Genomic DNA, 72,089 nt, shown 5'->3' with positions numbered 1-72,089 from the left:
AAAATCTTATGGTTCCAGATTGCTTTCAAGTGTGACTAGCTTAACAACAAGAGCTCTCAGATTGCTTAAGGATTCATGTTCTTTCAGATAAAGCCACATCCGCAGAGAATGCCCTCATCAGACACTTGGCCATTGCCCTGCCTTTTAAATAAGAGCCTTGCTCAGCATATGTGGAAATGGAGGGATCGCACACATCGGTTAAACTAGAATTCACATGGTCCACCAACATGTGGAAGACATCAGCAGAAGTTATTCCAGTGATCTCACATTGGCAAGTGTGGTGTTGCGACTGTTTCCAGAAGAAACAGATTAGCCTGCTTGGGGGTGCACAGCCGTGTGTGAACACATGGAGACACACGGGGTTGCAGAAACAGTCAGGGATGCAGAGCAGCAACCCAAGGCAGAAGGAAACCGGGCACCACTGGCCGGCTGCTGTCCTGCATGAGACCCGGGACCGTTGCTCAGATCGATGAGTCACAGAGTGAGCCACACTGAAATCTTGAGAGGTAGTTCAACCTGGGCTCTAAATGGCCATTTCTTAAGATTGGCCTTGGTAACGTGTGCAATCCGGGCTGCGAGTGTGAGAAGCGCGAGAATAAAAGGCATCGGCCGTTTAGATCACAACCACACTGGGCTGGCATTTCCCGAAGAAATTTGGCTGCCTCCTTCTCCTGACAAGTTCACTTAAGCATAATACTAATGTGAGAAGAAAGGTACTTGTTTATGGAAAGACCCTGAGCAGAGGAAACAGGAAATACCTTGGGTGGAGCCCGACTTTGGATCCTCTACAAGGAGCCTTGAGAGTCAAGACAGAGGTTTGGCTTCATGCAAGGTATTTCTTATTTGAAACGCTATTTTTGATTTAGAAAGTCAGTTACTAATGTTACCAAGACTAAGAAAAAAGGTATTTTCCTGCCTTTTTACCATTTTCCTTTTTAAATATCCAAGTGATATCTTACTGATCTTTCGGGAAGAAGTAAAAAATTGCAACTGCAGTTTGAGGGTTTACCTGAATTGAGGGGAAAAAGTGTTACCAAGAAAAAGCAAACACCAGCCACTCTACTGTCCACCCCCAGCTGTACCTGTGGCTGTAATTTTATATGTCACTCAGTTAATACTGCTTCAGTATCCACATGAGTTTATCTGTAAAATGAGGGTGATGATATTATCATAAATTTTTATAGTAGGAGTTTGGGCCGAAGTGCTTATTTGATTTCATTTAAGTAATTCTTAAAACAAGGCATCGTCTACAAATGAATTCCATATTTTTTAAAATGCAAATTCTAATAACAAGGAGAGTGGATGTGGGTGAGAGAAGTGAATATTTACTTTCTTACATCTATTGAGTTTTATTATTTTAATTATTATTTTTTCCTTATTAGTGTTGTTTGAAACAGAAACATATAATGTAGGAAATGCTTCGTGCAAATTAACTTTGCTTTTATGCTAAATTTCTCCAATAGGTGCCATAGCTAACATTCCATTCATTTGGGTGAAGGAAAACCCCAAACTTCCATAGCATACATAAGATAGGAGTGTATGGATTGCCCACGGTGATTAAGGTGAGCAATCCATTCCTGCACCTAAGAAGTGACTGTGAAGTCCACAGGGACTCCATTTACTTTTGGCTTTTGTCTGTGCAGAAAGAGACAATGTTTAGTTTCATGATTTCAAATTCCCCTCAGCCTTGAAGAGTACTTCAACATTCAGGAAAAGTAGAATAGAAAACCACAGGTCACCCATGTGCGTGGCGTCAGAATGTCATGCGGGAGCTGGGGCTCCGAAGGGTGGGTATTACATTAGCCCTCTCACTCACTATGGAGGGTTTTGAAGATGCTGACTGCCGACGATTGCCTTAAACATTCTCTCTTCCTTTTTTTGAGTTCCATCTTTATTTCTGAAATCAGAAGATGGTGGTACATAAAAAGAAACTAGAAAATCAAATAAGACATAGTGCCATTGTTGTCAGGCCAGAAACAGAAGTGTAGCGTGGAAGTACGGGCCGTGACGAATATGTTCTGTCCCAAGCATGCAGCTTGGCAAAGGCCATTGCATTTAGAGAGAGGACAGTGAAGGCCTGCCTAGTGCACTTGTATCTTCAAGGGCAAAAGCAGCAATAGCAGGAATATATGAGTGGCTCCTTCTTTCTGCTGGATAATTCTGTGTTCTCCTTTCAGAGACTAGTCCCTCTTGTTATCTGAGAGAAAGAGATTAAGTAAACTTATTCCTTAAACACCTATCACCCTGTTCCGAAAGAGTTTTCTAAGGCTTTGCAATGCCTCAAAGTTAGGGCCCTTGAAGGAAATCATATAGCTTAAATAAGAGCTCTTTTAATTCCATGCCCCTGTCTGATTGTCAGAAAGCAAAGTAAATATTGTAAGACCATCAGTATTTGGTGATAATAAAATGAAACTCCCAGTAAGGGTTGATGGCTGGGGGGTGTAAGAAACAGCATTTCCCCATGGAAACAGTTTCTTCACTCTGTGAGCTGACCTGGACGATAGAATGCATTACACACAACAGTGCACCCCTGTGTCACTTAGATCTACCTGCATAAGGTCTGGGAGTGGCTTCTCCAGGATGTTTGAGCCTCTGTTTTTGAAAACAAACAAACAAACAAGCAAACAAACAAAGAACAACCTATGGTAGGAAGATTTGTACAAAATCTATTACTCTTACAGATGGAGCTGGCCAGGTGGTTGTAACTGATTTTCAGTGTTTCCACCTCCACTACCACTTCTGGATTCCCCTCGGCTTTGGTCCACATCTTTATTGACCTGGGTGACTTATAGTGGGGTCCCTAGACCTTCATTGACAAGGGTCTGACAAGGGTCAGACCCTCCTCTGACCATGTTCTCTGAGGCCACACCTGCTGCAGTTGCACATTTACCATCAAGACTGTGAAAGGGAATAAAACATCCTCCAGTGGATCAGTTGAGAGTCAAAAACTCTCCTCCTCACCTGGCCGGCGTGGCTCAGCAGTTGAGCATCGACCTAGGATCCAGGAGATCGCGGTTCGATTCCCAGTCAGGGCACATGCCCGGGTTTCAGGCTCGATCCCCAGCAGGGGGCGTGCAGGAGGCAGCCGATCAATGACTCTCATCATTGATGCTTCTCTCTCTCTCTCCCTCTCCCTTCCTCTCTCTGAAATCAATAAAGATATATTTAAAACAAAACAAAACAAACCTCTCCTCCTCAACCCCATTGTGTAAGAGAAGCCTACTTTAGCCGGTCTACTATCTGGGTAGAGAGCAAATGATAGACCAGCCAGGGTGCAAGCAGAAGGCCGCTCAGCTGCTGTTCACCTGCAGAGTGGGAGAGAGGTTATGGGGTCAGGACGACAGTAATGAAAGTGGTGAGAGGTAATCAAACTGCGGATGTATTTTGAAAGTAGAGCTAACAAGATTGTTTGGTAGAGTGGGTGTCAGGTATGAGATGAAGATCTCAGTCCAGAACAATCAGTTTTGAAAGAGAAAAAGAGCCTCGAGGACTCCGCTTTCTGGCAGTGAGCTGCTTTGATATACCAACAGATGCATTTTAGAAATAAGGTTATTCTCTGTGCCCATAGAGTGGGATTCTCACTTTAGCAACATGTTTCTAACGGTAACCAAGTCATATTCTCTAAGAATACAGGAGTACAATCTAGTTGGCTAATATCAGTTCACCTCATAGGAGGTCTGTTGGCTAAATGAATTGAGCCAAAGAAATTTTATAAAATAAAATGGAACAAGAAATTTCACAAGTTACTCCAGTGGACTGGTTCAGCGCAATCTCTTACCTCCTATTAATCTTTATCTCTTATTCTCATATACTTTCTGCTCCAGGAGCAAAAAACAGATTGCAGTGTCTGAGAACACCATGATCTCTCCCACCTCCATGTAAAAGTCCCCATCCCTAGAGCTTTCCTTGAAGACTGTGCGGTGATGTTAATGCCTCTTACTGTTCCCTGAAGCTCTCATCGTATTGTGTTCTGACTTGTCTCAAGTCTCATGATATTTTTCTGATTGTGTTGTAACTGAATTATCTCTACATTTAGAGCTCCCTGAAAATAGAGAATCTATTTGATCAGTTAATGTTTTCCTAATACTTTGAGCATTTTCTAGCATAAAGATAATACCCAATAACTATTTTTAACACATATAGGTGACTCCTATTTTATTTTAAAGGAGAAACTACTTCCTACTTAAGAGTGTATCAAAAAATCACTTGGGATCAAATCTAGCACAGAAATCTAAACTTCATTGTTCAAAATAATTATCTAAATAATCAATTAAAAAGTAAAGATTTAAAAAAACACATTTTAGGAAATTTTGAGTTTGTATGTTTGAAGTGGGACCACTGATGATTCTTATGTTGATGTTTAAGAGACCAAACTTATAGATACACTGTCCTAGGGGTCTCAAAACAAACAAACAAACAAAAACAAAAATCTTCCATTCATTCAGGTAAGGTAGTGTAATTGAGTATAATTGGCAGTTGAAATTGTGAGGAAGAGAAGATCTGAATTCGGAATCTTTATTTTTATTTTGAAAGGTCAACATCTACTTACAACAAAAATGTTTACTAAAAAGTTAGGGCTAGAATTGATTACATATGAATAACATAAAAAATAGGCCAACTTCATATTCTTATGCCTATAAACTTAAGGACCTTTATTTTTAGAAGAGTTAATTTAGCTAAACGTTATTGAAAATTCCCATTGTTAAATAGCATACCTTTTCAAACTTCAAAGGATAACCTTTTTACATAGGAATCGGCACATTGCCCACCAATTCTTCTTTCTTATAGTGAAATATGAAAGCAGGTGCTCTCTAGATAAATTTATGACTAGAATTCTGTTAAGTTCAGATTCTCTCTGTGTGGCCTTTCCAAGAAAGAAAATAATAGCTTTTCTAGAGGAAAATATTCCTAAAAATGGGTTCTTTTTAAAATGTATCTTTGAACAGGAGCAATAATGACAGGCATAACCACCCAGAATGAAACACCTTGAGATACATGAGCTTCTTTATTTTTTAACAACATGAGAAGAAACTGAGCTGGATGTCCCTGGGGAAAACTGAAATGCTCTATGTGCTAATATTTCTATTTCTTTTGTATCAATCAGTTCTAAGTAAATGGCCATGAGGTTTTAAGTTTACTTTAGTACACAAAGTTCCACCTCTAAATATTGTATCTTTGGGAGTTAAAAAAATATATCTCAAGGAAATATTTTTTCTCAAAAGGACAGAGCTCACATACTACCTTGAATTATTAAAACTATCTTGGCTTGCCGATAATTTAAAACAAACCTATAAATATGTGGGCAATTATCTGGAGCCACTCAGATTTCAGTGTCGTCCCGATTCCTTTCCAGGTGCGTTTTATTTATTCTTCTGCTGTATCTTAGCAGGTCCCACGCATCTGTCCTTAGACACAGTCATTCGGAGCCGTACCACCTTCATCCATTGCTGTAAACCCCAAATAAGTAAATGGAAAATAGGAGTAGAATTTATGAGGAATCTTCGGGTTCCTCACTTCATTACTTCTGCTTTATCACAGCAGGCTTCAAATGACTTTCCTGCATCTAGTTTCTCCCCAATTTATTTCCTCCTGTAGCCACAGGCAGATTAATCTTCCTCAGACTCCACTTTGATCACATCATCTCGGATTCAAGAATCCACAGGACTACCCATTGCTTATAAACTAAAGAATATGCTGTATTCTTTTCTTGCTGTGCCTTTAATCACACTATTCATATAATGCATTCTTATTGAACCTCAACTGCAGTTGATTAAGAACCATGGCCACACAATTTTTCAGCTCCTTCCCTGTAAAGTAGAGCAGTTTCCGCACTCCTTGAGCACAGGCTGGTGACACGGCCTGCTTTGATAAATTCATGCTGCGCAAGTGACATTGAACCGCTTCTAAGGCTGGGCTGTGGGAGCTTCACAGATTCTGTCTTCACCTTCTTGGAATGTGGTCCAGAGGACACCACATCAGGAGGCGGTGAGGCGTCCTAGCTGACACCAGCCCCAGTGGCAAGGCCCGAGTGCGGTTGTCTCGACCTTGCAGCTCAGGGGACCTTCCACACAACCAGCCACTGGAATAAGACTGGATTAGGATGAAGCTGCCAGAGGAACCGCACACACCATGCCCCAGATTGTGACGATAATAATATAATTTTGTCCTAATTCTCTGAGTATTTGCTGTTGAATGTGGGTAGTTTGTTCTGTAATCAAATAGGTAATACATCAAGCATGTGCTAGATGTATTTTTTAGGTTGCAGGTGGTCATTAGTAAACAAATATGCCAAAGAACCTTGATTTCATAGAGTTTAAAGCCTAGTAAGCAGAGAATGACAAAAATAACTAAATGCACAAGAAAATATCATGTGTAAGTATATTAAATAGTAATGCATTTGGCCTGGGGAAGTAAAATAGGGCGATATAAGAGATATGTTGCAGGGAAGGAAAGTGCATTTTGAGGTCATATAACAAATGAGGGGACTGGCACTGAGTCAAATCTGTAAGAAAGTCTTGGCTCACTGGCACAGTGTTTTATTTTCTTTCTTGTTATTGTTTCGCTTTTAACAAATGTGAAGGCTTTTCAGCGGAACATGCTCGTTCCAGTTAGGTCACAAGCTTCCCCAGCCCCACGTGTCTTAGATCTAGACTCCTCAGATATTTACTCTCTGCCTGACCCTGAGGGTGCCCTGTGTCTTGCATTCTTTGGTTTGTACAGTTCTCCCCACATAGGCCACAGCGTTTCTTTCTCCCTGATTCCAACAGCACTGCTCATCCTTTATAAAGTCCGAATCTCATTTCTTTCAATAAAGCCGCCTTTCCACTTCCCTAAGCCTGCTCTCAAAAATGCATTCTGTCTTCAAATTGTTAAATGGAGATTTCATCTCACAGTAGCTGCATAATACATATACTAGCGGTTCTGGTGAGGATTCGAGAAATTAATATAAAGCGTGGAAATGCAGTGCCTGGCACTGGGCATAATTAAGATAAATGATAGAAATTCTTATCATCATCATCATCATCATTAGTCTCCTCATTGTATTTAACCCTCTCTTCACTCAAAGATCACTTCTTTAGTGCCTTTAATGAACCAGTTATGGTCCTAGGTGCTGGGAAGACAGAAATGAGTTACCACTTTATCTGCTCTGTTGTTCACTGTGGGTTAGAATCATAACAATGCGTCACTGAGACCTGGACGCCGGGTCCCTATCATGGGCCCGTTGTTTGGAGGACCCCTATCTAGGCCTCTCCCAGTCATGCTCCTCCCCAGGGCCAGGAGTCCACAGGGCCAAGGAAACATGCCTGCCCAATTCACCCCACTATCTGTGGTAAATAACTCATTTTTTGTTTTTCCTCTAATTTCCAATCTGCTATGAACAAATACTTTTTTTTAAATATAGTGAAAATGAATTGCTAGGGAAATTAAATCTAAAAAGCTGGAATATTAAAGCAAGCCCCATTTTTTATTATTAAATTAAACAAACATTACTTCGTCAAATCATTATAAAAGTTTCTAAATCCTTCTATCAATTTTTTCCCTTATCCTGTTGCAAAGCAATAGCAAACTTTTTTCAAACTGACAATAGTCTGTGCAATGCATTTTTAAAAAATATGTCTTTGTTGATTTCAGAGAGAGGAAGGGAGGGGGAGAGAGAGAGAAACATCAGTGATGAGAGAGTCATTGACTGGCTGCCTCCTGCACGCCCCTGACTGGGGATCGAGCCCACAACCTGGGCATGTGCCCTGACTGGGAATCGAACCAGGCCGTGCAATGCATTTTGAGTAGCATTGTATAAAAACTATGTTCTGGTTTCCATTCATTCTCAAATAAACAACACATAATAAGTGTTTACTATAGGGGAAAGGCAAAAAAATAGAATGAATTTAGGAATTATTACCGAAGTGGGAATGACAATATCAATTACTGCCTATAATACTTACTTGATTCCTAGCATCTAACTTTATTCTATTATCATACATATTTTTGTACCACTACAATGTGGCAAGGATTGACTCATATTTGTACTTAGAGAAGCACTGGTATCACTGAGAATCTCAAAGCAAATTTTGGACTCTTCCTTCCAAGCTTCTGCTCTTCCCTTTGCACAGCCCTGTCACTCCCCCAGTCTCCTGTGTCTATGCCATGGGCTCACTCCTAGCTTGTTTACCAACCCGGATGTATTTATTCCCAATGATGTGTACTACTATTTTTTTTTAATATATCTTTTTTGATTTCAGAGAGAGGAAGGGAGAGGGAGAAAGAGATAGAGACATCAATGATGAGAGTGATTGGTCGGCTGCTTCCTGCATGCGCCCCGCTGGGGATCGAGCCTGCATCCCAGGCATGTGCCCGGACTGGGAACTGAACCACAGTCCCCTGGATCATGGGTCGATGCTCAAGCACTAAGTCACCCCTGGCTGTGCTGTGCTACTATTTTTTGTGGACAGTATTTAACATGAGGCTATGAAACAGCAGGACGGTGAACAAGGTTGGGGCTCCTGAAGTGTGCACTCAAGCATCCAGGGTGCCAGGGTGAATTCACAGTAACTCTGTGGCATCGTGGCTCCATAAGCCCTGTTTGCTCCAGGTTGCTCAGAAGTTCAAGTTCAGATGGCACTATTTTTCTTCTCGTGACAGCATAGCTTTGTGAAACTTTTTTGAAAGTTGCTAAGATTAAAAAATTAAGCACCACATGAAAGTCAGTGTGGAACAGAAATTAGGGTGATAATATCCAATCAGATTCTTTCAAAAAAATCTTTAATGTTGAAGGTACTTCAGATGTTTCCTACCTCCCACTCCCCTTTACCCCCCTCCACCTGGATCCTGCCCCACCCCAGGCCTTCACCACCCTATGGTCTGTGTCCATGGGCAATGCATATGTGCATATAAACTCTTCCATTCTAAGCTTATAAAAGTTATAGAATGCCCAACGGGTGTACACCTCTCATTCGTGGCTAATTGTGGTTATGTAAGAGGAAATAAAGTATTTTTTCTTTTAGCTTATGCTTCTCATTTCTTAAGTGGCTACTAAGTTCAGAGGCCGTAAATACTAAAATTCTCAGGCAAAACCGCTTAACAGACTGAGCTGTTTATTCTGCTTCTTCTGTCCAGGAAACAATTAGTTGAATGCTAAGGACACCATGAGCAAAGAGTTTAAAAGCCTCTTGAATAGGGCCTTTGAGTCCCACCTTCATTACTTAGTGATTGTATGGGCTTGGGCATACTTTCCATGAACTATTCACGATTCCAAGCTTCTCTCTCGCTCTCTCGCTCTCTCTCTTTCTTTCTTTCTCTCTCTCTCTCTCTCTCTCTTTTCCTTCCTTCCTTCCTTCCTTCCTTCCTTCCTTCCTTCCTTCCTTCCTTCCTTCCTTCCTTCCTTCCTTCATCTATCTATCTATCTATCTATCTATCTATCTATCTATCTATCTATCTATCTATCTATCTATCATCTATCATCTATCTATCATCTATCATCTATCTATCATCATCTATCTATCTATCATCTATCATCTATCTGTCTATCATCTATCTATCTATCTATCTATCTATCTATCTATCTATCTATCTATCTATCTATCTATCTATCATCTATCATCATCTATCTATCTCTATCATCTATCATCTATCTATCTATCTATCTATCTATCTATCTATCTATCTATCTATCTATCATCTATCATCTATCTATCATCTTTCTACCTGTCATCTATCTATTATCTATCATCTATCTATCCATCTATCATATATCTATCATCTATACCTATATATCATCTGTTATCTATCTATCTATCTATCTATCTATCTATCTATCTATCTATCTATCTATCATCTTTCTACCTGTCATCTATCTATTATCTATCATCTATCTATCCATCTATCATATATCTATCTATCATCTATACCTATATATCATCTATCATCTATCTATCTATCTATCTATCTATCTATCTATCTATCATCTATCTATCTATCTATTATCTATCTATCATCTGTCATCTATCTATTTACCTTTCTTTTCTTCTAAACTGAATTTATTGGGGTTACATTGGTTAATAAAATTATATAAGTTTCAGGTGTACATTTCTATAATACATCATCTGTATCATATGTTGACTATCCCAAGTTCACTTTCAGTTTTTATTAAATGTGGATACTTGTACTTACTGCCAAGGCTTCTATAAATATTAACTGAGATAATGCGTGAACATTTTCTGGTATATACTAAGTGCTTCATTAATTTTGGGTATTATTTTTTTTTTCTGAATTTGCAACTTTAGTTCACATCCTTTCAAAGCACTGAAATACTTTGTAAACTCAGTATCACTTCTCATGCGTTGTGGTTTAAACAATTACCCTGAGACAATTTTCACAATAAAAAAATAATATGGTATATTATAACACGAACTACACATACCCCCTACCTGCTATAAGGTGAGATAATGCAGTCAATATATGTAGAATACATTTTTATTGTTTTGCCATTTTTCACTGTACTTGAAAAAGATAGATTTAAAGAAACTGGCAGAGGTACTGTTGACACAGCTGGATAGAGCTATATCATGAACGAATCTATAAAAAGAGAGTTTCTCTACTTGTTGGAACCTCTCAGCTCTGTGGAGAGTGATGTTTAACAAGAAAGACTAAAAAAAAAAAGCATATATAAATAGCTTTTATGGAATCTACAGGCAGAATGCCATTAGCACAAACACCTCTTACCCCAGCTATGGTAAAAGCAACTGCTTGGTAGAAATCCTTTCTCAATCGGGACAAAGCCAGTGGAAGTGTAGGAGCTGAGCTTGCTTCCAGATGGGAGAGGTCAACAAGGGGAGCCACAAAGCACTCTCCCAGCCAGAGCCAAACCACTGCCTCCTGCTAAAATGTGCTCTTTTATTTTTGTGGCTGTCTCTATATATTTTCAATCAAATAAAAGACAGTGCTGAAAAGTAGCTATTCAGCAACACCTGTCTTTTCCTCCCACTGCCAAAGTTTCTTAACTGTCCTGGGTCCTCTGAAGTTTTACATCCAGCTTTTGCTGTTGCTCCTATAATGTGTCTGTTTCTGTAAAACGTGGGAGATTATGGCAGGCTTCCTAGTCTCTGTTGCAACTCCTTCACTCTGCAACCCTAATGCAAAAGCAGCCACAGGCAATACATAGTCCAGTGAGTGTGGCTGTGTTCCTTTAAAACTTTATTTTAGCAAAAATAAGTAGCCGGTTGGCCAGATTTGGCCCATGGGCTACAGTTTGCCAGTCTCTGTTCTAAGATAGGACAGAGTAAGAATCGGAATGAATTGGGATGACTACAGAAGTGGACTTAGGCTTTAGGATGTCAAAAAGATTTTGTAAATACATAAAAATTAAAAACCAGGGTTTTTATTGATTCACTCATTATTGTAAATTATATATTACAAGCATACTATGAACAAAACACTGACTTGGGTAAACTCTAGGGATGCATTGGTGAGTGTTGGTGTCAAATATTTATTGTCTGTACTCATGATATTTCCTTCTATACTGAGGGAGTTCCTTCCTCTCTCTTTCTGGTCATTCATTTATCCCAGGAGCAGTGATTTAATCTGATTAGTGATTCTGGAATAAAAATAAAAGGGTGTGGGGGTATGTATAATTTAGCCCCTTCCCTTCCATATGTTTGGGAATGTGTTGCTCCAGGCAGCTTTTTCTTTTCTCTGCTTCTCCTGTGTGTGTGTTGGGGGTAGTGGGGGTAGATCTACCACAACTCGGGAGTCTGCCTTGTTTCAGAAAGGAGCTCTTATGTCTATAGATATAACCTATGCTATCCAAACAAACTTTATCAAAGATAAGGGTGATATTTTGGTTTCCATGAGCCTTATTCTTTTGTCATATTTCTCAGTTAGTTTAGAACTCAAGTGAGAAAGAGGGATGCTCTGTACTGGGCTGACTCAGAGACCTCAGACTTGAGCCCAACACACATGGACTGTGTTTCCATGGAGACCACAGGAGGAGATAGATATTTCTTAAGAAAAGTTAAGATTTATAAACAGATAAGGACCAAGGGTTAAAAATAAAATAGCCAACAGGGAATATAACAGATGGACCTAATCTTTTGGGAGAGGGAAGGTAGCATTGGTGGTGGTCAGAAATGAACTCCCTGAAGAAGTAACATTTGAGCTGAGCTATAATAAATGAGTAAATTAATTGGGTAAGACTGAGGCTAGCCCCAACCTGGTGTCTCAGTTGGTTGGAGCATCATCCCATACACCAAAAAGGTCATGGTTTTCATTCCTGGTCAATGCATATACCTAGGTTGCAGGTTCAATCCCTGGTCAGGGTGCGAACACGATCAGGAGGCAAGTGATCAATGTTTCTCTCTCACATTGATGTTTCTCTCTCTCTCTCCCTTTCTCTCCCTCTAAAAATCAGTTTAAAAACATTCTCTGTGAGGATTTAAAAAAAGACTGAGGCTATATAGCTTCCTGGGCATAAGAAATAGCATGTGTAAAGGCCCTGCTAAAAAGGAGGAGCATATTAAATTCCAGGGCCAGTCTGGCTTGAAACATGGACAGAGATATGAGGTGAGAGATGATGCTGGAGAGAGGGGAAGGTGCCAGCCCATGAGGGACCTTGTAGGCCATTTAACCACTGTAGGTGATACTTAAAGAGCAAAGGGGATCTTTTGAAGGTTTTTAAGATACCTAGAACCATTCTCAGATTAAATTTTTAAAGTACTGGATGAAAAACTAATTAGATGCAAAAGTGGATGCTGATTAAAGACATGGAAACTCAGTGGCAAGTCTTAAACTCCCATTCCCCCTTCTTTTTTTTTTTTTTTTTATGCACCCTCATGAACTTCATTTGTATTTCACTGAAAAAGATTTTTAAAAATTTAGGAGAAACTTACACACACTTCCATCACCACCTCTATTAAATTCCATTTTTCCATATCTGTATCCTTTGCCTTCCCTTTTGATACTATAGAGGTAACGAAGTATATTTTACTTCCTTCATTTTGGTCTAACGGTAGCTTTCATCTTCACCTCCTGTGCCATATGGTTACTTGTTTGTTTACTACCTTTACCTCCATTTCTCTAGAATGGACACTGAGGGTACAGGAGCTCTGATTTATTCGGTACTGTGGGTTCCGCATTCGTAAATGCCAGACACTTAGTAGTCCCTCAAAAGATATGCATTGATAAATAAATCTTCAGGCATGAATATATTCATGAGGTAGTAACCTACAGTGACAAAACCTTGTGATGGGTTAGATGTGAGGCATGAACAAGAAAGTTTCGAGGATATGTTCTATGATTCTGACATAAACATTTAGCTAAATCATGGTATTGTCCCCTAAGGAAGAATAGTCTGCTTCAGACAGATATTTGAAGAAAAAACACAAGTTTGATTTTGGACTAGCTGAGAATGAGCTGCTTTAGAACATCTAGGAGACATCAAGGCCTGAGTCACACCAATAAAATCTGCCCAGGTTCCACTCAATATATTCAAATTTGAAAATTCAGCTGCAGTGTGTCATTTTTATATTATCTCTTCTTTCTAATTTTTTCTCTCTACAGCTTTTTTTCTTAAATCAGAAATCTAAGAATATAGATTACCCTCTTGTCCACATGTTCTAAAATATGATTGTACTTTCTGTTTTTAGGAGCCACATAAGATCACATTAAAAAACAAAACAAAACTTATATGGCAATGTGGGTAAATAGGAAAAGATAAAATTTCCCTGACAAAACATTGGAATCTGCCATATTACTGTCAGAGAGGCATTTGACTTTTTAAACTCTCAAATTGGACAGGGCAGATACAGGATAATTCAAGGCCAGAGACTTCTCAAGCTATTGATAGGAACATCACTGATTTAAGTCAACACTGTGGCAATAACTGACGTCCTTAGCTTCCTGGCCAAAAGGGTGTTGGAGAGGGATTGTGAGTGAGTCCAGCAGTGACAGCCTTGAATATAACAAGCAGGGGATGAAGGTTATCTTTCAAGCCCAGCCACTGCCTGCCAGGCTATGCCTCTCTCTTGCTCTCAGTTTGCTTTTAATTAAACACTAAAAATAAGAAAGCAATACAAATAAAAGGTTTTGTTGAGAAGGACTTGAGGCAACATTCCCTGAATGTTCAATAATAGTAATTATACATTGTAGAAAAAAATACCATTTTGATTAAATGTCTCTGAGAATTGCAGAGCTAGAGTCATATCTGTTGACTTACTCCAGGACTTTCCAGTACAGGACCATGTGCACTTTATGTTGCCGAGAAAATTATCTAACCTTCCAATGATCTAAAACTTTTTGACAGTGAAATCCCTTTTTGACAGTGAAATCCCTTTATATTTTTTTTTTTAGGAAACATTTTAAGAAATTATTCATGGGACATATTTTGAGACATGCTGGTATGGATTATTTTGTGATGGCTGTTATATTAAAAATTACATTCTTGAAAATGGATATGTCATCAAGAAAGACCCAGATTATGTCAAAAAGAGCATTGACACCTACTTATTCTCATAAGTCTTGCTGTGAACATTGTAGTTTTATTTGTAAAAGGAGATAACAGTCATCATAGGGTAGAAAATTAAAAAACCAAAAAAATATTATAGTGTCATAGAGATTTCACAGGTCTGAGGATATCTAAGTCTTAAGAATTTTTTTTCACTAAAATTTCTTCCCATTCCTTCTTAATCACCTCTTCTTTTAACCTTTAAACACTGCAGAGTCCCTCCCCTTTCCTGCTTAGCCCAAGAATTATTGCTAGTGGACTCCTTCAGGTCTCACAGTTGAGGCAGAAATTGAAGACTTTCTGTACTGTTTTTAATATTTAAACACGACTTCTAAAATCAAGATTCAGTATTTGTTTAATATCTAAGATTAGAAGTCTAATGGCACCTCTGAGGGAAAATTATCTTTGTTTCAGTTGATGCAGAATCTCTCAGGAAAGCCCCCACGTTAACAAGGTAGCTCAGAAGAGCAGGAATGTCACCTGTGCGTGCCACAGCATTTTGGATGTCCGGATCCAAATGCACTCACTGGGGACACAAAGAATCTGGTTGCAGAAGGAAGGTGCGATCACAGGACCCTGAGAGATTTTGTTGTTGTTGCTATAGATACAACTTCACAGTGCCAAGATAGCGGTACTCTATATATCCTTCATAAGAGTGTCTGGTTTGCTTGAGGCTGGGAAGCTGGGGGCCGAGAAGTACATTTGCATCTCTTATGTTGTCATTTGTCCCAAGAGTCATGTTTGCATTTATAACTGGGAAAAATTGTAGAGATGTTAATGCATCTTTTTCTTTTGTAACCCAACTTATAAAATCCTGGAAATAAAATAGGTATTCAATGGTAGTTTTTAATTTTTTGTTACTAAATTTTAAGCAAATGACAATTTTCCAGATTAAGTACAGTTGTTTTCTGTTTTTGTTTTTAAGCAAACCAGAACAAAGTGGTTAATGGGGGGAAATTAGTGTCATTTTTTTAAAGGTAAAAGCTGGGGACGATGGTGGCAGGTGAGATGTGAAGTTTATGGAGGAACTGGGTCCACATCATTGTTGTAGAGTTTCAAGAGGTACAATGATAGTATATATGCTACAGATACTGTAGCATATAGAAAATAGTTGTTATTTTCTAACTATGCTAACTCCTAAGCAAATTGCTATGCAGAGTCATCCATCACTGAGGAAAGTAAAAACTGTGACAGTTGATAAATGCATATCCAACGAAACTACACAACGCTAAACAAAGAGAGGAGTCTGCAGATCTACAGTGTTCCACTTGAGTGTCCAACTGAGAAAAGAACCAGACTGAGAAAAGAACCATCCGAAAGGCTTAGCAGGAAGAATGCTTGGTATTCACATAGGGCCTGGAATAGTACTGATCTCACCAGCCAGGCTGGAAAACCTCAGGATTCATGGGGCATTGGGAAGAGCCCACAGATGGTTTTTGCCTCAGTATTGGGAGAAAAATAGCCCTAGAATGAACATAGCTCTGGTCCCTACTAACAAATATTAAAAGCAAGACCTCCTCTTCATTAAAGTCAAACTATCTCCAAATTACATAATTATGCTCCAGAACATAGCTCAAGTATAATAAGAATTTTTAGAAATCTAGTTCTAAACAAGGTAAAATGAAAAATGTCTGATATCCAGTAAAAAACAACAGCAGGTATTTAACAAAGAAAATATCACCCATAACCACAAGGTAAGTGAAATAATCAAAACTAGAACTGACATAGATTTACAACTAGGATATTAAAACAGGGATATATTCAGGTGAACTGGAGAAGCAGAATGAAGGAGGTGGAGCTCTGACTCAAGTTAAGTGTGTCCATCCACAGCACTAGTTTACCTGCTCTGCACTCCCACCAATAATAGTGGGAAGTGAGTGGATTAATACCCCGGTTGGGAAAATTATGGGGCTTACTCTCTGTCTCCTAGGTGCTCCTTAATGGGAATGAGTTCCATTTACACAAAGTGGGTACTGTATTGGTTATTTTTTTCTTTGCCTCTGGATCTCCCTTTATCACTACCCTAATTGTGTCTCATAGTACCATCTCCTAAATAATTTACTTAAATTCAAGTCCTTGCCTTGGGGTCAGCTTCTGGAGAAATCCAAGCTATGACAGTGACTGTTTTGTAAGTCTTATGCTCCATATTTAGCTGTAGCACTTTCTGCTGTTGTTAGGAAAACAAATGATAAACTGAATCAGGATTCACAGAATTTAGACCCAACTTTCCTTTTCTTTTGAATATTTGGATATTTTATGTAAATAAGTGACATTTAGCTCAATTTTCTTCTCTATCCTCACAAAGCTGAATTTAAATTTTTCTATTATATGCAGAGTGTGGGGACAGTAGGAAAGGTTCCTGAGCAATCCATTGTCTTTCCTATTTAAATACCAGGATTAAATACCAGCAAACCTAGGATTTAGAAATATTCTGATGGCTTTGAGGAGAAACACCCTATTGCAAACTAGGCCTTTCACCTTTCTATGAGTTTAATTTTTAAACAAAGATTTGACCATATATATCTTACTCTTGTCGTGAAAATAAAAAAAGTACTTTATTCCAGCTACATATTTTCTCCATTTCTTCATTTTCCTATAGGCACCAGAAGTCTGTTGAGATAAGACTCCTGGAGTTATCTACAATTTTTTCACTCTAAGCTAAAATGTTAGCATTATTAAAATGGATTTCATTTTATTAATGAGAATTTCATCACTGTATTTCATCTAAGCAAAGGTGAAGGAGAGGACTTCCTTGGGTGAATACTTGAAGGATGCAGTGGTGAGGATATTACATTGATAATGAAAAGGTCTTTTGTTGATAGGACATACAGTCAGACTTCCTACCATGATCATGACTGATAAGCACTTTCCTTATTTTTAATAAAAATGGTCTGGGAAGTCCACATCTCCTCAGGTATTAGAGAATTCATTTTGAATTTTTGTTCATTAGAGAGAGTATGGTGTGTTTGGGATTAATTTCCTCTTAGATGGAACAAAACACTTTATTTCCACTTAGGAATTAACATTTAGTTCAGTTGCCTAAATCTATGTCCTAGAGGAAGTTTTACAAAGATTTGGTAACACTTTCAACTCCTCAATAGATATGATATGGAATAGTGCTTTTTACAAGGCAGTGAGATAAGGGCTCAGAAATCTACAGGAGGCATTATTCAAAAGAATATTCAACTAAATTGTTTTATTATATAACTGAAATAGCAGTGATTAATGGTTATTACCTATACTTGTGTTTTACAACTATTTATTTATTTATTTATTTATTTATTTATTTATTTATTTATTTATTATTTTTTAAATACTCACTGGAGGATATTTTTCCCATTGTTTTTCAGAGAGAAAGAGAGAGAGAGAGAAACATTGATGTGAGAGAGACACATCGATTGGTTGCCTCCTTGATGAGAATTGAACCAGAGGCCCTTCAGTCCACGGGCTGGTGCTCTGACCACTGAGCAAAACTGGTTAGGGCTACAACTATTTAAATGAGGTTCCTTTCCTTGAACTATTTCAAAGACCTGAGCAGGACTGGAGCCCCTACCCACTTTTCCCAGCCATCATCTTCGAAAGGATGAGCTGAGAGAGGTCCATGCATCATCTATCCCATGAACATGAGCTCATCACTACTTCCCTGCCTAGGAACAAGTGTATCTTTTCCTTTTATTCCCAAGATGACTGAGAGTGAGGACCGATGACTATAACTTTCCCTTACCAAGTGGGACAAATTATTTCCAGCAAATCTAAAGCAGCAGACATATGTATATGTAAATAAACCCGAAGTCATACCTTGCAATGAAATAAATTAAGACTTATGGTGCCGAGCTCTCCTCCTAACAGTATGTAGCCTGTTTTCCCACAAATGAAGCAGAAATGGCTCAGGGGTACCCCTACTGGCTGATGCAACACAGATAGGAAGTTGGACATCCCCTGGCACATTCCATCATCTGAAACAAAGATCATGATGCTTCAAACATTAAATGAGTTCATTTATGCCAGACACTCAGAATAGAACCCAAAATATAGAAAGAGCTCATTAAGTTAGTTGCTGCAATTGTTAACCTTTGCACTGGAGCATTATCCAAGGCAAAATGAAAGAAAGACGTCTTTGTCTTTCGGGCTTTTCAACAGTTAAGGGTTTAGTAAAATAATGTCAATGGCACCACAGTGACACATGTCCAAAGATGGCTGGTCTGGGTGTTTTTGTAGCTAGCAGATTCAGAGCGTTTCAAACTGTTATTAATTTGGGTAACATATTTGCTTTGGAATTCGCTTTATGAATTAGATTTCCAACTTTAACTTTTTATTTTGTATTCACTTCTTATATAATGAAGATAAATGTATTTCATTTGGATTTCAACCAGATTAGGATTGCTTCCAAAGCACCAGGGCATCACTCTATTAAATGTGACCCTTATGTAAGGATCACAACACTGTGTTCTCCAGGTTCAGTCTTCCCCAGCAGCACTGGAGGTAGCTCATGCTGTGTTGATTTCTACTAGAATGGGGGTGGGAGCCTTTTTTCTGCCAAGGGCCATTTGGATATTTATAACATCATTTGAGGGCCATACAAAATTATCAACTTAAAAATGAGCCTGTTATATTTGGTCAGACATTTAATTAACTCACCCCCAATGTGATGGCTGGAACTGCTTCTCTTTGGTGGGGCCTTGGCAGGGCCAGACCAAATGATTACAGCCCGCGGGCCAGACGTTCCCCACCCCTGGACTAGAAGTAGGGGTCTCTTATCCCAGACCTGGAGTAGTGTAGCCACATATTAGAAAATATATATCAATTAAAGGATGTTTTATTTCAAATGACTATCAGGTCTTATGTTATATTTCTCATGCTGCATTCAGCCATAAAGTCAGTATTTCTTGGGTTCTCAGCAGCTGCAGTTAGTTCCCTGGCAGTTAATCTATTTGGCTAGTGTGAGTTTGAGTTCGATTTTATTGGCCAAGGAGTGTACTATGTATACCCAAAGCAAATTGTTCTAGGGTCCCTGACACAAGTGGCGAGGGTAGCAAGGTTACAGTTATAGCAGCGCTTCCCTCACCTGAGTGTGTCCACTTTAGTACAAGCACCGTTTCATACATATGCTTTCTAACTGTAACCCTATAAAAATGTGGGTTTCCAGACCCAACAGAATGAGAAATTAAAGTTACCATTTTACTGGATATTCATTGATGTTTTCTTCACCCAGCATGTCTTACAGAAGTCACAGGCCCTGGATGCTTCCTTACATGGAAACAGGAGAGTCTGTTTATCAACAAGCTTAAAGGCAAGGTCAAAGGCACTGAGGATCCCAGAACTCAAAGTCGAAACAACAAATATGTTCATGTTCACACATCTGGGAGGGTTGTCCTGACTCTCCAATATATAGATCCATGACTAGCCCCTGGCAGGAGACATGCCTCCCCCACCCCCAAAGTCACTGCTCACCTATCTTCAGGGATGGAGGGAAGCTCTGGCTGGAGCTCACACAGGCATCTAGATCACCAAAAGTGACTGAGATCCACTCAGGAAAAAACTCAGTGTGTTCCCCATAGTTGATTACATGAGCATAAGGCAAGCCCTGGGTTTTGTTTTTTCTTTTTCTTTTTATAAACAAAAAAAAAGAGAAAGAAAAAAGGTAGAATTTTTTTATTTGAGATTGTATGGCTATGTGACATGTCATATGGTATACAAAGCACTTTAAGACGTAATCAAAGTTAAGTGTCTTTCCAAATTTTACTTATTTGGGCATACCTTGTTTTATTATGCTTTGCTTCATTGCACTTTCCAGTATTGTTTTTTTACAAATCGAAGGCAAGACCCTCCACCAGCAAAAATATTTCGAGTAGCTGAAGGCTCAGATGATAGTTAGCATTTTTTAGCAATAAAGTATGTTTTACCTAACATCTGTACATTGTTTTTTGGATTAATGCTATTGCATACTTAATAGACTACAATATATTGTAAATATAAGTTTTATATGCACTGTGAAACCCCCAAATTTATGTGACTTGCTTTATTGCAGTATTTGCTCTATTGTGATAGTCTGGAACTGAACCCCCAATATCACCAGGACCTGCCTGTATTCCCTTCTCCGAACTCACATCATATGTCGTATCTGTATCACTTATTTCAGTAATTAACATGTATCTTTATGAATGTCTCCTTTATATCTTGTTATTGTTTCTGACCCGAGCCCCAAATCTCCTTGGGAGTAAAACAAGATGGCTAGACATTTCCCCAACAGCCTGTTAAACACGAAGTTGCTGCTGCTTTTACTTTCTGCACTAGTTGGAGGTTGAATTGTTTCCTTCGGGAAGCCTGGGTTTTGATCCCTCCGTCTTTTCCCACAGTAAACAGAGGGCATTTCTTTTTCATTAATCTTCTTTAAGGTTCTCTCATGGCTCCTAGGTAAAATAGAGCACAAATGCACCTACTTTAAATGTGTATTTAGGAAACTGCATTGCTAATATACAAGTTAGCTGTACAATCAGGACTAAAATTTGATGGACTGAAACAAATGATACTGAGGAGCCACCGCAGAAGAATTTAAGTGAGCGAGGAGCGATATGGGAAAGCGGATAGATTCACACCCTGTTACTGCCATGCACCACAGTAGTTATGCCATTTACAGCAAGCATTAAAAATAAAACAATAGTATAATTTCAAAAATTATAAATTGGAAACAAGAAGTGAAGACTGGCAAAGAGACAGACGAATTACAGGAACACCATGTCAGAGGCCCTGAATTTGTATCCTTGTAAACCACAATATTTCATTGTTATTTCTGAAGACAGAATTATTCTTTCCATTTCCAAATATGGACAGCACTGAAAGGTACTTTGTATACAACCTTTCCTATCACATTCCCTCACTATGCAACATGTATTTTAATAGTCAGGCTCCATCCCACTTGACTATGATATAGTCACGCGGAGATGTATATAGTTATATGCAAACATCCACATACTTTCCTGGTAACTAGGCAAATCATAGTGTGTACGTCCATAAGAAGGTTATTAAATCTGATGTGAGAATTCGAGGATTAATCTAATCCTTCTAATATATCTCATATATACTATTATTTTAATATATCCTCATATATATTACATATAAAATATAATCCTTCTTTTATATAATATATAATCCCTCTAAAGTACATCTACTCATTTTTATTGCACTGTTCTTCAATTCATGAGTGTAAGTTGTACTTTTATTTTTTTATTTCTCAACATATTTTCCTATTGTTGACAGTATTACAGATGTCCCTCAATTTTCCCCCTTTTGCCCCCCAGCCCCTGCCCACCCCAGGCCTTCACCCCGCTATTGTATGTGCCCACGGGTTATGCATCTATGCATATAAGTGCTTCGGTTAATTCTTCCTGCCCCAAACCTCCTTCCCTCTGAGGTCCATCATCTGCTCCGTGAATCCATGCCCCTGCACCTATTTTGCTTGTCAGTTTATTTTGTTCATTAGATTCCACATATAACTGAAATCATGTGATACTTGTCTTCCTCTGACTGGCTTATTTAGCTTAGCATAATACTCTCTTTTTTTACTTTTTAATGTAATTCTAACAAGAAAACCAAAGAAATATGAAGCAGCTGTGAGGTATCTAGAGAAGCACTGAGCTTAAAATGTGAAGACATAAAACTTACAGTGTGAAGACCTGGACTCAAGTCTTATTTCTGCAATTTATTTATTAATTGTGGAGCCTGGGATATATCATTTAACTTTCTGAACTTCAGCATTTTCATCTATGAAAGAGAAGCAGTACCTGGCAGTGCTGTGCAAGCTGCTGTTTAGCACTTAGTGTTGTACAGACAGACAGACAGACACACTTTCTAAAACAACCCTGGTGTTCTTCCTCCAGGCCCAGCATCAGCAGATACACTGAACCTCCTGTGTGTTCTGACGCATGCTGGACACTAGCAATAAAAGGGGGAGCTTCCCACACATCACAGTACACACTTTGTCATCTGATTTGTATAAAAGTACGCATCAGGATACACAGACACAAACATGCGCACACATGCAAAACACGCCAAAATATTAACAGCTGTTAACCGTAGGTCAAGGGAGCATTAAAGTTTTTTGTTAAGGCATTTTCTATTTCCTACATTTTATATTCTATACATATTTAAAGCTTTAGACTCACACAAAGAAAAACCATGGGGACTGATTAATCACTTAATAGGACAATTTTGTCACTAAGTAATTCACAGCATGTTTGAACTCATTTTATAACAGGAATTTCTAAGAAGTTTCATTCTTTCTTCCCTCCTACAACAAACAAGTCTCGGTATGTCATTTCTTCATCTCTAAAATTAAAATAACGAATATACCTCCTGCTGTTACTTGAGCAGGGAATGTGTTGTCTGGAAAGGTCTATGCAAATGTTCGTTGTCCTGTTTTCATTGTTAAAATCATTGGAAGAATTACGTTATTGCTTCTAAGGAGAAGTGAAATATTTTTTTAATGTGATTAGCAGTCTCCCCTTACCCACCCTCAGTGGTATTTTTATTCTTGATTTACTCAGCAGCACGGACCTGAGGGCAGAGATGACCTGCTTTGAGAAGCAGTGAACTCAGTGTTAAGCAACTGCTACAGTTAAAAGCCAAGTTTACTTGAATTAGCCAAATCTCAATGCATAATTTTGAAACTTAAATTGGTACAGATTTTCTGAAAGACAACTTTGAAAAAAATTGCATATACACACATACAGAGGGACAGACATAATCTTAAAATGTTAAAATAACTGATTTTGCACCTAGTCTTTTTACCTCTAGGTAATTTTCACAAAGAAAATAGTTAGCTGCTTGTACAAAATTTTTATCACAACATTTTTACATTGTTCATAAAACTCAAAATGTACAAAACACATAAATTAATGGTTCTCAACAGGGTAATGTTGGCACTTTAGGTGGGCAGTTCTTCATTTGTGTGGCTGGCCTGTGCATTACAGGAGATTTAACATTAATTTCCTTTATCCATTAAATGCCAGAAATACTTCCATACCAACCCTTTTGACACTAAAAACATATTTCTCTTCTTAGCCCCACCCCATCACACACATTTCTATCCCCTTAGGGGAGTAGTGTGGCCCCTGTTTGGAAATTGTAGCCTAAACATTTGCAAGACGGGACTGGTTAAATAAATGTTGATAGATCCATTTATGAAGCTGAAGCTCATTGCTATGTTTTAGAAGATTATTTCTTGACTTGGGAGTGTATTTTGCATTATAATGTACAGTATACACAGAGGCACATAAATGCACGTACCCAAACATTATTGGAATTATATCTAGATACCTCCAATACTCAATGTGATACACAATCAATAGGGTTTATTTTTCTACTGCGTTAAGAAGTTTGTTGTTGGCAGTCTGGATAGTTTCTCTCAACCAACAATATTCTGTGGTTCCTTCCTCAAGGTCACAAGATACTCTCAAATTCTAGGAATCACATCCCATTCTAGGAAAGATAAATGAAAAAGTTAAAAAGCAAGGGTCAAAGGTATTTGACTTTGTGAACATCCCATTGGTCAGAATTGGGTCATATGACTAACCATAGCTGCAAGAGTATCTGGGGAGCTGAATCCTTGTGAAGGGTCCATCAGTAACTCAAACAAAATCAATATTTTGTTTTATCAGAAAAAAAGGATCCTTAAAGTCAGATAAGCTACCATCATTCTTTCACTTATATGTTTATATAAGTTTCTTCTTGCCATTATTTGTCTTTTTCTATAATTTTCATTTTTCTTCTTGGTTTTACAGACATAGCATGTGTTTTAGTTTCTTACTAGCATCTATTCTACCTCTTCCTAGGGCATACATAGAGAAATGATCTTTGATCAAAAGAAATCATTTTGCCTAATTAAAATGAAATTGAATACAAGCACAAGGAATGATGGGAGAGTATGGAAAGACCATGGTCCAAAAAGAAAGCAGTCCACCTCAACTCATATGAGAAAACAAGTACCCTGGGGGTGGGAGTGAGAATGGAGAGGACCCAGTAGGACAATATGGGAACACTTCTCAGGCCAGGGCCAATTGCTACCACACAACACAGAGAAAATTTTGACAACCTAAAAAGGAATGAGAAAGTGGTAAGACACCACCAAGTCATTAGGTCTCCTTTGCAATATCTTTTCAACCATCTGAGAACTGGTCGCAAAAGCAGAGACTGAGAGAGCAGTGTTGTGGAGGCTGATGATGTTGGACTTTCTGAAACATGTTTCCTGGTTAAAATGTAATCTTATCACCAAATTTTATTTCTCATTTATTTCCCTCCCACTGAGGGGCTTCTTCATGAGTGGTATTTATGAAAATGTGATGTGACAAAATTCTGTTTTGAGAAGAATTTGGGGAGAAGAGTAAGATGGCAGCCTCTGATGTTCTACCCTTTTCCAAAGCTTCTCAGGGGGTGTTCAGGCTTTGAAACTGTAAGCCCATGACTTCAGCTATTGTAAGGAAATAAAATATACATGCTTTCCTGTTCTTTCACAAAAGCCACAATATATGTGAAGATTAAATAAGAAAATAAAATTTACTTTATTATTATTATTATTATTATTTTTAAACATATCTTTATTGATTTCAGAGAGAGGAAAGGAGAGGGAGAGAGAGAGATAGAAACATCAATGACGATAGTCATTGATTGAGCCCACAACCCAGGCATGTGCCCTGACTAGGAATTGAACCCCTATTGCCTGGATCCTAGGTCGATGCTCAACTGCTGAGCCAAACCCATCTGGGCAAAATTTACCTTTTTTATTAAGCTCGTTTGCCAAAAGGCTTAATTAAGCTCTTTACATTTTAAATTTTTTTCACTTTTGTTAATCTGCAGGAGGCAAAGAAAGGTTTAATCTACCCAAAAGAATGAAAATTTATGAGGAATGGAAGTATGATTAGAAGGCCCATTGGCGAAGGACTGATTTTGGTTCCTTACCCTTCTTTTCTAATTATTGAAGCCACCATTTGTCGTGTCCCTTCCTGACTCAAATTCTTCAGAATAACCTTAGAAAGATCGTTAAAGCAATTGGCTTTGTGAATGACATGAAAATTTATTTTAGTTTAACATTGCTGCTTCTTTTTCAATTCAAGTATATTTTTACCAGAAATTCTGTTTCATATCTTTTATTTTTCATTCAACATGACTCTCTCACTCTCACTCTCTCTGTCTCTCTCATTTTTAGAAGTCGCAATGAAACATTCTGTAATATATCTACTAGGAATTTTGGTTGCAAGTGACAGAAAAACACAGCCTAGACTAGTTAACAAAGAATCTCTGACAGTACACTTCGAAACTATCCCTGCTTGCCTTGCCTCTGTTTCTTTGTGTTGGCAGAATCCTCACTCAGGTTCTCCTTCCATATGGCAGGAGACTATGAACAGCTCCAAGCTGACATCTTCCATGGTTCCAAGTTCACTGGGACAGAAACGGTACCACTCTGTTGATTAGTCTAGCCATTTCTAGTGTGTTTCAAAATTCTGGGCCAGTTGATTAACTGGGAGTACAAAACACTGGTTTAGGCAGATCTAGATCCCATTTATCCCCCTGGAATAGGGTGAGGTCAGCCTCTTTCAAAACATTATGGTTCAATACAGGTGGTAATATGAGAAGGTCATTCCTTTCCCCTCCTCCTCTCAACTTTTCTTCTAGAACAAAAGTCATATTTATTGTAACTTCTTCTGAAGGTAAACCTGAATAAAATCTGATTTTGGAGCCAGGGGATCTTGGCTTTAGAACTTACTTGAACACTTGCTATCTTGACAAATTTGGTCTAGTTTTATTTTCTGAACTTCTGGCTTATCTTTAAAACTAGTACTTTGAGTACACAAACATTTTCCTTGAAAATGATGAGATTATTCTTGGTTTCATTAGAACCTCTCACTTCTTTGCTATAAACAGATTAGGGTCTTTCACCAAACTTCTATTTCTTCTCATCACGCAGTTCTAACAATCAAATTTAATGCTTTTCTGGGGGGGGGGGAAAGGAATTAACTTATTTCGATTTACTGGTTTCCCTTCCTAGTTACATTGGTACTCGCTTCTTTTCTTACTAGCCACCTCCTTTCATTCTTTCCTTTCAAATAAAAGACTCCCAGCTCCCAACATGTGGTAACCGACCGGGGCTAGCTGAAAACTAATAGCTACAACCCTGGGTCTTTGCCCAGCTGAACCAGAGAAGCCCACACAATATGTTCCTGTCTTGGAAAAGCCTCTGGAAAGAAAATTAACCAAGTTAAAAGGAAAAATGTTTTAAAATTCCTCATGTTTGTTTCAAAATGTATAGTAAAATTTGGTGGGCATAATATTAAAACTAAGCAATTTGCTTCAACCTAGAAAAACGGTGCAAATTACTAAGGCAGCTGCCAATGTGCATGAAGAAAGACCCACAAGACTTCATTGTTCTAACTTCTCAACAGTTCAGAGCAGAGTAAATATTTTCAGTAAAAGTGTGCAATGAAGAAACATACTTTTGACACTTGAAGAACAAAGTTTGAGGACAAACATTTCCTGGTTTCAAAGTGTAATCAAGACAGTGTGGCACTAACATAAGGATAGATATATAGATCAATGAAAAAGATTAGCAAGGCCAGAAATAATTTCTTCTATTTATGGTCAATTAATTTTTAACATGATAAATAATTGGGAGAAACATATTATTTTCCACCAATGATGATGTACAACTGTATATCCATATACAAAAGAATGGAGTTGGATTTCTTCCTTACATCATATAGAAAGATTAATTAAAAATGGATCACAGACCTAAGTGTAAGAGCTAAAGCAAAAAACAAACAAAAACAAACAAAACCTTAAACAAAAATGTAAAAGTAAGTCTTTGTGACCTTAGTTTAGCAATGTCTTCAAAAGCACAAGGAACAAAAGAAAAATGAGATAATTTGGACTTGTCAAAACTAAACTATTTTGTGCTGCAAATGATATCATTACGAAAGCAAAAAGGAACTCACAAAAATGAGAGAAAATATTTGCAACTATTATAGCTGGTAAGGGATTAGTATCTAAAATGTACAAGCATTCTTAGAACTCAATAATTAAGAGATATATTACCCAATTAAAATTTTGGCAAAGGATCTGAATAGTCATTTCTCCAAAGAAGATATACAAATGGTCAATATGCACATGCAAAGATGCTTAACACCATTAGCATTAGGGAAATGCAAATCAAGAGCACAATGAGATACATCTTTATACTCAGTAGGAATTTATAACAAAAATAGAAATGGCAATGTTAGAGATGAGGTGGATATATTGGAACTGTGAAAGCTAAAAATATATTAATGCTTTTCCTCCCACCTTCTAAGTTCTTCTGGCTGGGCTACTTGTCATGTTAACAGAGACAGATGAACAGGAGAAAAATCAAAGTTTTAATGCACACAAATGGAAAATTCACATAAGCATGAAAATTCCAAAGACAGTGCGATAACTTGGGGTAGATAAGACATTTTGGACAAAGGAGAAAAGGGGTGGGAAGAACAGGGTCTTAGATTTCAGAAGTGAGAATGGTGATTTACAGGTAGCTGAGGAAGAGCAGAACACACTTGGCAGGAAAAATCATGCTGGCAACTCAGAAATAATGGGACATGGGTTATTTAAACTAATAGGCATCTGCCTGAAGCCTTGTTGTTTACCATACTTAATTCAAATTAGGCTAAGGTGCCACCCTAAGATTTCTATTCCCAGGCAGTTTTCTCTGTCTGAATGTCTTGGGCAGGGAAATAAAGGAGGGCGGGGGACATCAAAGCTTCCTTCTGAGTGTTGTTTCTTAATAAACAGCTTAAAATCAATATCCCAAGGTGGGAAAACTTTGCTCCCCTTCAGAACTGTCATATATTACTGGTAGAAATGTAAAATGGTGAAATTGCATTTGCAAATAATTAGCATTTTCTCATAATTTAAACATAGAGCTACCCTATGACCAAACGATTTCACTCAAGAGAAATGAAAGCATATATCCAATCAAAAACTTGTACATGAATGCTCATTACAACATCATTCATAATAGCTGAAAGGGGAAACAATACAAATGTCCATTGCCCAATGAATGGATAAATAAAATGGTATATACATACAATAAACTATTATTTATCTATATGAAAGCGGTAAAGTACTGATACATACTACAAGATGGGTGAACTTTGAAAACATTATGGCAAGTAAAACAAACCAGTCACAAAAGACTGCATATGGTATGAGTCCATCTACATGAAATGTCCAGAAAATGTAAGTCTGTAGAGATGGAAAATAGATCAGTGGTTTCCTTGTGCTAGGGAAGGGGTGTAGGGTGAAAAAAGAAGGGGAAGTGATTGCTAATTTAAATAGGGTTTCTTTTGGGGGTGACATGATTTTTCTAAAGTTAGATTTTGGTGATGGTTGTACAACTCTGTGACTATACTAAAAATCATCAAATTCTACAACTTGAATGGCTAAATTATGTAGCATGTAAATTATATCTCAATAAAGATTTTATTATTTTTTTTTAAATAATCAGATGGAAATGACTAAGGCAACCATCAATGCACAGGAAGAAACAGACATATATTACTTTAAAGCAAAAATATTTTCAGAGAAGTGTTCCCATAAGAAATGTACATTTGGACACTTGAACAATTTGAACATAAGTAATTAGTTTTTTACTTGTGGAATAGAAATTTTGTTTTTACTACTCTGCCATAAAGTTAACTGCTTTAAGCATTTAAAGCAGGTGGGACTAGACATTATACTTTGATCATTCCAACTTCTCAAGTTTGTTGAATACATCTACAGTCTAACTCTAATTATTAAATAGGTATAGGCAGATAGAAAGATAGATGATGATGATAGATGGATAGATGGATAGATAGATGGATAGATAGACAAAAATTGTAAAGGGGAGGCTTGCGGAATAAAATCTGAAGTATTACTTTTGAGATGTCTTTGGATTCTGATTTTATTAATAAGTGGCATTTTAAATGTCCAAAAGGAAATATCTTCATAGTAATACGGGTTCATTTTTATCAGTATAGAAACACAAGGACTTATGTAAAATTTTGTGAGAATAAAATATAGAATTCTGGCATCAATCTAGCCAGCGTGTTTAAATGACTTTGTTTAAGAGAATAGCCTTTCTTCAAAATAAGTCAGGCATTAATTTTGGCTTCAAATATATTTTTCTAGTCTGGGCTTTGCCACATGGCATGAGGCCAGGTGCAAGAATATTTACTTTTCTTTCGCTATGTGTTGAAAACTGGTTTAACCCAGAATTAGAGAAATAACACACAGGTGGTGGAAAATAATTTACTGCCTCAACACAAATGCAGCTCCTACAGATTTTTGAGGCACATTAATAACCTTGAAACTGCTGAGACTCTTGTTATGTTGACAGAGATATCCCTTCTTTCCTGCCAAATCCACACTCATAGGTTTTCTAGTGTATTATTCCATAGGCTATAAATATGGATAAAATCCCAACTCTCCCCCAATTTGGCATTAATGGGAAACAGGAGAGGGTACATTTGACTATCCCTGAGCCACTATTTCAAAATGAAGACAGCAGATAGATCATACCAGTTACAAAATACAGAGTCTTTCCTTACTATTATGAGCCAGCATAGATTCCACTGGCTACATATGAAGTAAAGTATGGGGCTGAGACCTACCTATAATTTAAACAAACCAATGAATAATTTACAATACTTCCCTCCCTTAATTGTGGAAAAGCAACTGGCATAATTTAACTGGTCTTTCACTTTGTTTTAGTATCTCCTCTCCCATAACCATGAACCCACATCCACAGCCCTGATGTCTCCAAAACACACACACACACACACACACACCCCATTTGTCCTTCGTTCTGCCAGGGATATAGAAGCATCATCACAGAAAATGGTAAAATTCCTTTGGTGAATTAAATTCCTAAATGTAATAGATCTTTAGTTGTTAGTGTCCCTTACCTGGAAGTCCTGGAGCAATGAGAATTGGAACCATCACAAAACTTTCCTCTTACCTGGGACTAGACACACCGTGAGGATAGTCTCGCCAGCAGAGGGCAGTGGGACACCACGCACAAAACCCGGCTGGGGCCAAGCCTTCAAACCGGCCTTGCAACCTGTAGTTAATAAAGAACTGGGCAGGGGAACAAAATAACTGGGTTTAGAGATTTATTTCAACTACATAAGCAAGAAAGTTATACAGCTCCCTGAGAAAACTCCATCCATGGAATTCACAGCAGGACAAAGTGTGCCAGTGATCAAAGGCTACGGGGAGGCTCTAAATCAAGGCAGCTCCATTTCTCTGGTGCTGCTAAGCCTCCGCCCAAATGGTGAACCCCTGGAGACGGGCCAGTTTTTATAATTTTAACAACAAAAAGAGGATTGACTTCGTGATCTCTGATTTGGAGAAGCAGATAATTTATAAATAAATCTGAGCCAAGAAGCTATGGACTTCCTCCAGACAAAATTTAAAAATGTGGGTTATTGTACCAGCTTTGCTATGAACTAGCAATGCGACTATAGTGAAGTCCCTTAGCTTCTCTGAAGATCAGTTCAATGGTTTAAACGTGAATTGCACTAGATAATTCTGAAAGCAACTCCAACTCTAATATCGTTTTGCCTGTGCCTCTCTGCTGGGGAGTCCCTGTCAGCCTTCCTCTCTGCATATCCTACAGAAGAATACAATTGTGTATTCAACAGCCTTTGAACAGGTGCCGCAGGCGGTACATTTAAAGTGAGGTGCTGCTAATTTAGATTCATTATATAACTAAGAGGTGTTGAAACTCCCCTGGTGTTTCTTGGTGATTTATTTATTTTTTTATTTTTTAAAAATTAGATCTTTATTGATTTCAGAGAGAGGAATGGAGAGAGAGAGAGAAGCATTGACGATGAGACAGTCATTGACCGGCTGCCTCCTGCACGCCCCCTGCTGTGGATCAAGCCCTCAACCCGGACACGTGCCGGATGTGGAATCTAACTACAGTCTCCTGGATCGGCTCAGTGCTGAGCCACGCCCAGCCAGGCTCTTGGTGATTTAAATGGAAGAGATTCCTGCTTCTCCCCACTCCACTGCCTTTCTCTTCCCCCACTCTTGAGAGCTGGTTCCGTATAACGCCTGACAGCTGAATCCAGTGCTGTCTACCTGACAACACTGGACAAATTAACCTCAAATATGTACATTTCATTAGGTGTAGACTACAATATTGATTGATTTTTTTTTTATTATTTAATAATTGCCAACACTTAAAATTAAGAAACTTCCCATAAGAATCCTGATTTCCAACTTCTTTTGAAAACAAACACACAGATGTCAGGCGGCACTGGGAACTCATTCCCAGGAAGAGATTTCCAGAGCTGAGGGGTGCTGCTTCATTAAGGGGCTGCTTCATTAAGGGACTGCTTCCTTGGTGCACCTGTATCTTCAAGGCGTGGACTTCTGTCCCGCACATGGTCATTCCTGGCCACTCCAGGCATTCCAGTGCGAACACTGGATGAGCTCCAATACCAGAGCCTGTTTTCTGGTTGGGTTTGTTTGTTTGTAAGGAACTTTGCTCCTATTTTCTTCAGTCTATTGATCCAGTCAAAGTTTCCAAATTGCCCCCTCACCTCACCCCATTTGTCTAGCTCTAATAGAAGCTTTAGTTTATTTCCCCCACTGAATGATAATTGCTAACTAACCTGCAGGTTTAAGGCATCACTAGTCCCATAAACCAAAATCACACACCTTCATCCCACCAGAATTTTAGTGGTAAATTCTTAAAAGTTTAAGCTTTGGTGACAAAAGCAACAATTATAATACAATAAGAACAATAGAATTGGGGGGGGGGACAAGGAACCCCACACTCAGCTCCTCTCATCTTACCACCAAGGATACCTACATTCAAATAACAAGAAATATTACAAATATGTCACCCATTTACTGATCACCTATTATGTGCTAACCCTGTGATCCCCATTTTATGAGTGAAGTACAACTCTGGGAGGTGCATTGATTTGCAAAGACATGCAAACTAGAGGAGTAGGAGGGAATTTAGACCAGTGAGTCTAATCTGTTTACAGGTGAGAAAAATAAAACCAAAGAAGCTAAGATTTTAGAGAGAAGCCTGCACTGTACAGACCCAGGGATCCAACTGAGAGTATTGAAGGTGCCTCCTATTTACCTGTCCCGCCCTTGGGCATTCTATTCTACTAATCCCCTCTGTTAGTTATGTTTATGCCCATCTTCCTAAGGGAAGGTTACAGCCTTCGGGGGATATGTTCTGTGTGTCATTCATCTATGTACCTCACCTTAGTAATTCTCATACAGCTCACACCACAGTACTTTGTGATACTAAATCTTAGGCTACACCAGGGCAGATATCCAAAGGCTGTGGCAGAAAGATAAGTGGCCGTGTGGCAAATGTTGCAAAAGCAAACGGAACCTCTGAGGCAGGATGGCAGGGGCTCCGGGGCTAACAGCTGTACACACAGCCCCAGCTCAAATCCTCCTGAAGAGGAGATGGAAAGAGAATGAAGGGACAGCATTTGCAAATAAAATGCCCCGTGGGCAGATTTGTATATTCAGGTTGCCCTGCCTGGAAAAAAGCAGAGTCCATTGAGAGAGGAACCTCCACCAGTCACCCTTTCAGGCCTCGTTGATTTTTATGCACAAAATAATGACTTACATGAGGAAGATGAAAGTGATGGGGCCAGTGAGGAAGGGGGGGATAACTGCAAGCCACCAGAGCGGGTGTAATTCGTGTTGGGCTCCTAAAACCAGAACCGAGTTTCCCTATAAGCACGTGTTTTTCCTCTTACGAACCTGTGGGTACCAGCGCTTCCCAAATACAAGAGCGGCCTTGGATGAGTCCAAGGACAATAAAAGCAAGGGGAACTCAGCACTGCGAAGGGGTTGCGGGTTGCCTGCTGGTGTAGGAATTGCTCCCCCCACACAGTGAGTGCCTTGTGCACAGAAGGTGCTAGGTGGATGTCACAAATTCAAGAAGGCCTTTATTGTGCGACTAGAATATCGAGTACCACTAACTTGACCCAGATTTCATAAAGTTAGTCTCAGATTTACACCTTAGTCTTCTGACCTCAAATCCAGTCCATTAGTACCTAGGTGACAAATGCATCGCATTTCTGGGAATGAAAAGTATGAAATCTTCAAAAGCAAATTAAACTTAAAGTGCTCATCTACTTGAACACCTTTGCTTCCCCAAGAAAAGCATGGCCATTTGTTTGGGATATGAGTCCAACATTGTTTCCCCGGACTATCCCCGAGCCACATTTTTAACATTTTAAAGACTTAATACTTCCCTCTCCTTTCCTGTTGGGGAGGGATTGCAGAGAAGTGATCAGCAGCGCGGACCTTGGAGTCAGATTGCAATTTATTTGTTTTGTGACCTTGGGCAGTTTATTAACTTCTCTGTGCCTTGTTTCCTGAGCTGTAAAATTGTGATAATACGTATCTACTTCAAAGGGTTAGTGTGAAGATTAATGTGTATACATATATAAATTATATATGCATGTAACTTTATTACTTGCAGCTGTTATATATATATATAAAACAAGTGTCTGGCACAGAACTATTACTGTATTAAGACGTATTTTACATAGGTATTTTAAAGAAGTTTTTTCCCCAGTTTGCAGCATTGCCTTAGCCTCAGAAGAGCTCATAGGACTTGCTATCACAGCAGTCATCATGGTTAATCCACAAAGAGTTCATTTCAGTCCATTTTTTAAAATTGCATTATATTTTTCTGCACAAACATATGAACTACTTAGAGGCACAGAAATTTGCTCTATCGTAAGAACACACTGAATTTCCTCTGCTGCTTGGGGCTTGCTTTTAGTTGTCCCTCAGATGATAGAAGTCAAGGAGCATGTTCCAGGGACTGAAACGTAGCTTTATAGGACATAGAAGAGTGGGAATCTGTGGAGGAGTGAACATTTTTGGACATTCTAAAATTACACTAGTGTTCAAGGAGTGTTCTCTCTCCTCTGCAAATGTGCCAACACCTTTGACAAATAAAGCTGTCGTTCTCAGTGGGGTCGATGATGATACAGCAAGACATACTGTGAAGTGAGGGGTGTAAGTGGGCTGCTCAGAACCACCCCCTTCCCCCTCGACATTATTCCTCGGTGTCTGGTGGGGCCCAGATGTCAAGGGAGAAATACCGGGAAGTCACGGTCATTTCAGCCTGTTAACCACAAAGAGTCATAAAGGGACTATGTGGATTTGGTTGGTGGGATAAAAACTAACAAAAAGTACCATTAATGGGAATTTAGCTGAGTTTTAGTTGAATCTTTCCTCTTTTCTTGGAAGTAGTAAAGCTGTGTTTCAGGACATATCGTGCCCATAGGGAGATGACAGAAACACCACTGTGGCCACACTGCCACGTGGTCGGTAAGGGCGCACGCTGCCCAGTTCTTCAGACTACTCGGTCTCTCTCTGTCTCTCTCTGTCTCTGTCGCTGTCTCTGTCTCTCTCTGTCTCTGCCACTATAAATAGGAACATAACATTTTCAAGTGACTTTCATGAAGAGGCATGAGATTTTTTAAAACAACGGCAAACTGGTGCCACCCTACCTCTGACCGTCACTAACTTTGCTTCCTCAGGCAAGTCACTGAACATTACACACCCACTCCCCCAACACACACACTCAAGGCTTCAGGTTCTTCTGTATCAAAGGAAGAGGCTGGGACTAGGTTGGTTTCCAGTTCTGAGGTCCTGTGACCTACACGACCTCCAATGAAGCTCTCCATCCAATGTGATTGGTAAGTGGGTGTTGCTGGTCAGGAGAGCAGGAGGGTAACGGCAGAAGGCTGCCAAGGAGAAAAAGACAGGGCTGGCTAGGATATTAAAAACTCCATTGCAGCACCTTGGGGATTGACTTGAGGTTTGTAAAGTGCTCATGTTGGGAAAGTTGAACATGGCCTATCCATTTGTTTTAAAGGTTTATGCCTGTTCTCGTGCAAATGAGTTATGGAGGTAAGAGGCAACTGATCTTCATCACTTCAATCCAAATGAGAATAATGTTTTTTACTACTGTCCATAAGTGTGTGTGTGTGTGCGTGTGTGTGTCTAAGCCTCACCTCCAGTGTGTGTATATCTGCATAAGTAATATCTAGGGTGGGGCGAAGGTAGGTTTACAGTTGTTTGTATGGAAAATAATACAGTAATTAATAAATAATAATACCCATAAAATATAATTAAACAACTTCCTTCTGAGTATATACCTTTGAGTATCTTCTGCATGTGACATGTGCAAAGATACTTGTATCTCTTCGTAATAGCCCTTAGGAAACAATATGGTCCACAAAGACAAGCTCTGTTTTTCTTGTTTTTCTCATTTTATTCCATATTATGTGAAAAGAGCACTGTCAAGCTCTTTAGCAAAGGAAGTTTGCTGGCTCCTGGTAAAGACTAAGGGAAAGACTTAGGGATCCTGGATCCTAAGCAGTAGACAGAATATTAAAATTGGGTAGGCAAGGGCTGAATAAAGCAGTTCCTGTTTCACAGGTTCGCTGAAGGTTGCTGGAGAAAGATGTGACACTGCTCCAGCAGCATTTATCAGAATGTGTCACTCAGACTTATGCAGGCGTCCCACCCGAAGGTCGTGTCTGCCTTGAGCACAACCAGCTAGTGGAAAACAAATGTTGAAATCATCCCCATGGGGCCTTTGACAAGTCCTCCTGTGATTTTTTCAGGGAAGATTCTTTTTCTTCTACATCAGAAATCCTCTTACTTCTGTTAGGGATATTGTTCCATCTTTGAAAGGGGTTAAAAAGAAAAACTTACAGTAAAATATTAAAAAACAACACAGTCATTCAAGCTTAGTTACAGAAATTGGAATAATTTTTTTCAATTAGCATGGAACAAGTTTTCTGCTTTAACAATGTTTAGGAAAGATTACTACTATATGCAAGAGACTATTCATTGAGCATCTAGTCTATTTATTAAGATCAACTGTATTCTAATGTAATTATTTACTAGATCAAAGGAAGTGATTCTAAATATTATAAGGAAGGAGATAATAGATAGAAACTATCTGCCGCTCTATTTTATACATCCCATTAGATATCCTTAGCACATGGGTCTCAGTGGCTTGTGTTTCTTCATAATTGTGGACTGCTTGTTTGTTTGACATGGAGACGCCTTAGAACGGAGTAGGAGAACCTGCCAAGTGTCTCATTGCACACAAAGCCTCCTTCCAGAAAATATATTCATAAGTTAAAAATATATGGGGTCAATTTTAATGTAATTCCATGCTAAACTTTTATAAAGAAAAGATTTGATAATGCATACTGAACAGCATAAATGAGCAAACTTATCTTCTCTCGGCACTTCTCAGCCCCTCGCATGGGGACTGTTTCTTCATTGGCGCGCACTTGGCCCCCGCCGCTGAGCCTGTGCCAGCAGCCTGGGCGGCACTCGGCTGAAACCCTGCCTTGGTCTTCTACACCAAAAACATCTGAAGCCTGGATTCAGGAAACGTAAAAGCTCTCCTATGCCACAGTTAGATTTATTTCACGTACCTATTAATTTAATGCTTTTGTTTACGCGCTTATTTTTCTTCCTGCTAATATTACATGAAAAAAAATCACAGGTCATAGGCAGAAAGCTGCAGGTGATGGGAGAGAGATACAATGTGGAGATTTCGTTTGCTACAGACTCAAGGCAAATGACAACGAAGACATTTGGACCTTGCTAAGTGAGAGGCACCCAAAGGGTGGGGACGTGGGAAGGGACAATTTTATTGATCCTTGTATTTCTGAGTGACAGCACTGTCCCCATCCCCGCCTGAAACCGCACCGTAGACGTGTAACTGAGTTAGAGTTCCGAAAAGGGAGAGAATGCGCTTTGAAAACAGTGTTTTGCGCTAATTTATACGCGATGATTTTATCATTTGAATCCTTACAAGTAAGATATTTTATTTTGTCCTAGTGATGCTGAAACAAACTCATAGAAAATCTATAAAATATGGAAAAAATATAAGAAATACTCGATTACAGTATAAGCCTCATAATTAGTCTTAAACATTTTGAATATTTTTAAAGACTTTTTTAAACTGGAAAAATATCCTTGAAAATTTTGAAACATCTTGTAGAATCAAAGCAGTGTTGCCCACGGAGCTTGCTGTTTTTCTCTTGTTCCTTACACTATGGTTATTTTACCATTGGATGAAATATTGCTTGAAATACGCTTTGTAGTGTCTAAATAATATTCTATTCTATGCTAGTGTCATAGTTTATGTATGTTAACAGAAAACCAGTTACAATCTAAACTTCAGAACCCTTCTTAAACATTAAATAACTGTGCCAAACACTCTTTAAGTAGATCAAAGATAATTAATCCACTCTCAAGTGCTCTAATTGCCTCAAATACGTTCACCATTAGTTAGAAGAAGAAGATGGGATCTGAGAGCACTGCCTTGTGCTGCAGCAGGACTTGTTTAGTGGACCCATTAATTTAAATTGTTTCTTTTGACTTTCCTCTTGTTTAAAAGTTCTGTGCTTCTGGGGAAGTGTTCTGCTTACAGATTCTTTAAACTCTTATGTCTGGTCATCATTGTTTTGGTTTGGGGGGCATTTCCCTTAGAATATACATGGTTCGAAGTTTATAAAATGTGTTTAAATCCATTATCTTGTGAGTTTCACCACCATTTGGCTTTGTCGTGGATATTAGGTCTTTGGGACTCACAGCATCAGTTTTCTCTTCCTCTTTGTAATGACCCTTCTATTTTGTACTGGATTTCTCCTCACCTTCAGACACTGTGATCTGAGGGAAGCTGATCCTAACACCAGCTCCAGGGGTGGCTAAGAAGCCCACTCCTGTGGCCCTACTGACTGCTTGATTTAGGTACTGGACTCATTGGGGACAATGACACCTGTGTAGATGTTTGCTAGAGCTATGGGAGAGAGCTTCTTTCCCCTTCTGAACTAACTGAAAAGATGCTTTCCCAGGGTGGAGATTGTCAAGCAGGAAGATCTAGCTACCAATCCCAAGTGAGGATTCTCATCTCATGGAGGATGGCAAAGGTCATAGCACGTCTACCCCCAGATCAGGAGCTCACAGACCCTGACCTGCCATATCTCCTACGGGAGGGAAGTCACCAGGGTGACTCAACACACAGGCATGGGGTGGAACTACATTTTACTCAGAGAAAGGAGGAGAGAGACAGCAATATCAGCCTCTGTGTGTGCACTGGTCTTCCATGGCCAGGGGATCCCTCATGATCGCCTGTGCAAAGTGACGGACCTCACCCATCCCCCTTCTACTGTGAAGGCCCGGTTCCCTTCCATCAATGGAGGTGGATGATATTCTACTGGTGGGGGTGATAGACGCAAAAAAGCAATGCAAAGAAATTTACTGGATACCCAGAAGTGGGGAAAGTTTTCTTTTAACAAGGAAGAAGAACCTGGGGCCAGGAAACAGCTTGGTACCCAGCTTCCATATAGGTGAATGATTCAGGCCCAGGATGCTGGCTGGATGAACCCAAAGAGGGGTGGTAAATCCCGTGATGTCTCCCTGCCCCACAGATGGCATTAAAGAAATGGAGAGTTCCAGGAGGGGCATGTTTGTTATTCCACTTCTTACATGTTTGGTCCTAGATTTCCCTATTGTGTCATTACCATAGCAATCAGGGTTGTTAATATTGCCATTCTCCTTCCTTTCATTCTATTCTTTTGTTGACAACTACGTTGGATCAAAAAAGCAAAACTTGCTGAGAAAGAAGCCAAATCCAAGAAGAAGAGGTATGAAATAGAGGGAGGGAGGGAAAGAGGGAGAGATAGTGACCCCTTCCAATGATTTCAACTGCAGGATAAAATTCTGCCTGAGGACTTCTCAATACTAAGAGCTAATAAATTTATTTTGCTGTTTAGGCCAGTTTGAGTTGGTTGTTTGACTACTTGCAAATCTAATATCCCCAATGATACAGACACTAAATTTGCAAAATGAGGCTTAAGTAAAACCATCATCAGTAGAAATGATCTGCCTAAGATAAGGAAACAAGAAAACGTTAGGCCCAGGCTTCAATTCAGGACTTTTGGAGTCCAAATCTAAAGCTCAAACCTTCCCTCATACCTGATTGCTTGGTTAGGCATTCTTGGAGTTCTTTAAAAAATCTAATTGGGGAAAAATCAAATTGAGATATTACTCTGAGAGAAGTTTTTGTTTCTTGTTTGTTTTACAAATGCTTCTGTGAGTGCTCATGAGCCATTTGTCTATTGTGTGACTAAACAACTGTGCTCAAGATTATATGCTTCCCTGACCACCAGGAGCAGTTGAGCTAGGCAACAAGATAAGGCTGTTTTTCATCTTTTTCTTTGTAGGGGATGGAATGGGATTTGGTGACTTAGGTTGTTGTTTCCAATTTCAATAGCTAAAGCCTTAGACCTGATGATGGCCCCTCACGAGTCCTGTAATCTTAGTCTCTGCAAGACCAACAGACCAACGTACGCCAAAGTGAGCAGGGTTTCAGAGGGCAGGAAGGCTCCCCTGGTAATCAGCATCTCACACAGCCTATTCCTCCTTGGAAAGTAGTCATTTGTTTCCATTTTACTCTAACTCTGCAGGTAGCAACAGCAGTTCAAAGGCAGAAGGGTCTTTCCGTGCAGAAAGGGTCTCTCAAACCCCAGTGCTGCTCTCCTGTACCAAGGCCAAATTTTTCTAGGCAGGGGCTGGGGAGAAGCCTAAGAAGGCGGAGATGTATTTTTCTTTCTGGCTGGAATTGTTTTCACTGAGAATTCAGCAAAAGCAAAGCCATCTATTATTGTCTGCTGGTTTTTAGTGTTGGCTGAGGGAGATGGCTAGACAGCCCAAGCTCCAACAAAGACCAGTTTTTAAGTCAGGCAACGTAGATGTTTCTTCCCAAACCCCACAACAGCAGCTCTAGGCTGACAGGTGTCTGTCTTGGGTTCTAGTCCTGCCTGAGGCATTACAACAATGGTGGCTGATTCTCTGAATCAACCTCTTCTATCACTGTACTGTGAGGTTTTGAATCTTATATTGGGTTTTATTTTGCTAAATCAAGTTGTTTTTGTCAAGCTTTAATTTATTGATTCACTCATTTTTAACACCTTTGTAATTTTTGAAGTCTATCCTAACATTTTATAATGAAAATGATTAAATCTACATAAAAGTTGGAAGACTTCACCATGAACACCCATATACACGCTCCCTAAATTTAACAACTTACTTTTGCTATATTTGCATTATTATATAGCTATCCATCCACTTACCTTTCTATGCACCCATCAATTAATCTATTTCTATTTTGGTGAATTGAAATTATATTTCAGATATCAGGTCTCTACACATCTAAACACATCATCAATATTTATAGGTTACAGTTCCTTTTTTTCCTTGGTGCAACATTTATATACAACAAAATGCACAAGTTGAAAGGGTACCATTGCATTTGGACAGATGCATACAGCTGTGTAAACCAACTCCCTCTTGAAACCCTGACAGTTCTCTTATGTCTTTTTCCAACAATGTCCACTTCATATCCTCAGAGGAAACTATTATTTTGGTTTATTTCAGCATAGAATCTTTTAGCCTATTCCAGAACTTCATATAAATTGTGTCATGCAGTAGGTATGCCTTGGTTTGAGGCTGATTTTACTCAGCATAGTATTTCTGAAATTTATCTATATTCTGTGAATTAGTAATTTATTTCTTTTCATTGCTGAGTAATGAATTTTAGTAAGTGAACATATTGGTTTATCATCATCTTATTGATGGATGCTTACTCTATTTCTAGACTTAGGCTATTAATAATAAAACTTCGATGAACATTCTTGTACGAGTACTTTGTAGACATAAATTTCCTTTTTGGGGAAAGGGAGTAAGTAAGTATCTAAGAGTGAAACTGCTGGATCACAGGGTTAGCATGTATTTAGTTTTAAAAGAATCTATCAGATCTTTTTTCAAAATGACCTTAATATTTTATACTCCCACCAAGAAGGGGGCATTCTGGATATTTTAGATACTTGTCAACATTTGGTGTCTTCAGTCTTTGTTAATTTTAGCCTTCTAATGGGTAATTAGTGGTAGTGCACTGTGGTCTTAATTTTATATATATATATGTGTGTATGCGTGTGTGTGTGTGTGTGTGCATATAATTTTAACTTATTTTTAATGGTTAATGATATTGAGTACTTGTTCAAGAGCTCATTGACTATATATCTCTCTTGTTGAAGTGTCTAGTCATATTTTTTACCCTCTTTTATTTTAATTTTTATTTAATAAATATTTATTGATTGCCTATGATATATTATTAGTCAGGGTTCTCCAGAACCAATGGAATATATAGAAACATATACAAAAAGCTTTATTATGGGGGATTAGCTCATAAGATTATGCAGGGTGAGAAGTCCCATGGTCTGCCACCTGTGAGCAGAAGGCCCAGGAAAGCCAGGGATGAAATTCAAGTTCAGGTTCAAGGCTTGAGAACCAGGAAAGCTGATGTCTGAACCTGAAGGCCTGAGAATCAGTGGGTTAATGATGTCATTTCTGGTTCAGGTGTGGAGGCCTAAGAACCATGAGTACCAATGCCCAAGGGCAAAAAAGGATGGTTGTCTCAGCTCAAGCGGAGAGCACATTCGCCTTTCTCCCCCCTATTTGTTCTATTTGAGCCCTCAGAGGGTTGGATGAGGCCCAGTCACATTGGCAAAGACAATCTTCTTACTCAGTCTACCGATTCAAATGCTAATCTCTTTCAGAAACACCTTCGCAGACACATCCAGGAATAATATTTTACCAGCTTACTGGGCATCTTTTAGCCCAGTCAATTTGACACATAAAATAGACGCAAATGGTAAAAACAAACACACAAACATAGAGCAGATGAGCTGGTTGGGTAGTCAGAAAAGTAAATAGAAAAATCAGTTGAGTGATTACTGGGAGTGCATGCATCGGTGGGGTATTTGACTCTATGTAGTCGGCAGGAGGTAGGAGAGAACGTCAGGACAGTCTCTCACGGAACCTGACATGATAGTAAGATTTGCCCATTATTGATAGACAATGTGTTTGTTTCCTAGGGTGGCTATAACAAATTATCAGAGACAGGTGGCATAAAACAACAGAAATTCATTCTCACACAATTCTGGAGGCTAAAAGTCTGAAATTAAAGTATCAGCAGGGCTGTGCTCCCTGCAAAGGTTATAGACAAAAATATTTCCTTGTCAATTCCTAGCTTCTGGGGGTTGCCAGCAAACCTCGGTGGTCTGTGGTTTGTAGACACGTCACTCCAATCTCCACTTCCCTCTTCACATGGCCTTCTCGTGGTGTCTCTTCTGAATCCATATGCAAATCTCCCTCTCTTTCCTCTTGTAAAGACACAAGTCATTGGATTACAAGTACCTTGTTTCCAAAAAAGGTCACATTCACAGATACCATGGATTTGAACATATCTTTTGGGGGGACATCTTCAACTAACAACAAATAGTAATAGAAGAGCTAATTCATGATGGAGAAGGAGAGTCCTAAAACTGGGCACCTCGGGACATCAAGGTTTGCTTCTGTCAGGCTCTGAGGAATGGAGTAATTCATTTTATCCATCCATACCTCATATACTTCATTTGAAAAAGAATGATATTAGATTTGATCATTTCTAAAGTTCTTTCCAAATCCAGACTACACCCACTATCTTATCTTGCCCTTACCCTCTGTCAGCCACCTCTGTCCCCACGTCACAGCTTGAGTGCCCCTCCTGTGGGGTCCTATGGCACCCTAGGCTTATCCATTTCACAGCAACAAACACAGTGTCATAATTACCAAAATGTAACATGCAAACTTTCCTTTGTAAGAAAAACACTGTTGTTATGTTATCCTAGTTCACTGAGGTTGCCATTTGTTTTGGATCAGTTCCATTGCCTCTCGCATTTTGTACACAGGGAATAAGTTGTAGAATAGTTGAATTCAGCAAATGCGCCCAACTCACCCGGCTTCGCATTGTTTCATGTGTATCAGTTACCTTCCTGTTCCGGCTTTAACCCCTTGAGAGTTTAGTATTCTGACTGCTCAAGCGAAGAGAATATCTAATCTAAACAGTCAACTCTCATCACACTTTGTTCTTTTATTTTGACAAGTGTGGTTTAGTTTATATTTATAAAAATGCCTCCCAGTCGCCAGTAAATGTACTGCAATATATTGTGTGAAAATAACAGCATCTGAGTAATAGGGGCCAACGCAATTTCCGGAAAATACCCTGGTATACATATCGGTCAGGAAGATTGATGTGGTTTGCATAAATTTGCAGTTACATTGCATATTTAAACTAGTCATGCAAATGCTCCTATACTTGATTCCTGAGAGAAATAAAGAAAATAATGATAAATTGGGGTAAATACTAATGAGGAAAGAAATAAAGGGCTAAAGTAGGAGTTAGTCAGGGATGGAACATTCAGAGCAAGTGAGCAGGAAAGATCTTGCAGAAGAGGTGGCACTAAAGCCGAGACGTGAAAGATGACCAGGATCTAGCATGTGCAGTGTGTGTGTGTGAGTGTGTGTGTGCGCGTGTGTGCGGGCGCGCGTTGGAAGAGTATTCCAAAGGGTGGAAACACAACATGCAAAGACCTTGTGTCAGGAAGGAGTGTGACATGGCACTGATGTAGTTAGACTAACTGAGTAAAAGAGGAAGTTGCATAAAATGAGGTTTTGCAAAAAGCAAGGGCCAGATTAAGCAAGATTTTTGTATATCGTGCAATAATTTTGATTTTCTTCTAAGGGCTCTGGGAAGATGGGAAATGGTCTGATTTCAGTTTCTGGAGAAATGATGGTGGATTGAGTTGGATCCAGCGGTAGAGGTAGCTAAATTGAAAGATGGTTTCTAAAACAAATGCCATAAATGCTCAGAAACTGAAGGTTAATCAGTAGCCAACAGGCAAAGCAGCCTGGGTGTTGCAAGTCATGGACATAGATGTGTCCCTGGGGACAAAGTAGATGAGTAGAGTTTGAAAGTGTACTTGCAAAGACAAATAAAAACTATCCAGCCTGGCCGGACGTGGCTCAGCAGTTGAGCGTCAACCTGGGATCCAGGCGATCGGGGTTCGATTCCCGGTCAGGGCACATGCCCGCGTTGCGGGCTCGAGGCAACCAATCAATGACTCTCTCATCACTGATGATTCTATCTGTCTCTTCCTCTCCTTTCCTCTCTCTGAAATCAATAAAGATATATTTAAAAAACAAAAACTATCTAGCACAATACCATGAATTTAAATGACCTAGTTTTCTTGATTTATTTTTTTTGGTTTCTATGTCCTCTCATTTCTAGTTGACTTTATCGTGTACTTATTTATAGTTTCTAGGTAATTATAAGTTCGGTGTGTTAATTTTTTGGCTCACTAATGGTTCCTGGTGGACTCTCCATCTTATGTTTACTTCCTGATTACTTTGCTTCATGTCCTGTCCGAACTGCCCAATTTTCTGTTTTCCAATTCAATTCCCTAAGTAGAATCTGTTTGGACAAGCAGTTCTCTGTTTAGATAGAGCTTTATCATGCTTCTTAAGCCTGTCCTTTAAAAAGGACTGAACGGTAACCAGATTTCCTCAGAAAGATGATTCAGAATTAGCATTTATAAGACCATATATTTACAGTTTTAAAGAGCTTTCATATGCATTAATTGTTGTATGTAAAAGATACATATGGAAACATACATGTTAGATGGCTTATCTAAAGTCTCTTAGCAAAATACAGCAGAACCAGAAAGATAGGAAACCAAGTTGTGTTTAGTAAAATTTCAGTAACACACCCCCCTCCCCGCCTTCCCTCTGAGATCCCTCAGTCTGCTCCGTGCTTCTACATCCCTGGATCTATTTTGTTCATCAGCTTATTTTGTTCATTAGATTCCACATATGAGTGAGCTCATGGGATGCTTGTCTTTCTCTGCCTGGCTTATTTTGCTTAGCACAGCAGGTGTGGTGGGAAGAGATTAACCAAAGAGCTTATATGCACGTATGCATAACCCATAGACACACACAATAGTGTGGTGAAGGCCTGGGGGGGTGTCGAGTGGGGATGGAGGGGGGTCAATAGGGAAGATAAGGGGGTATCGGTAATACTTTCAACAATAAAGATAAATTTTTTAAAGTTTCAGTAATACAGTCTAGAAGAGTAAATTTGAAAAATACGGTGTTACAGTATGTGAAGACAAGGCTATGCCAAAAGAGATTATAAGGAGATAAAATGTTCACCCAGGAATTATGATCTCTGGTGAGAAGCCTGGACCCTAATCTAAAAGGGTTCAGAAGAAGAGAGGAGGGACAATGATAGACACGTGATACGGACAGGGAATTGAACATCTATGGCACGTAGCAAAATAACTTTTTTAAAAGCAAATCTTCGTCTTTCTTTCCCTCTCAATTTTTGATACATTTAGGTCAAACTTGGATAAATAATTGGAAGGGACACTGTGAAGTTGAAACTCCAAGATACAGTGTGTCCCTATGATTGACACCCCCCAGCACAGGCACAGCCTTGTCAGTGCAAAGGCCAGCGGGTGCAGATGGCCTTAGTGAGGAAAGGTGGGGCGACACTGTTAGGAGGGGCCCGGGAAGCAGCAGAAGGGAAAGAGCCAGACTGTTCAGCTCATGTGCTGGGGGGAGACAGGCCAGGTGGAGAGGTCAAGGGCTCGAACCTGGGCCTGTGCCGCTCCTGAAAATGGGCCTGCCTGGCAAGTCCGTGAATTCAAACACGAGGGAGAGGGGGCAGAAAAGACGGTGAAAAAAAGAAGAAAATAAGAAGAAACGTAGGGAATGATGAGACTGAAAAGACCCAGATAGTGTGTGCTTTAAAAAAGAATTCTAGCAATTTCTCTTACATTGTGTACCCAGAGCTGGGTCCCATGCCTGGACTTACAGGTAAGAACTCAGCTCAGTGATGTTAGGTGTTACCTTAGACATTTGGTGAATCCATGTTTACTGTGGCTGATTCGGGATAAAGCAGGGCGAATTTTGTCTCAAGTGTCCCACCAGCGATGACAACAGGATAGGACAAATGGAATAAAAGGTAATTTATCTAATTGGCAATGTGTAATTACTTTGCCTTCTTATAATCAGGAATATTTCTCCCTCCCCCTCCTTCGTCCCCTGGGCACTTTCGTTTGTCATAGGGCTGTAGGCAGCGCTCTGAAGGATCCCTCATCTCCAGTCCTTGCCTCACTCAAAGAAAACACCCAGTCGGCCCTCTCCTTCCCTCCCCATTCATCTCACCTAATAAAGCCGTTCACCACTGGAAATGAGACATTCGTGGATGGAAGGTCAGTGACTCAGGGAACAACTATCGAGAGAAAAAACATATTTCTACACCAGTGGTTAGACTCCAGCTGGGCTGAAAACACAAAAGAATATTTGTCATCTGAGCTTAGAAAGTGCTGGTACCAAGGGTGTAATATGGTCTGAGCATGAATATGTTTAATCTTGTATTAGAAATGGTAGAGATGGGAAAGCAAAAGGCTTCAAAAAAAAAATCCCTATATAATTTAATTACACTTTGGAGCCCATTATTTCCCTCACGTCTCAAGTGTTTACCTTAGCAGATTTTTGGAAGCTGAGTCTTAATTCAGAAATAATGAATTGTGTCAATGATGGCAACAACTTTATTCCCCCCCCCCCAAATAACCTTTGTAGGTCTAGTCTAAGGTATTAGGAAAAAGTATAGTGACATATTCAAGTCATTTTGACATGCAAATATGATGAAAAGGCAAAAGGCCTTCAATACAATCCAAACGAGTAACCCTAACAGGTCATTCATCCAACACAAGAACTTAATTTGTTCTCAGTTTCTTTATCTATTAAAAAGAGCTATAGGATCTCTTTCTATTTTTAGATTTCATAGTTCTATTTAGGCACAGGCATTTCTGAGTTTTTTTAACTGGTAAAGGCAGGAATATTTATAAATATTATGAAGATAGATGCATTTGTATTCTTCAAAACACCCAGATCCCCGGTTGACCCTTAAAGAAAAAGACCTAAAATGATCCATACTTAGTTGCTTACTGGTATTTGACCTATCACTTGGCTACGAAGGCAAGAAAGACCATGTCTCAGGGTAGTATTTTCTGGTGCTTTACTTTTTTTTTTTATGTAGAGTTATGTGTTTTGATTCTTAACTTGTAAATGTAACCTATATTTCAAAAAGCAAAGGGAAAAATAAGAAGAGTGGGCTGTGTAGTGAGATGGACACGGCTAAAAAAATGACAGCCAATGAAATGATGAAGCTATTTGTACTCCCCTTGAGGCCCTCCGCCATCAGCTGATTTACAGTTGGTCTCAAATTCTAAAGATGTAGGAAATTATTTCTCTTTTTTTCCCCTATGAAGGGAAAAGTTTGCTGCCAGTGGTATTTCTCAGAGCACATCCATCCTATGTTTCTGAGAAGCAATTTTTGGCTATTGTTTTATTTTCCCCTCTGGGATCTTGTTCCAGGAGAGGAAAAGCAGACCTGATGGGAAGTAATACCAAGGCTTTTATGGGCTGTAATTGATGAAAGAATGAAATGCATTAACTAATTGAGAACAGAAAATTGGAGCCCAGGATCCCATTAGAAATCTCTTCTACTTTTTAGATCTTTTAAAAGATTTCCAAAATACTTTTGATTGGCCGCTTCGCTTCTCTCCATCTGTTTTGTTTTTCTTGTTAGCTTCCCATTTACCCTGAAACAATGAATTTGCTCATAAAATCAAGTAGATAATGTTTTTCTCAGATAGATTAGAGAGAATGAAAGTGAAGGACTTCTTAATTAGGTAATCATCCATCACTTCATGCACCCGAGAATTTACCGTTAACTACTCGCAATACTAGGGCAGGGTGAAAAATGAACAGAATGCAGTATCACTGGGTTTCCCTGGAGCAGAAATGTGTGCCCTGGAAAAGCATTTATGGTTTTCAATCTACCCTGTATTAATCAGCTGTTGTGCTTTGGGTGAGAGAAGGACTGCGGGTACAATACAGAGAGTTATAAAATATTTTACATGCTTTATTATAGTTAGTCCTCATATCAAAATAGCTGGTATCCATCCATTTTGCAGATGAAGAAATTATGGCATGGAGATTTAGGAGAATCGTCCAAGGTTATCCTCCTGGAGGGCATGCAAACCCAGCACGGCTCTCTCTCCGTCGCAGAGGAAGACGGTGTTCTGACTCTTGGACTCTGGAGAAAAGAAAAGGGAGACTTAGACTTACTTGTTCCTTAGAGTTCAAAAGCATGTGCCTAGGGCAACCTGCACTTGTTGCTGTTGTTCAGAAAGGTCTGCTCAGAGTGAATATTTTATTAATTTAAATTTCAGTCTTCCCTCTGCTTAGTTTCCATGGAGTGACTCCAATTCCCAGGAGCCTCGTAGCCTGAAGTTTCACCCTGGAGAGTTGGCCCCGTCTGGATGTGCTTAGTTTGTGAAATTTTTTTCAACCTAGATTGGGAAAGAGTATTGCCTAGCTAATAATTTCAGTTTAACGGGAGGTGGGATATAAGGATGTCTGTGCCACATTCTGAGTGCTAAGCCTAAATAATCAAGGACATTGTGGAGAGAGGGCTGAGTCTAATTAGAGCTCAACTCTAAAACTGCAAGTATGTTGATTATATGTATTGGGATTTAACTTCTCTAGTCTCAATTTCTTTTCTTAGAAAAATATGGCAATATAAACCCAGCGAAATACCAATTGCTCTCTTGAAACTCAACTCACCTTCTATAGTCCTTCATAAAACCTTTCCTAAGTATCCTCCAGCCATAGTGCAGTGACGGCTGCCTCTTTTGTGTCAATATGCCCCTCACATGTATAACATAAATTCATAAGGGCTAATGTATATCACCATAGATAGCACGATTCTTATCCTCTCTATGGGAACGAAAATTCAGAAAAATCCAGTGACTTGTCCAAATGCCATATAGCTCATGTGCGGAAAGGTAAAGAATTAAACTCCGCACTGGCTGATTCCAAAGCTCCTCCTCTTAGTCTTATGAATTATACTTATGTCTAGACTGAAACTTCCCACACACTTTTCTTAGTAATATTTATGAGCCTAAAATTGAAACTCACGGCTTATAACAAATTACAGTTTAAAAAAAATTAGATCAACAAATAAACTATATCAAAATTGTAGAAAAATTACATACTAGATCTGGAAACACCTAACAAAGGCATTGAAGGAACATACTTGTTGAGGCAGATCTGGAAAACTTTATTATAAACATAATACAAATGGGGAGTCGGGCTATTTTAATGAGCAGCAGAGGAGGGCTGTGGCGTCTGGGGGTAGAAAGGGCTTTCCCATTCCCTCCCATGCAGCAGCATTGCGGTGGGCACTCTCCAGAAACCTTACCTACTTTTGCCTGCATACGCAGCCAGTCTTCAATTCAGGAATCAGATACAGGTGACTCATTACTCCCATGAGCGGTAGCATTTAACCTCAGACAAGTTCCTTAATCTCTGCCCTTTACTTGCCCCGTCTTTGAGAGGAGGCAGCCCCTAGATCTCTTCAGCCACAGTGGTTCTCAAACCCTACAGCAGGTTAGGATGATCTCAGAGGTTTTAAAAAACCACCCTGTTGCCTGGCCAATGACACATAACAAATAAGTCAAAATGTCTGGAGGCGGAACCCAGGTATCAGTGTTTGGTAAAACTCCCCACAAATTCCAAAATGCAGCCAAGTTGGGAAAGCAGTGTTCTAAAGTCTCTTTAAACCTGAAGGTGTCAGGGGCGTTGTGCAAGCCCTGACAGTTGGTTAATCTCTTTTTGTTCTGCAAGTGCCTGATTTGAACCTTGATTGCAGATGCACTCCTTGCAGAGCGGCACCCACTGCAGATGCCTGTGTGGAATAAACATTGCCAGCCAGAGAACTAAGGATTAGATAAAGGGCCTGGCTATTGTTTTAGCAGTCCTGGTTAATTTTGTTAACTGACCGTTTGAGTCACTTATTTTTCTCTTCCTTTGCTTTAAATCCCGGACCTTATGTTTTATTCACCAATAAAGCATGAGCCTGTGAAACCCTAGGCTCCCACCTTTGATGCCAATTAAAGCAGAACCCCAGGTCAGCACCCTCTCTCTGTCCTTCCCCACCTGTGACCTTCCTGTGTGGCACCAGGTGTGCCAGGTGCTTTCCAAGACTCGTGAGCAATAAACCTTGTCTTTTTTTTTTCTTCGAAGTTTCCTGATGGTTATTGCTGAGGGCATCTTGCACTCATAATAAGAACCACAAGGGCCTGTCCAGCCACAACATTGGTTATCAAGAGGCTGAGACAAGCACAAAACAAGGTGTGTATGGATCAGTTCAAATGATGGAAAGTTAACAGAATACTGTAGAGTAATTACCCAAATTATTTCAGTGATTATGGTGATAAAAGACATAGCAAATAGACAATGGAATAGGAATGAACACATAAGGAAATTTCTCCATTCCTAATTTTAACCAGAAGTTACAAGAAAGTTAGCATGCTGGATTGCTGATCACCATGAGATTATATTCAAGCAATCGAGAGAGGGTGGAACTGGAATTCAATTTTGATTCTGCTAGTTAATGGCTTTGTTGTCTTAGCTAAGCCACCTAAACTGAATGGAGCTCAAAGAGAGAAAAATAAAGAGGAGATTAGAGCGTTTCTAGGTGATACGTGCTGCCTGTGATAGAGTCACATGCTCTGGAAGACCTTTGGAGAGAGCCGTGCTCAAGAAAGGCTTCAAGGAGGAAGTAACGGCAGAGCTGAATCCTGAGGGTAATTGGTATTCATCAACCCAGAGCAAAAATGGAGAGACGATGACCTTGACAAAGGACAAAACATCAAATATGTGTTCCCACTTAGAGGGACCAAGATCGTGACACGTTAGGTGGGACTAGGGTTTATTGCTGAAATGAAGGAGAGGCAGTCGCAAGTGGAGCTAAATGGAACTATTGGGGTGAGCAAGAGTCAGACGATGAAGGACCTTATGTGCTGCAATGACCAGCTTTGAATTGATTATGAAGCTAATCAGAGATCTCTGAATATTTCCAAGCAAAAGAAAGGCCTGACAACATATACATTCCAGAAGGATTCTTTTAATTTCAGTGTAGAAAATGGATCTAATCTCTGGAAGAGAAACAGAAGGGAAAGCTGAGGCAGGAGTCCAGGAAAAAGACAATGGTGGCCTAGAGCGAGGAAGAATAGATGGACTTATGAAATATTTAGATTAGAATCAACAGGTCTTTGGTGATTAATTTGCAGGTGGTGACATTGTAGACTCCATTAGCAGACTGGGCATTCCTGTAGACAACAGGGTGTGTGATGCAAGAACTTGGGTCTGGAAATTGTCAAATTTGAATTTAAATCTGGTTATGCCACTATCGGCAACTTGACATTAGATAAATTGCTTAGTACAAATTAAGAATATGAATACTGCCCTTGTGAGGATGTTGTAAAGAACATAGGAGATATACTTGTAAAATGTTTAACAGAGTGCTTAGTGGATAAATGATTTTTATTGAGGTGAGTTGTTTAGTTTTTTTGTTTTTTGCTTTTTGACATTATATTTTGGGGCCATGTCCTAGTTAGTCAAATTAGATTTTTACAGACTTGTTATACTCTTATATTATTCTTGTTTAAGGTGTGTGTGTGTGTGTGTGTGTGTGTGTGTGTGTGTGTGTGTGCTTAGAGGCTGGGGATATCATGGTAGGACAGTGACCTCTATCTGTGCAACATCTAAAAGTTAATGTTTCCACATCACCTAATACCCTGGATTATAGGGTAAATTGAGGAACATATGCATTAATAGCTGTGAATCATTTGTAAAGATGTAAAGCTTGATTCTATTTCTTTGTATCTTGCCTCTCTTTCACTTTAAGCAGGTGGTAAACGTTAGAAAGTCTTCCTTTCTCTCTATATCAGGTTAGTGCAGATGCACCAACATGAAACAAAGTGAGAAAGGACCATAACTGGCAAAGAGAACAGGACTGCAAACATAAAAGTTATGTGTTTCCAGGATTTAGGCTTCCTTTTCAGGCAGAATATAAAATATTTAAGTTAAAAACATTTTAACAGTGATAGCACATGGGCTATGCGTTCTGGTTGATGCTAAACTAAACACTTGAAGGAGAGAGATTTGGGAGCTGTGCTGCTCTGCGAGCTCTCTTCTTGTGATAGCCTATGACAATCAAAATACAAGCCTTGTCAAGCCCAACAAATCCCCAGGACATGTGAGCAACACTGAAATTGGGTTTCCCTAACTCCCTCTAGGGAGGAGTGGAACCTTATGACAACATCATCCTTCCATTAACTCACCTTTTATTTCCAAGGTCTATTGCAAAATTACTTTTTATTACTGAGCACCACAATCTAGGGATCAGTTAAATACGTGGAAATAAATTCAGCACCTCCCTAGGCATGCTCTACTCTGCAGTGAGCACTGTTCGTGGCTGAACCCGCTCTCCATGACCATTTGGCACAGCTTTGCTGCCCCCCCCCCGCCCTCCGTCTCCTCCGACACAGCATTCCTGGTGACTGAAGTTGTGCATTCATTTTTCATCTTCTGCTCTGTTCTTTGTTGTCTTCACTTAATAACTTTCTTGCTATCCTCGGTTAGTCGTTGACTGAAAGATAGTGTGTAGAGAGGTGTTTTGCAATGTTTTAAATGGGTATGACATTTATAGACAACACTAGCAGTTTACACCTGAAAGAACTGAAGTAATTGGATGGTGGTTTTTTGCTATTTTAAAGCACAGACTTTGCCCTTGAACTGACCAAAATGGAATCCTCAACTCTAGCAGTTAAAGCCAGGCAACTAGTAAGTTACATACTCTTTATAAACCTAGACTCTCCAAATTGTTATAAGGAAAGAAATCATAGATATTGTAGGGCCATTTTAGTAATTAAATGAAATAATCACTGTAAAGTGCTTGGCACAAAAACCTGGCAAAATATATCCTAAATAAATGATAATATTATCATTGAATCGTATTGCTGTAATTTACTAAAATTTATTCTGATTTTGTTACACAGGGAAGCATTAACACCACCCTTATATCAGAATAGTGTTGCAGGAACAGTGCAGAGCTAGTAGCCAGATTATCTGGGTTCTATTTGTAATTTTACCACCTACACATTTGATGACTTTAGGCAAATTACTTAAATTCTTTTTGTATAACACTCTAACAATAATGTTGACTTCTCTAAGGGGTCTGAAGCACATAAAAGACAAAGTGCTCAACTGTTTGTCTTGTACCCCAAGTAAAGAGGATTATAAGTACATGTATGGGCTGATGTCCCCCCACCAGTTGGTCTCATGTAGACAAACTAGTGTAAATTTTTATCTTTCCAATAGAAACTTCATTAGCTCTTCTGCGGCTATGCAAACCCATCACAGAGTCCTCTGCCATCTAGAGTAGCAGCCCCATCAATGAAGAGATTAGTCAGTGGTCTGATTTATTCATTTGTCTTCAGCCGCGGTCACAGTGCCAGACTGGTTATAGGAGCTTCAGTGGCATTTCCCAGTGAATAAATGGACAAACAAGAATAACTATTGCCATTCTGCTAACTTGGCAGGCACACTTTCTGGATTTTTATGTTAAGAAAAAAACATGATGGTCTGGCCTGCATGGCTCAGTGGTTGAGCATCGACCTATGAACCAGGAGGTCACGGTTCGATTCCCCGTCAGGGCACATTTCCAGGTTGCCAGCTCAGTCCCCAGTAGGGGCCGTGCAGGAGTCAGCTGATCAGTGACTCTCATCATTAATGTTTCTATCTCTCTCCCTTTCCTTTCCTCTCTCTGAAATCAATAAAAAATATATAAAAAAGAAGAAAAGTATATGATGATCTCCACACTCCCCTTTTCTCCACTCAACCTGTCCTAGACCTTTGATCAAGAGAAGTGAGGTTTTTTTGGAGTAAAAAATGGACCGTGTTTCTATGCTTCACCATGTTGTGAATTAACTAAAGAGCTGAGGCAAGGAATTCAAACCTGTCTAGACTTCATGTGAAAATCAAAGAAGCTAACTATATTTCTAAGGCCGTTTCGGCTTCCAAATGATGTCATCATTAGTATTTCTTAGCCAGAGTTCAAAGTTTATGCTGTGGACCCGGAGCAAAGCTAAGTGACCAACCCAGAAGCCAGACTCTTAACCTCAGTGTGGCAAGTCCTCAGCCTCTGAGATAAGTAGCCCTGCTCAAGGCTACTGACCTTTGACAGTTCTTATCAAAAGGCAGGAGATGTCATCAGTTCTCCTGTCTTCAAGCTCTGCCTTCTATGTACAGGCCAAGCTCTTTCTCAGAGAACGGCATTCTTTAATTCTTTTCATTGAGATAAATAGCAATTGTAGAAAAAATAGAGTAGCCTCTTTAGAAATCTGCCTGTGCTGTTTGGGGATTGTCGATATTTTCTGTTATCTATTCTTCTGAAAGTTGAATGTAGAATATGCAAGGTTGAGGCTTTTATAGAAAAATCATCTCCCCCCTCTGAGAAATCTGTGCATCATAGTACTTTTCAGCCAGCGGTAACGAGCTGATTTGTCTCTTGCTCCTTAGAGCCTTCCTTGTGTTATTAAAAAAAAAGCAATTTGTTGTAAATGAAAGTAAAGTCTTAACAATAGAACATGCAATTAAAATAAGAAGATCCCAGAGTCCAAAAAAGACCAAATTAATGAAGAAAAAAAAAGCTACAAGAAACAAAGATGCTCACTTAAATGGTTTGGGATATGGCCTCACAATGGGGGAAAAGATATCTGTGTTGAAAATCCATAATAACATATGAAGATTTGTTACTTAATGGGCTATGTTTGTTTAGGAAAGGCCTGGAAATATCTCTTTACCATATTATTATGTTGACTTTATAGCTACAAGTTTTCATCCAAAGTGTTTTTACAACACCACTAAGAAAGAGAAAAGAAACTTTTATCCCCATTTCTGATCATTTCTTTTCATTTGGCTGAGCAATCCGTGTGGTGATTTTTATTTGTAAGAGATGGTGCCATTATTATCCATAATAAACTCATCTGGTAAAGAAATGCAATTACAATCACACAGGCCACAGAAATATAAGCCTAAGAAAATAAAATAGTACAATATTGTAAAACAATTGGAACTATTGGTAGAATCCCCAATAATGGGAATAATAAAAATCTAACACAATTTTTCACTTAAATGGAGATTCTTCTAACATAGTTAATTTTTAAAAAGCAAATGTTGAAGCTAAATAATAATTTTTTTTTTTTTCTGAGAAAGGGGATACTAATTATTATTCCATAATTTTATTTTGCTGTGTTTTAAATTAGTCACTATAATTATATTGCTTTATAGAATCAATAGTTTAAATCACATAAGTTGTTTTAAAAGCATAGTTATTATAAACAATTTTAAAAATTAAAATAATTGCTTGGAATATTTTGCTTAAAAAGATGATACTATGTATGTAATTAGAACTGTAATTTTCCTTTTAAATAAAATGTTTACCCAGTGTTCCCAAAGGTGAATCAAAAATTCCTAGTTTTGCCTTTTACAAATATCTGTGTCAGGTTATGATTTCATCTTGATGTCAGGGTTTGGCACACAATGTAATAGTTTAGAAGCACATGATATTTTCATTTAACCACTAGACTAGATTTCTTGTTTTAATCGGTAAATATATACTAATTTTCAGCACAAGAAATATGAGTCCAATGGTTATAAAGTTTCAGAGTTTTAAAAAGAACTAAAAGTAACTATTTTATAATGTCACCAGTGCCTCTGACCAGCAAAACAGAGAAAGTAAGAAGAAATGATGTATGGGTTCTGGGTTTTTGTTTTTTAAATTCAAAATTCTTTAAGTGCTTTTTGTCAGGCGTGGAGTACCATTGCAATAGTCACTTTCAACTTGAGGAGAGGGATTCTTAGTTACACAAATAGGTAAATGATTGGCATTTTTATTTTAAACTTAAAAAAAATCATGAATATGCACTTCTATGATCAAGCCTTGATGTCTCCATTTAGGATATTTTGAAATATAAACAGCGTTTTCTTTAGTAATAGTAATTCATATAAAAGTATACTTAATCAAAGAACTTATATGTTTATAAGCATAACCCACGGGCACAGGCATTGGTCTGGGGAAGGCCTGGGGGTGCGGTGGATGCGGAGTGGAGGGGATCAATTGGGGTAAAAAGGGGACATCTGTAATATTTTCAACAATAAAGATAAAGAAACAACAAAAAAAGAATTTTGAAAATAAGAAAAGTTTCAGAGGTATTAAGAATCAGTATATGGGACATATTTTAATGCAATTATTCATAAATTTAAACCCTAAACTAAAAAAAAAAAAAAAAAAATACTTAAAGGGAAGGTGCCAAAGGTAAAATATAGAGTCAGAGTACTTAGCTCATCATTAACTGAATGTGTGTCACACAAAAAAATTTAAATGTCCCCGAAGGGCTTCAAAGTGCTAAATAAAGCATTCTAGCTGGGCTGCATTTTCTACCTCTACATTCAAGTCAATTGCATCCATGTAAAATTAACCCGTACATTATCTCATGTTCCGTCTGCAATTTAGGGGCTAATCATATCTCACCTTTTGCCATCGTAAGGGTTGTGCTTAACTCCCATAAACCATCTTAGCAGAAACTAAACAGCCTGTCATCAAGACTATAGTTTATTTATATCCTATAAACCTGAAATAGCATGAAATTAGAAGACTTAGATAGATAGCTGTATGTTTCCAAATTAGGCTCTTAACATTTACACCCCAGCATCAATATGTTTTGGCCGGCTTTTATAATTGTATCAGGCATTACCTGCCTGTTACTCTAAGAAGGTTACAAGAAGGAAGAGACCACTGTCCTCAAACTTTTGAAAGGCTGTGGAATTCGTGTTTAGAGATCTAGCGTGGAAATAATTACCTTTCATCATTATTTGTCGTGAACTCGGGCCTTTTGTATTTAGAGTATAACAAATTTGTTTGAACCAATAGTGATGATGATGGTGATTATTGTGATTATGTCAGTGTTTCTCCTGTTTATTTCTACTATGTGTTGGGTGCTATGAAGTACATTTTATAAATAGATGAATTCTAGTATTAAAACAACCTGTAAAGGTAGACTTTTTCTCCAAGTTATGAATGCGAAAACTAACACTGAGAGATAATAAACGAATTCTCCAGGACTGGCCACAGGGAAAATCAGCTGCCTCTAAGCCAGACTTTAAGTATCCCCTGAATCAGTCAGATAGAACAACAGAACTACAACAATCTAAAGAAACAAAACTGAATTTAGACAAAAGTCATCAATTCACTCACTGGTGATTGTTTGAACAGAGTTGAGCTCAGGAACAGCAAAGGATGGATCAGTGAAATAGAAATGTAAAGAAACCATTGCCAAATAATATTGTTTATTTATGAGAAACTCAAAACATGATTAGGATAAAAGTACTTAAAAAGGTATTTCTTAAACATCACTTATTTCAATAGAGCCCATATTTAATGTTGACAAAGTTTTGAGAGCATTTTTTTCAAGTCAGTGAGGTTATTGCCAAAATTGTAGGTGCACATGAAAGCTGTTCCAGCGTGTGAAAGTGTTTCAGGGGTGGGGGAGAAGCGGCCGGCTGTGCCTTGGAAGGGTAGCCCGCACTGTGGCAGCCCCCAGGTTGAAATGACGCGCTCCCAAACCTTCTTCCAGCTCTTTGGCTGATGGAACACGAAGGCTGAGAGGAGATTAAATGAACTCGCTTTGTGGAATTTAAAAACTAAAAATCAATCCATCAGTCTACATGAGCTGTGGGTTGTGAGCTTTGAAATTGGTCATCTTATGCCAGAAGAGTCAGGAAATGGTGCTCGCCTAACCCGTCTGCCTCGGTTCGCCTTGCCGCAGTCACACGAGCAGTTTAGGGAAAATGCTGACCGCGGGAGTATGCTACCCTTCAGTGGCGCTGAATTAAATCCTCCTTGCGTGTCCCTCTGCCGACAGGAGAAGCAGGTTCGCGCAGCGTCCCTACGTTCAGGGGTAGGATGGCATCAATGTGAAAAGCGAGTATTCTGTTGCAAGACGGCCTGTGCACCTCCTGGGAACCTCTTTCCTTTACTAGTTCTACGATCTTGGGCAAGATGCTCCATCACTTGGTGCCTGCATGCAATAAAAATAATTAAATGTTCCCGCATAGGTTTGTTGTGATAATTAAATCAATGGTATAAATAAAGTGCTTTTAACATTGTTGGACACATTCAGATCGGTTTCCATTATTATCATCTTGCTGGGGCTCCTGGCCTTTGATACAAGTGCCTGAGCTGTGAAAACCCTGGGCAACACTGAGTCATTATAAGTCTCCATCAGTATCAGTCAATAAAGTGACTGTAGAGTGGCTGATATGCCTAAGAGTGAACAAAATGGGAGAGGCAGTTGTTGGAACCGGCCCAATGAGGGTAACAGGGGAAAAGGGAAAGATGTTTTCAGTAGAGGGGGAGGGGTGTGGTCACCCAACAGGGGGGGCAGGGGATGCTGCTGACTGCCAGTGCCCAGGGGCTCCCATGAAGAATAAATGAATATTGCTAATCTGGAGGAACATCAGATAAATACATTGCACAGCTCGGCAGTTTTTCACCAAAAAAGCACAGGGTGCAGAAGATCTTAACATTAGCATCATGTCTATATTTTTTATTTCTTTATTTTTATTTAAAAATATAATTGAAAGGAAGATGATGATGATGTTAAGAATAACAGATGCTCACAGTGCAAAAATAATTGAAAATGTACACAATTGCATAAAAAAGAAAATGCAAAAGTTATCCCTGGTGAGGCAAACTCTGTTCAGTGTTACTCATGTAACCAGTATCAAAAGTGTAATCACAAGGTTTTGTAGGGAAACACATATATGCATGGACCTTTCCCCAACAGGATGCCAATATTGGATTATCTGCCTCTATTTCCGATGAGTTGCTCATACAATAGGGACCAGGATGTTAAAGTTAATATGATACAATCCCAAACACCACCGTATATATATATATAAATTCCATATATATATATGGAATTTATTACAGGAAATGAGAAGAACAGTTTATGACTTTTGAACCCCATAAATCATTTAGAGGCTATAGAAAGATGGTGAAAGTAGAGAAAGTCCTTTCAGGATATTAGAAAAGAGATTACTTTCACAGTCATGGACACATAGGTGAGAGAGTCAGCTTGGGGTCACTTATGGCCCTATAAAATTGAGCTTTGCTGGGACGCAGGGCGATTCCAGCAGATAAACACTGCAGGAGTATCACACGATGCTCAGAGCCTGAGGAAGGGCCAGCTTTAAGCATCTTCCTGGCCTACGGTGCTCTACATCTCATTGCATCTCGCCCATCTCCTCCCAGTGTCTCCACTGTATCTGGGGAATAACAGTCAGCTAAGGAGTAAGAAGAAAGGGGAGCTGGGGAAGTGCGGAGGTTCAGCAGGACCCCATGCTTTCTCAGCAGTGCTGCCTTCCAGGCTGAAGTAGCTCTTAACTGGGGGAGGGGGAGTTTCACATGCGTCTAGTTAATAATTTCCATCAATACTTTTCACTGAAGAACAAACTTGGAAGACTGACGCTACTCCAAATCTGTACTTACTCTAAAGCTATAGTAACCAAGATAGTGGGGTGTTTGTGACAGAATTACAAAGAGATCAAGGGAATAGGATGGGGTTCCCAGTAACAGATCCACCTAAATGAGTCCCACTGATCTTTGACAAAGGGGTACAGGAAACACAATGGAGCAAAAACAGTCTTTTCAACACATAGTTCTGGGGAAACTGAACATCCACATGTGACAAAAAATTAATCTTGACAGAGGCCTTCACTACCTTCACAAAAATTAACTCAAAATGGATCATGGGCCAAAATGTAAAATTATAAAATTCCTAGAAGATAACATAGGAGAAACCTAGATGACCTTGAGGATGGTGATGACTTTTTAGATATAACGCCAAAGGCATAATCCATGAAAGAAATAACTGAAAAGCTGGATTTTATTGAAATTATAAGCTTCCATTCTATGGAAAATAATGTCAAGATTGGGAGAAAATATTTGCAAAAGACACATTGAACTCAAAACCTAACAAGAAAACAACCAACCTAATTAGAAATTGGGCCAAAGACTTTAACAAACACCTCAACAAAGAAAATACTTGGATAGCAAGTAATCATATAAAAATACTCAACATCATATCTTATCAGGGAAATACAAATTAAACCAACAAGATACCATAACATGTCTATTAGAATGGCCAAAATCTGGAACACTGACAAGCTCCACATGGATGTGGGGCAACAGGAATTCTCATTCATTGCTGGTGGGGATGCAGAATGGTGCGGCCGCTTCGTAGGACACTTGGCAGTTTCTTACTAAACTAAACATGCTCATATCATATGATCCAGCCATCACACTTCTTGGTATATATCTAAAAGAGTTTAAAACATGTCCACACAAAATTATGCACATGGATGCTTATAGCAGCTTTATTGATAATTTTCAAAACTTAGAAGCAACCAAAACATTCTCCAGAGGTGCATAAACAAAAAAACCCTATGTTACAACTAGACAATGGAATATTATTCAGCCCTAAAAGGAATTCACTATCAAGCCATGAAAAGCCATAAAGTAACCTTAACTGCAGTGAGAGAAGCCAATCTAAAAAAGGCTACTCATTATATGATTCTAACTATCTAAGATTATGGAAAAGGCAAAACTATGGGGACAGAAAAAAGATCAATGGTTCCCAGGGCTTAAGGAGGGGAGGGAATGAAAAGATGAGCACAGAATATTTTGAGGGCATTAGAAATACTCTGTGTGATACTATAATGACTGACACATGTCAATATGCTTTTGTCCAACCCATAGAATGTGCAACACCAAGAGTGCACCTGGAGGTAAACTATAGACTTTGGGTAGTTACGATGAGTCAGTATAGGTCATTAATGGTCAGAAATGTAGCACTTTTTGGGGGGGCATTGATAATGGAGGAGCTTATGCATTTGTGAGGGCGGGGGCATGTGGGAGATCTGCATACCTTCCCTCAATTTTGCTGTGAACCTAAAACTAAAAGTTAAAGTCCTAATAATAAAAAAAGAACATCCTGGTGAAACGAGCACCTAGATTAACAGGATGTTACCAGAACCCAGAGGTTGTCTTCGAGCCTCTTTCCATCGAATAACTCAGTGGTGACTGTTACCTTGACCTCTAACATAAATCAGGTGAATTCTACTGCATGAGCTGTTTTATCTGTCTTTTTTCTTGCAATGTTATATTTGGGAGATGCATTCATAGTTTTTGTGTGTAGTTGTAGGTCATTTATTTTTATGCTGCATTGTATTCTGCTGTGTGACTATATGACATTTTAATTTTTAATTATATTGCTTATGGTATTCTTGTTGTTTCTAGTTTGCACTCTTACAAATGGTGCTGCTTTTCACTCCTAGTGCATGCTGTTTGTGGCACATTTTATTTCAGCCTTTAAAATTAATTATCTTTGGTAAAAAGAAGAAAATATTGTATTTGAATCAAATTGATGGATACTTAAAATAGCAGCCTTATGATGGCTTATTTGAATATTATTAAGATATGAACCCTAAATTAAACTCCTTAAAATTGTAATCTTGAAAGGATAAAATAAGAACTCTAGTGAAAAGTCAAAGATAAAATCTACTCTTAAAATAACAAGTGCATGTGTCAAAGTAATATAAAGAAGCTACTAACATCTTAAATCATGACTGCCTCAAGTCTTAGCTCTTTAAAATTAAAAAAATTATCATAATTTCCCCTTGCCTCAGTTTTCCTATCCATACAGTGGGGAATATAGCAGTGTCTGCCCAATAGGGTGGCAGTACAAGTAAGCTAATACATGTGAAGGGCTTGGAACAGGACTTGGCACGTGGTGAGAGCTAATAAGTGTTTATTTCATTGTGCTTGAATAAAGGCTCTCAGTCAGGAAAATATTCTAAAGTTGTAAATAGTGTATGTGGATGTAGCAATTAAATATGAATTGTGAAGAAATAATTTCTTATAGTAAAATAAGACAATACTTTAGAAATTCTTTCACCTGACTCTGTTGTCTTCCAGTGCAGATTTTATTATTTCCATTTTAAAGAGGAGAGCACTCTGTCTCAAGGAATTTATATATTTAGTTAGAAGTTAACTTTTTCCCCTTAGATAAAAAAAAAAAATTGAGATCCATTAAAGAAATGAATGCAATATGTCAACTTAAAGATACATAAGGAAATCAGGATAAATAATGACAGAACTGTAAATAAAGCGAAATGCAAAATTAGCTCATAAAATACCATATGTTAGTAGATAGTTACTAGAGATAAAATAAAAATCTAATTCTAAGGACCGTAGTAGCCAAATCAAAGAAAGAGTTACAATTGGTCTTAAGATTCATTATGCTTTTAAAAACACACACACTCACAGACACACACCTATTCTCACTTTCACACATTCACTTATAATCTCACACATATTCACACTCACTCGCACACGTGCTCACGCACTGACAGCTGCTGCTTGGTGTTTGCACATCTCTTTGTACTGACGTTCCAGAACACACTCCTCCCTTCTACAGGAGAGCCACGGTGGTGCAAAGGGGCCCCCATGTCTACGATCATCCATACAATACACGAAGTACTTTGCGAGCTACAGACAGGACAACGCATCCCATTGCGGTGACATCAGCTCTCGGAGGGGACGCCCTCGTCTATGAAAGACACAGCTCTCAGCTCTAGGATGCTCTGGCTGGATACAGGGCTGCTTCTGCCAGGAACCTTTAGTCATCACCATCGTTCACAATGGCAATGGAGAAACGGGGGTCCCTCACCCACGGGACATCCCATTTTGAGAAACGTAATGAATGCCCTGCTGTCGGATGAAATGCACCCCTGATGTGACATACCCGCCGTCTCGAGTGGCTGGACAGAAAACTACCAAATGGCAGAGGAGTTGTCTCTGAAAGAAGAGTGGTTGAGCCCAACTCCAAGCCTCACTTCTTCTTAGATTTTAGACTAGTTAGTTAGCTGCATCCAACTTATTTCCTCACCTGTAAAATAATAGTATTAATATTTACCTGACAGATGTTATGAAGATTAAATGAGATAATCCATGTAAATTGCTGAACATAGTGACTCATACATACTAAGCACTCAATAGTGGCGATTTTTAATTTTGTTATTTGAAAAAAAAAAAAAAAATCCTAGAGAAAAAAGTCATATTCCTCGGGCTGGGCATCATTTTGGAAAGTGAAAAAAGAATAGATATTCACCTCTGACTTTGAAGGAAGTGGATTCGGTCTTTGAACAACTACACTGGCCTTTGCCCTGTTTTACAAATGATGTTTATTCCTGTGGCCGTTATAGAGGATTGCCTTGTCATTTTAATAATCAGATCTGTAAATTTCCACTTAGCATCAAATCCAAACAATCCAATCGGAAGATGATTGACATCCCTACTTGTGCATCAACATCTATTAAACCAGATGTTCTACCTCTTCCCTTGCCAAGAGTGAGCATCTTTTTATGATCATTTGTCAAGGCAAGCCTGTCAATCGAGACATCCCAATGTTTACATAGGAAGGCCTAAGTCATTCAAAGGCGGTCATGCTTTATCATCTATCTAGATTGTTAGCATTTTGCCATTTGATTTTTTTTCAAGAGGAAAATCAGTTGGGGATTTCCCTGAAAATATTTGCTAATGTCAAAAAGCACCTTCTGACCCTGAACAATATAATCTTCTAATTGCAATCAAAACTAAGTTTTTGTTTATGTGAGGGAATAATTCAGGCACCAAGACTGCTGGTGACTCTGAAATGTTTCCTCTCAAATTTAGAAGCCTGCAACGTTCCTTTCTCCAAGGCTTGTTTCCTTCTCTGATAGATTAGAGGGGCAAAAATTGGAATACAGTTGCATAGCTAATGATCTTCCATAGGATCTTTTCCCAACATAAAGAAACACACTGTTTAATGAACACAAGAGGATGATATTTTAACATGGACTAGAATTATATAAATAACATCAATAAGAAAAACGTATCTCCTATTTTTAAAACAAACTGAAAATATGACAGTCTTCCTCAAAGACTTCACAAAATAATAGATGGATAGTTAATCCCTTGAGAGAACATTTCATAGCTATCTAGAGGAACCTTCGGAAGATATTTAGTTCAAAGCTTCTTCTTGAATGAGATACAAACGCAATAGTAACAAATAGCTCACTGCAGAATTTTTTAGGGTTAGTAAAAGGATCTTCAACAGTCATATTTCCCTTCATTTCAATCTTCTCAAAATCTAAATAATTTCCTCTTGGAGCATGTGCTGTATATATGTATATAGATTCATGTAAAATGTTTGAGAGAGTATAAGGAAACATAAAAAATAATTGATATATTTTGGAGGACACTTAATGAAAACCCTTAAATACTAGAGTAAATAATACCGTTGAAGTTCAGAAGCGCTCAAGTAGTAACAATGACTGCCGTGCTCAGTAACAATATATGTCACCTCATTAACACCTTTATTTAATTATCATATATCAATAATCAGCAGTGGTTGAAAACATGCCAATTTTTTCTTGCACTAATGTAAGGAATCTAAGATTGTACTCAGTTCTGAGATAAATTGAAATTTGAGAAAGTTTTCCTCTCCGGCAGTGTTTCATTTGGAGACAGAGTCTGGGAAAAGATGACTGCATGTCTGACATAAAATGATAATTCTTAGTTAACTTGCACACTTAAAGCAGCAGTGTCATAGTGAAAGCTTTGTGGTGTTAATTTTCTTAGTCTTTACCTTTTAAAGAGTACTCTTTTTCTGTCTTTTCCTCCCTTCTCTTCTGCTCGTGGCAGGTGGACCAAAATCTTTGGTTAGAATTAAATCTGTAGAGAGGAAAGTAGCCTAACAAAAACAGATATCAACATGCCCGGTATGATGAATTATATTAAAGGTGTTTAAAGTTATCTGGACATATAGAATTCACATATGAATGAATTCACGTAAACCCATTCACGTGAAACGCAGCTAGCAAGTTTTAGTGGAAGTGCGGGTAAACTGAGATTTAGTGGCAGCAAAGCGTAAACTAGGTCCACATGAGAACAACCCTCTTTAGAGAGTTTCAACAAGAGTGTAAAAGCATTTCATGCTTTAGCACGTTGCCTTTAGCAGGCCACTTTCCGCAGATACCCATGACTGTTGACGAGAGCCTTTATTTTACCTCTAAAAATATGTTTAGTGCCACTAGACCATTCTGGCCTGTTTCTGTCTTCATTTCCTAAATTCTTATAAGTTTTCTGTCACTTTCAATTCAATATGAATATTTTATGAATCTTGCTGTGCCTTTAACCCACCTTGGAACTCAGTGCACAATGTCCGATTCAAATTGCTGTCAGAGACTCAGCTGGGAAAGGGGCCCCGTGACGGCAAGGGCCTTGCTTGTCGCCATGCAGCTGGCTTTGATTGCTGGTGTCCCGATGTGTCCGACATCAGCTGGCTGCCAGGAAGGACGGGGGTCACAAACCCTGGCTGTGCTTTTCTGCAGAATTCCAAAGAAGGAATATCCAGTGAGGGCCAGGCTCAAAATGGCCCTGAGCTCCTGCTACCCATGTGAATTCCTGGACACTGAAAGCTTTAGCACCTCTACCCAGTGCTCCCGTTTGGCTGAGTCTCCCCAGAGAGCTGAGGGAATGGGGAAGAATGTTTCGTTCCAGAGCCTTCCCCATGCCTGGGGCTACTGTTAGATGTGTGTGCTCCTGGGATGGGAGCGCTGGCTGACCCAGCTCACTCGGGTGCAGGGACCTCCAGTCCAGACCACGCCACAGGGACCCCTCACACCGTGCAACTGGCCGAGCAAATCTGTAGGCCTAGGGCAGCCTCACTGGACTCCTCTGTGGCCTCCTGAGCCTCAGATGGGATGGGAGGTTCTCCTGCTGGGAAGTTAAGATATAATGACTCTCCTGGGGCAAAATTCAATACAACATAAAATGAAAATCAATAAGACCTCCCCCGTCACATTCATGGACCTGAACTATGGTTATTCTATCAACTCGCGTTCTTCCTGAGTCAAAGTTTACAATGGAGCTGCGATTTTGTTTTTTTCATTGCTGACTCTATTACATATATCCCCCATTTACCCCCTATTTTTAATTGTTTGTTTCATTTTATTATCTTTTGGTTGCCCAAGTGTTCAGACCACCACAGTGTAAGCTAAGGTCTGAGTGGCCAAACATCGCTCTTTAAAAGGTTGTTGTTCAAGTTATTGGATTTGAGGCATGTATGACATTCACATGTGGCAAAACTCCTAAAAAGTGCACTCGTCTTTCGCTGTTGTTTCTGTAAAAGTCATACAAGAGTGTTGCCTGCTTCATTCCTGTTGCCCCTTTTATTTTTGCGGTTTCTGGGTGAACTAATACCGGCCACCACTTCCACAGTGCTTACCGGTCAGCTCTCCCAAGGGCTTTTCCAGGATGAAGGCCATTACCCTTCCCACAGCCCTGTGAGGAAGGTACTGCTGTATTCCTCACTTTAGAAATGAGGGAACTGAGGCAAAGAGCAGTCAAGCTACCTGAGTAAGGTCACCCAGCTGAGCAGTAACAAAACCAGGCTCCGGTGTGGTTGGTCACTGCCTCCGGGCGCCTCTGTGGAAAGCAGAACAGGCCTTGCCCTAAAAGAGCTCACCCCCCCCGTGCAGCAGAAAAGGCAGGGCCGTGCTAAACCAGCACCCCAACCTGGACATCTGTCATTTTCACCCTCAGATTCTAGGCATCCCAATATTTTATGCATTGAGAGAGCCTATGACCTGACGGATTTGGCTCTGTCCCTGCACTTTCTCATAACGCAGAGCCCTTTTCACAAGACTCAGAGTGCAGGAGATGCTCGCTAAACCCGCTTGTATTTTGTGCACTCCTGAGCCTCGTCGGCTGGGGTCCCTCTGCGCTTGTGCCCATCTGTCCAGGGTTTCTAGGCCTGCCTGTCTTTCAGAAAGCAGCTTGGACTTTCTGACTCCCCACTTCTGCGCCACCTGCCCAGCACTGACTTTTGCCGCCAGAGCCCTCAGCCTCCAAATTCACTCCTCTCCTCCATTCCATTATTCGTTGGAAAGAAATGTGATTAATGAGACGGTGGATTCAATATTCTACTCTCTGCGAAGTATTTTGTTGTTGTTATTGATTGTTTTAAAGAAGACTCTCTGGTGAGGCTCTAATAAAAAAGCACAAGAGCAGGTGACACGGGGAGGTCTAGGTGAGAGAGCATCTGGCTCATCCCTGGAACCGGCAGTGTGGTCAGCTCTCTGCTCTGCCTGGATGAACAAGCCCCGTCTGATTCTGAGGGCAGGGCTGGGGGACGAGTCCTGGAACTTCCGCTGCCTTTTAAGGCTCCCAATCAAGCAAGCGATGGCCATTGGAGGCCGAGCCACTTCTCCGCCCCCACCCCTATGCTTGGCTCTTGGTATTGCAAGATCTGGCCTCACCCTACCGGCTGCCTTTTCCCACATACGCAGTGCTCCTGGGATAGCCTTCGCCTCGTCTCCCAGCCCCTCCCCAGCCCCCCTCCCCTGCTGAGGGCTGCGACTCATCCCTGGAGGCGGCGGAGCATGTGTCTCCCTTGGGCTCATGCCTCGTGCTTGCCTTCGAAACGTCCCCATAGGGACAAGCGTGTACCCTGCATCGCAAAGTGTCAACTCATTGTCTCCATGTACAGTTTTGAACACATGCAGGCTGTGATTTTACCTTGCATAATTTTTCAGATGTACTGTTTCTTTGCCTTTTATTTGCCATTCTCCAGACCCAAAGCATTATCTCTCTTAAGATGTATGAAAAATGAACTCTTCCTTAATAACTCTAGATAAAAAAGGCAATTTAAAGAGAATTATTTTTTTACTGTGTTTTATGAGGGAGGGAGAAAGAATTGCCTAGAAAATTAACTCAAATGTATAGTTCTCCTTGCCCATTATGAGCTCCTACTAAAGATGCTTTTATTATTAAAGATGAAATAAGAAATAAAAACAACATAGATTTTATGTAATGTGTGTTTTAATTCTATCATATATTTTCCCTAGACTTTGGTGCAGATAGGTAAGCCTACCCATAGCTTATTTATTCGAGTGGTTAGAACAAATCGCGCATGGTACCCTCCCCGACGGAGACAGGCTGGACACTAGGCCACTCTCCCTCCGTTTCCTGTGATTTTTGAAGTCGCTCAAGCAGCAGCGTGAAAAAGAAAAACTTAAACATCCTATCCTGCATGTTATACTCACAGGTAGACGTCACTTAAACATTTGCTTAAAGTACTTAAAACATCAACATAGCATAAAACATAAACCTAAGCAAGGTTTAATTGTATGAATTCATTTTTTTCAGCAAAGTTACATTGAGTACCTACCATGTGCGAGGTCATATTACTATTTTGCTTCTATCCTTTGAATAACTTTAGAATGAACTGGATCCAACTATCTTATCATTTCGTGTAAGGTGTAGGCTAGTGACATCTTTCCCTGACTCACTATTTCCACCAAACAGCTTTCTGTTTCTGTAAGTCCCCAGAGCACAGAGTTTTGCAGTTACGGTTACATCTCTTGGCAACGCTTCCCCTCTCCCACCCCTGCCCCCCAGCCTCCTCCTCGAATGACTGGTTCCTTCGCACACTTTACAACTGAACTCAAAGGCTACTTCCTCAAGGAGGCTTTCTCACTGCCTTATTTAATTTCTGTCTAACCTTTTGCATTAATTGACTCTTTTTCTGTTATTTGTTTACTTGTATACTTTTCTGTGCTTCTCAGCATTTCGGGAAAGTAATTTTTGTATGTATTTTATTCTGAATATCCAGTGGCTATCACAGAGTAGGTTTTCGATAAATATGTTTTGCATGTTGTAGATTCTAGGGATTTAATTGTAAACATAGGCTTAGGGGGTGGGTGCGGGTTGGCCTTAACAGACTTTATGATCTCTGATGAAGAAGATACAGTTTGTAAAGACATAGCTGACAGAGGGAATATTGTTGCTGTTTTTGTTGTTAGTGATCTACAGCAGCATCTACAGTGGGCCATGAGGAGTAAATATGCAGGGATGCAAAAAGAGATTTAAATAAAATTGCTAATAATGGCATCTGCATCGAAGAACACTTTTTTAAAAATTTAATGTTTTTATTGACTTCAGAGAGAGGAAGGGAGAGAGAGAGAGAGAAACAGCAATGATGAGAGAGTCATTGATCGGCTGCCTCCTGCACGCCCTCGACTGGGGATCGAGCCCGCAACCCGGGCACGAGCCCTGACCGGGAATTGAACCGTGATGTCCTGGATCCTAAGTCGATGCTCTACCCCTGAGCCACACCAGCCAGGCAAAGAACATTTTTTTATTACTCAGGTGTCTCTTGTTTAAAAATATAAATTTGAAAGAGTGAGTTTTATGATCAACTTACATTTCTCTTGGGACTTTTATCTATAGTTTGCAAAATGCTTAATAGTTCTTCCTGAGAGACACCTATAAAGGAGACTCAGTAATCATGGTCTTATTACTACATACAGTTTTGTTCTAATATATCGCAGATAATCACCACTGTAGCAAAAAGCATGAATACCCACAGGGAAAAATTTATGAGAAAGATATTTGTTAATAGGAAGAAACTGAATAAGTAAAAATAAAGCATAAATAGTTGATTGTTAGAAAAAAAACTTCAGTAGTTTCTCAATCAAGAGATAGCAACTATTTCCCTTGAGACTAAATCAGAATAACTTGAAATGTTCCAAACTGGTTTGTCTAACAAAAAGAGAAATACTGGCTTTTATAGTCTTTTGCAATTTAAAATGCATTAGCATATGCACCTTATCATGTGATTGTTACAGTTTTCCTGTAATATATAAAGGCTAAGGATTATTATTTCATTATTTTACAGATGACAAAACTAAAACACAAAAAGGATGCTTGTCTAGAGCCACAGGCAGTAATTGGCAGATTTTGGCCTAAAGTCTAGAATTCTATTACTGAATATATATTTTTACAAATGCCACCATTAGCAGTTTTGTATAACTGAGCTTGAATAGAACATGGGATTTTCTGCAGTTTCCTATTTTAGGTTGTTAAGCAAAAGAGGTTTTCTTTGACTATTTCAAGGTTTCTTCCACTTTTATTACTATAGAATAATGCAGAAGGTTAAGAATCAACTTGCTTGCCTTAAAGCTGACAGATAATAAAGACAACCAAGAGGAGATAAAACTCTATCATTATCTAGAAATGTTTTATAACTTGATCTGGGTGAGGATTACACAGGATATACACATGTAGAAAATATCAAGCTCTATGTTTAAGATTAGTATACTTTACTGTTTAATGTGTGTGTGTGTGTGTGTGTATAAATTTTCACATCTGTAGTGACTCCACACATACATGGAGAACTTTTCTGTATATAAAATTAATGTTGCAATGGCAACTTTGTCCAAGGCTCACTTTGTTACGTAGCCACAAGAAAAGTTACTGTGTTATGGTACATATGATAAACAGTTCAAGAAGAATATAAAACCCATTGTTAGTCATGAGCAAAATAGTCGGTTTTTACAATTTTACCTTTTTAAGGTTTATTTTGCATTTTTCACTTCTAATGCCTAGAAGACCAATGGGCACAGAAAAGATAATAAATAAATGTGACCTCCCTGGATGCCTGGCTGGTTAAGATCAGATGTGAGACCAAAGTCAGTTTCTTCCCAGCAGCGTGATTGCTGCATGGAGGACACTGTTCAGGCTTAAGGTTATGGACACAGATGTAGGAAATTGTCAAAGGGATACGACAGATTCTATTAGCTGGAAGTGGCTGGAATTTTTCCCCACTACAATAATAGTTGAGGACATAAATCTGATTAAGAATTCATATTGCATATTGGTTAGAGCTCGATATAAAAGGCAGTTAATCAAGTCACTGGGAAATGTTTTCAAACGCCATCGCCATCTGAAATGACAATGGCAAACTATGATGTGTTTGCAGTGTGCATCCTTGAAGGTAGGTGTCTGGCTCTTGTGGTCACTGAGAGCAATATAAACACACAGCCTCAGTGAAGAAGAAAAATAAATTATTGGGATATGAAATTAAATGATTAGTCAGATTAACTGTTTTTCTTATTGTGCTTCAGGAAGGCTTTTGCCAAGTAATTTTATTCGCATATCCCTGAGCTCTCAGCGATTAGAGAGAAAAGCAGAGCCTCACCCACACCCATCCCAGAGAACAGTAAAAAGAAGTTTGAATTCTATGTTCTGTTTCCAACTAGAGGAAGAGCAGCTCCCTTCAAGTTCCCTTTATTCCCTTAGTGTGGCCAAAGTCTCTAGGCTGACCCTTTCTAGCCCTAATGTTGATGGGATTTTAGGGTTAGGAAGAGTTTGGCAGCTTAAAAATACGCTCCCTTTATGGTTATTTGTAAACTGCTCCCAGGATAACCCTCTAAACCCACAGCTTTAGACTATACTGTGAGGAGGCGAGAAAGTGCCACCAACATAGAGGGAAGGGAAGGGACCTTCTTTCACTGCCCCTTGCTATAAGAACAGCTGAGGCCTGGGCAAAGGATTTCTCTGTAGCCTTCCCATGGAGTGTCAACATCGTCCCTGCAATTGTCATGCATGGTTTACTTGCGCTTAAAATCTACCAATTATACGTAAGAGGACCTTTTGTCTGTTTCATTTGCAACTACGCAGCAAAGTATT

Source organism: Miniopterus natalensis, chromosome 1 (genome assembly GCF_054644295.1).
Source record: "Miniopterus natalensis isolate mMinNat1 chromosome 1, mMinNat1.hap1, whole genome shotgun sequence".
Lineage (NCBI taxonomy): Eukaryota > Metazoa > Chordata > Mammalia > Chiroptera > Miniopteridae > Miniopterus > Miniopterus natalensis.
This window is presented reverse-complemented; position numbering follows the sequence as displayed.